The sequence below is a fragment of the Poeciliopsis prolifica genome, unplaced genomic scaffold (assembly GCF_027474105.1).
Source record: "Poeciliopsis prolifica strain line A6 unplaced genomic scaffold, Auburn_PproV2 SCAFFOLD073, whole genome shotgun sequence".
Classification (NCBI taxonomy): Eukaryota; Metazoa; Chordata; class Actinopteri; order Cyprinodontiformes; family Poeciliidae; genus Poeciliopsis; species Poeciliopsis prolifica.
Window position 1 is genome coordinate 908878 of NW_026562448.1, and position 71888 is coordinate 980765.

General features: G+C 45.2%; 1 protein-coding gene, 1 long non-coding RNA gene and 3 pseudogenes across 2 annotated transcripts in view; 1 reads left to right on the forward strand and 4 right to left on the reverse strand.

Annotated features, from left to right (window-relative positions):
• Positions 1-4122: 4122 nt before the first annotated feature.
• LOC129352196 (potassium voltage-gated channel subfamily G member 1-like) lies at positions 4123-8872 on the forward strand (annotated as a pseudogene).
• Positions 8873-23457: 14585 nt separating this feature from the next.
• Positions 23458-26587, reverse strand: LOC129352197 (gamma-aminobutyric acid receptor-associated protein-like 2; annotated as a pseudogene).
• A 7045-nt stretch (positions 26588-33632) lies between these two features.
• Positions 33633-41433, reverse strand: LOC129352157 (uncharacterized). Its single transcript, XR_008604858.1, has 3 exons — positions 41247-41433; positions 39206-39383; positions 33633-35101 (listed from the first exon to the last, which is right to left on the reverse strand). It is a non-coding gene; the product is annotated as an uncharacterized LOC129352157 (long non-coding RNA).
• A 2-nt stretch (positions 41434-41435) lies between these two features.
• LOC129352198 (zinc finger protein 248-like) lies at positions 41436-45885 on the reverse strand (annotated as a pseudogene).
• A 17865-nt stretch (positions 45886-63750) lies between these two features.
• The window catches only part of LOC129352154 (probable E3 ubiquitin-protein ligase HERC1), a 47807-nt gene continuing 39669 nt past the window's right edge, over positions 63751-71888 (reverse strand). Inside the window, 22 exon segments of the mRNA XM_055021029.1 lie at positions 63751-64225; positions 64227-64339; positions 64954-65259; positions 65334-65486; positions 66348-66600; positions 67022-67098; positions 67192-67357; positions 67443-67612; positions 67681-67856; positions 68052-68184; positions 68265-68434; positions 68875-68977; positions 69055-69083; positions 69086-69176; positions 69250-69278; positions 69281-69404; positions 69481-69662; positions 69742-69880; positions 70364-70489; positions 70561-70626; positions 70698-70997; positions 71681-71854. Coding sequence (XP_054877004.1) covers positions 64156-64225; positions 64227-64339; positions 64954-65259; positions 65334-65486; positions 66348-66600; positions 67022-67098; positions 67192-67357; positions 67443-67612; positions 67681-67856; positions 68052-68184; positions 68265-68434; positions 68875-68977; positions 69055-69083; positions 69086-69176; positions 69250-69278; positions 69281-69404; positions 69481-69662; positions 69742-69880; positions 70364-70489; positions 70561-70626; positions 70698-70997; positions 71681-71854 — 3150 coding nt within the window. The 3' untranslated portion in view covers positions 63751-64155.

Here is a 71888-nt window from a genome sequence, read left to right on the forward strand (position 1 = left end):
AACCAGCTTCTTAGTAAACCCTCCAAGACAGAAAATACAAAGTTTTTGTAAGCCTTAAATTTTCCCTTTTAGTAAGGTCAGTGCTGAAATGCGACTAACATGAAGAAAAAACCTGTTACGATTACTCTACTTCACAAACTACAGGTGGACACAACTGGTCATAATGCAAAAGAAAAAAGAATTGGAAGGGAAATGCAGCTTATTGACATCTGAAGAGGGAGAGCTTTTAGTTAACTTGGTGTTTAATGGGAGAAGTGAAACAGGTGCATCGTATTGGTGGTGATAGACATCCATGGCAGATTAAAATCAACACAGCAGTACTTTAGTTCAGCATGTATCACCTCTAGTGTGATTCTCCAGAGTTTAGCTGCAGACTGTTGAACAGAGCCCTTCTTTTAAAGCCACAGGCTCCTCCCCCAGAAAGCCACATGCTCCTCCCACAGAAAGCCACATGCTCCTCCCCCAGAAAGCCACATGCTCCTCCCACAGAAAGCCACATGCTCCTCCCCCAGAAAGCCACATGCTCCTCCCACAGAAAGCCACAGGCTCCTCCCACAGAAAGCCACATGCTCCTCCCCCAGAAAGCCACAGGCTCCTCCCACAGAAAGCCACAGGCTCCTCCCACAGAAAGCCACATGCTCCTCCCCCAGAAAGCCATGCTCCTCCCACAGAAAGCCACATGCTCCTCCCCCAGAAAGCCATGCTCCTCCCACAGAAAGCCACAGGCTCCTCCCCCAGAAAGCCACATGATCCTCCCACAGAAAGCCACAGCTCCTCCCCCAGAAAGCCACAGGCTCCTCCCACAGATAGCCACAGGCTCCTCCCACAGAAAGCCACAGCTCCACCCCAGAAAGCCACAGGCTCCACCCACAGAAAGCCACAGGCTCCACCCACAGAAAGCCACAGGTTCCTCCCACAGCCACAGGCTCCACCCACAGAAAGCCACAGGCTCCACCCGCAGAAAGCCACAGGCTCCACCCACATAAAGCCACAGGCTCCTCCCACAGATAGCCACAGGCTCCTCCCACAGAAAGCCACAGGCTCCACCCACAGAAGCCACAGGCTCCACCCACAGAAAGCCACAGGCTCCACCCCAGAAAGCCACAGGCTCCTCCCACAGAAAGCCACAGGCTCCTCCCACAGAAAGCCACAGGCTCCTCCCACAGATAGCCACATGCTCCTCCCACAGAAAGCCACAGGCTCCTCCCACAGAAAGCCACAGGCTCCACCACAGAAAGCCACAGGCTCCTCCCACAGAAAGCCACAGGCTCCTCCCACAGATAGCCACAGGCTCCTCCCACAGAAAGCCACAGGCTCCTCCCACAGAAAGCCACAGGCTCCACCCGCAGAAAGCCACAGGCTCCACCCACAGAAAGCCACAGGCTCCTCCCACAGATAGCCACAGGCTCCTCCCACAGAAAGCCACAGGCTCCTCCCACAGAAAGCCACAGGCTCCTCCCACAGAAAGCCACAGGCTCCACCCACAGAAAGCCACAGGCTCCACCCGCAGAAAGCCACAGGCTCCACCCACATAAAGCCACAGGCTCCTCCCACAGATAGCCACAGGCTCCTCCCACAGAAAGCCACAGGCTCCACCCACAGAAAGCCACAGGCTCCACCCACAGAAAGCCACAGCTCCACCCACAGAAAGCCACAGGCTCCTCCCACAGAAAGCCACAGGCTCCTCCCACAGAAAGCCATGCTCCTCCCACAGAAAGCCACAGGCTCCACCCACAGAAAGCCACAGGCTCCACCCGCAGAAAGCCACAGGCTCCTCCCCCAGAAAGCCACAGGCTCCTCCCACAGATAGCCACAGGCTCCTCCCACAGAAAGCCACAGGCTCCACCCGCAGAAGCCACAGGCTCCACCCAGAAAGCCACAGGCTCCTCCCACAGATAGCCACAGGCTCCTCCCACAGAAAGCCACATGCTCCACCCGCAAAGCCACAGGCTCCACCCGCAGAAAGCCACAGGCTCCACCCACAGAAAGCCACAGGCTCCTCCCACAGATAGCCACAGGCTCCTCCCACAGAAAGCCACAGGCTCCACCCACAGAAAGCCACAGGCTCCACCCACGAAAGCCACAGGCTCCACCCGCAGAAAGCCACAGGCTCCACCCACAGAAAGCCACAGGCTCCTCCACAGATAGCCACAGGCTCCTCCCATAGAAAAGCCACAGGCTCCTCCCACAGAAAGCCACAGGCTCCTCCCACAGAAAGCCACAGGCTCCTCCCACAGAAAGCCACAGGCTCCTCCCACAGAAAGCCACAGGCTCCTCCCACAGAAAGCCACAGGCTCCTCCCACAGAAAGCCACAGGCTCCACCCATAGAAAGCCACAGGCTCCACCCACAGAAAGCCACAGGCTCCTCCCACAGAAAGCCACAGGCTCCTCCCACAGAAAGCCACAGGCTCCTCCCACAGAAAGCCACAGGCTCCACCGCAGAAAGCCACAGGCTCCACCACAGAAAGCCACAGGCTCCTCCCACAGAAAGCCACAGGCTCCTCCCACAGAAAGCCACAGGCTCCACCCATAGAAAGCCACAGGCTCCACCACAGAAAGCCACAGGCTCCTCCCACAGAAAGCCACAGGCTCCACCCATAGAAAGCCACAGGCTCCTCCCACAGAAAGCCACAGGCTCCTCCCACAGAAAGCCACAGGCTCCACCCGCAGAAAGCCACAGGCTCCACCCACAGAAAGCCACAGGCTCCTCCCACAGAAAGCCACAGGCTCCACCCATAGAAAGCCACAGGCTCCACCCATAGAAAGTCATATCAAGATAACAAAAACTAAGCAATTACTCCTAAGTCAAATCAATTCTTAAAGTATACAAAATAATTAATAAGAGACAAAAATAAATAAATGACAGAGCGGGAACACAGCGTGACCCCACGATGAACCGCGCCAGTTTAAGCTGCAACAAAAACGTAAGTAAGCATTGTGTGTGTTTGTGTGTGTTGTGTGTGATTGTGTGTTTGTGTGATTGTGTGTGATTGTGTATGTGATTGGTGTTTTGTGTATGTGTGTTTGTGTGTGATTGTGTATGTGATTGTGTGTTTGTGTGTGATTGTGTAGGTTTGTGTATGTGATTGTGTGTGTTTGTGTATGTGTGTGTTTGTGTATGTTTGTGTATGTGATTGTGTGTGTTTGTGTATGTGTGTGTGTTTGTGTGTGTGTTAACTCTTTAATTAGGCCCTAACTCGTGACGGGTCCTCCATCACAGTAACGAGTAACTAAACCACACATTGAAAATGGATCGGAGTAAAAGTTTGCAATTAAGTTCAGAAATATAGTGTAGTAAAAATGAAAGTTATCAAAAATTTTCATACTCGAGGAAAGTATGAATGCTCCAAATATACTTAAGTAAAGTAGTGAAGTATTTTTGCTTCGTTACTATACAACACTGTTCATTTAGCATGTCTCCACATGTCGAGTTGAAGCTAAATATGTTGCTAGACAACAAGATATTCAGATTGTAGTTCGTTTGATGCTATCTAGTTAGCATGCTAAATATGTAGTTGAAGCTAAATATTTAGACTGAAGCTAGCTAAGCTTCAAACTACATATTTAGCTTGCTAACTAGTTAGCCTCAAACATTAGGTTCAATTTAAAACCAAATAGTAAGTTTTTGCCGACCCAATTAGCAAGCTAATTAAGTAGCATAAGCTGAATAGCTAGACAGCAACTTAGCTAAGATAAGTATTTGACTCAGAAGCTAAAGGCCAACAGATGAAACATTTACAGAAGCAGAAGAATCTGTTCATGTTGTGAACTCAGAGTCACAACATGAATCCATCATGGACGGACTCACTGAGCATCGTCTCTCGGTTCGGTTCCGTTCGACGTTTGGGGCAGCAGTAAGTGATTGTCATGATCTATTCTGTCCGCAAAACGACAGTTTGGTGTTTCATTCATGCAGAATGACGGGCGGTGGATTTGCTTCTGTTTTAAATCGATTTTGGGAACTGTAATATCAACCCTGAATAAAAATGTGATTTCTTTTCCACAGAGAACTGGCTGCCTTTCCAGGTGAGTCCACCTCACTCTCGCCCCCCTGCTGGCCGCTCCAGACCTGCCAGCTCTTCTAACCGGATCATTTTTCTGTTCGGTTCGGTCCGCGCAGCAGGACGGATCTCAGTCGGACCAACCTGAGGAATCTGTGCGTCTCCGGATCCATTTCCTGCTTTTAACAAACTTCTCCCGACCTCTGAGAGCGGAACCGCCTGTTAGACAGGAGGAAGAGGAGGAAGAAGAGGAAGAGGAGGAAGGTCCTGCTGTCGGAACAAGATGAAAACAAAGCAGCAGGTTTCAGGAAACCGCTGTTAAATAAACGCATTATTATTTCTGCGAGGGACAGGTGGACATCCCAGGGACAGGTGGACATCCCGGGGGACAGGTGGACATCCGGGGACAGGCTGGGCTGAGGACTCCTTATGCTCCACCTTTGCCCTGACAGGTGACTCCGCTTCACGTTTCATCCCATTAACTTTCTGATTTTGATTTTGATTGAATCGAGTCTGCAGCTCTGCCGGGATCCAGAAGTTTCTAACCTAAACCAGAGAACCGTGTTAAAGCTGGAGGTTAAAGTTCATCTGTTGGTGATGCTGCAGCTTCCGGCGGTCAGTTGGATAATCTATGATATTATGTAATTCCTGCTTCACAGCAGCAGGTTGTTCCGGTGGTTTGATGGACTAAAGCTACAGATTGAGTTTAGATCCCCAGAAGTCTGAGAGGCGCCACCTGCTGGAGGAAAGAGGGAACACGGGGATATGGCAGGCCGTTTTAACAGAATTGGTTTCTGTATTTACATTCCAGATATTTAAAAATTAGTTTTTACTAGACTTTTACTATCCTGAATGATAGTTTAGTATTTCTGTTTTTATATTCTAACTTAATTACAAGAAGTCAAAACATCTCCACCTGCTAGCTACATCCACACTGGATGTTACTACTGGCAGAAACGACAAGGAATGAGGAGGGCAATGGTTTTCATCCATCACTGCTTTGACTTTTAATGACTCATCACTGGAACAAGCTCATTCACGTCATTGTGATTTTCAGCATTAGCAGAAGATTGACAAACATTTGCGTACATGAGAGAAGATCGGAGCTGAGCAGCATCTCAGGCTAACTTCTAGTTTTTCTGTCTTTTCAGTATCTTGCTCGGAGTTGGTCTTCCTCTTTAGCTCGACCCACAGAAAGTTCTTCTATTCCGTCCCGGATCTGCTGCCAGCATGCCCATCATCAGCAATGCCAACCATGACTTCAGCACCTACTCCATCAGCAGCGACGATAGCAGCCTGGACCGGTTCTTCACTGAGATCCCAGAGACCGAGACCCTAAAGGGGGTGTACTTCCAGCGCGCCCGGCTGCCTGCGGGAGCCCCAGGCCTCCTTCACGGTGGACCACGCCGTGCAGGTCCTCATCAACGTCGGGGGGAACCGCTACGCCTTCCCTGGAGCACGCTGGAGCAGTTCCCCCAGAGCGGCTGGCCCGTCTTCGCTCCTGCACCACGCCGAGGAGATCGCTCGGCTCTGCGACGACTACGACGAGACGTGTCGGGATTCTTCTTCGACCGGAACCCCACGGCCTTCAGGGTCATCCTGAATTTCCTGGCGGCGGGAAAGCTGCGTCTTCTCCGGGAGCTGTGCGCCGTCTCTCTGCACGATGAGCTGGACTACTGGGGCGTGGACCGGGCCACATGGAGCGCTGCTGCCGGCGGCGGATGATCACCCGGGTGGACGAGGTGGCAGAGCGCCGGCGGAAGGAGGAGGAGTGGAGGCAGAAGAGGATGAAGCTGAAGGAGAGACCCCCGCAGGCGGAGAAGGGCTACCGCAGGCTGGTGTCGGCGCTGCGGGAGGTGATGGGAAAACCCGCACTCGGGTTTGGCGGGGAAGATCTTCGCCTGCCTGTCCATCTTCATGGTTCTGGTGACTGTGGTCAGCCTCTGCATCAGTACCATGCCGGACCTCAGAGACGAGGAGAACCGGGTGAGTTTGAGGCTTTTCAGTTTAGGGAACGGGACTGAATCCACCCAGTACTGAGCAAAGTCCTGAACCAGTTCAACTTTCTGTCCTGACTGACTAATAATGTTTAAAATTTGATCTTCAGGCTCAAATTTAACGCTTGTGTTACCAAAACACAATCATGAAACTTTTTGGAAAAGCAGCAAACGTTTCCTTATTTTCTATACGATAATAAACACCAGCGATTTTAAGGGATAGATCAGCATATCATGCTTAGATCAGATTAAAGTTTACTATTCGGTTGAGAGTCAAAACTGTGGACACACACCCTCATTTCCTGAAGCATGGTGGTGGACTTGTCATGCTGTGGGATGAAGTTTTGTTGGAGATGGTAAACATGCAGATGATGCTCTGATCTCTGAACTGAAGTTCATGCAAAATGTTGTGTGATGCTAAACAGTTAGCCGCAAACAAACGGTTTAGCTTGAAGCTAACTTATTTAGCTGATATTTAGCTTCAAACTAAATATTTTGTTAGTTAGCTAAACATTTGCTTGCTAAATATTTAGTTACTGAGCTAAATATGTAGCTTCAAGAAACACATTTAGATAAGTAACTATTTATGTTGCAACTAAATAGTTTCAAACTAAATATTGACTTTAAAACTAAATGTTAGTTGATGAACTCTGTATTTGTGTAGAGCTGCTGATGGCTGGAGGTTCAGTTCAGCAGAAGTTCAGCTTCCAACATGCAGTCAGAGGCATTATGGTGCATAACGGCCTAGTCCAAGTCCAAGTTGTTCATGTTGAGGTGTGGTAAGAGGCCGGTCCCGGCTGCTGTGGTTTGATTCTCTGCTCTGGTCCACCTCATGCAGGGAATCATTCCTGTGTCCTGGAGCGGAGCTTCCTGTGGCGGCGGCCAGATTAAAAATATCCACTTTATTATTTCCTAAAAGCTGTGTCTGTCGCGCTGACAGCCTCGTTAATCACGTCTGTGTTTTCGCTGTTCTGTTGTTGAATCTCACAGGAAAAGAAATGATTTTTTCCGTTTCAACAGGAAGCAAATCGATGCTCTGCAGGCTTTCTTGCTGAATAAATCATGTTTACAGCTTAAAAATTCAGAATATTCAATATTTTCTTAATTTGTTGTTACAATCTGCTGAATTATAAATATTATTTTAATTTTCATACAAGTGATAAGACAAAATGTACTAAATAGTTGATCTGTGGATTTCTGTGACTGTCAGCCTTCAATCTTCCTCTGAGGACGAAAACTAAAAATCCAAATTAGCAGAAGGAGAGGAAGCAGAACGCTGCGTCCATCTTGTCTTTAAACCATAAATCTGAATTAATTTTCTACAGTAACCTGCAGGCAGAGCCTCTCCTCTGGATCCTGACTAACAAGCAGCTGGTTTCCTCCCAGCCAGGATCTCTGCTCATCGTTCTTCTGGTCTTCATGTCGATTTGAGATAATCTGTCACTGAAGCTTTTCAGCTCATGGTTTTCATGCAGCAGAGACAGAAACATTCTTACATCACTGCAGCTCCTCTGGTTCGTCTCCTGATCCAGACAGAAACTGAATTCATGTTTTTATGTGAAACGACCCGTTCTGGACTCAGGTGGTTTCTCCAGGTGTGACCCGGACCCGCCCTGCTGGAGGTTCAGGAGGAAATAATCTGGATCTGTGAAACAGAATGAACCGCATCCTGAACAGGACTTACACTTCAAGCCATGAAGGGAAACCTTAGGATTCATTCATTCATTCATAACGTTCACAGTTACAAACTAAATATTTAGTTTGAAGTTAAATTTAGCTTGCTGACATTTAGCTCAGAACAACATATTTACCTCCAAAGTATTTCAGTGACTTAAATCTTTAGCTTAACTATGTTTTTAGTTAGCAGGCAGATTAGTAGCTCAGACTAACAAACCAAATGTAGTTTAAAGCTATTTAACTACATATTTACCACTAAACGGGATAGTTAGTTGGCTAAGTGTTTAGTTTATGACAGACTGAATAGTCTGAACTGTTGCTGTGCAGCTTTAAAACGGCTCTTTGGTTTCCTCTCGGATGCCGCAGTTTGATGAAAGTCTCCATGTTTCCTCCTCCGCAGGGCGAATGCTCCCAGAAGTGTCGCAACATGTTCGTGGTGGAGTCCGTGTGCGTGGCCTGGTTCACCCTGGAGTTCCTGCTGCGCTTCGTCAACGCTCCCTCCAAGCTGGCCTTCGCTCGCGGCCCGCTCAACATCATCGACGCCGTCGCCATCCTGCCGTACTACGTGTCGCTGGTGTTCGACGTCGGTGAGGAGGGCAGGACGAGGCGGCGGTGGGCCGCGGCTACTTGGACAAGCTGAGCCTGATCCTGCGGCTGCTGCGGGCGCTGCGGATCCTGTACGTGATGCGGCTGGCGCGCCACTCCCTGGGCCTGCAGACGCTGGCGTCACCATGCAGCGCAGCATGCGGGAGTTCGGCTGCTGCTCTTCGTCTGCGTGGCCGTCGCCCTCTTCTCGCCGCTGGTCCACACCTGGCCGAGAGCGAGCTCGCGCCGTTCGCCGCCGCGCATCCCCAGACAGCTTCAGCAGCATCCCGGCCTCCTACTGGTGGGCCATCATCTCCATGACCACGGTGGGCTACGGCGACATGGTGCCACGCAGCGTCCCCGGCCAGATGGTGGCGCGCAGCATCCTGAGCGGCATCCTCATCATGGCGTTCCCGGCCACCTCCATCTTCCACACCTTCTCTCGCTCTTACCAGGAGCTGAAGCAGGAGTACGAGCGGGTGTGGAAGCAGGAGCGCCACAAGGAGATGAGTGACTTCTCGCAGGAAGACTTCTCGTCTGCGTCCAAAAAGGAAAGCGACGGACTCCGTCCAACGAGACGCATCGGTCCACTGCCACCTTCTGCTTTCTGATGGACATTTCCAGTGTCTTTCCCTTTAAATCTTTAATCTGATCCAGATGGGACGTCCAGCTGTGGCCCCTAAGGGCCCGGTCTGCGTACGGGTCACCACCCTGCAGGATCCGAGCCGGAGGAACCGATGATGTTGGATCTCCAGCTGAGGAGTCTTCCTTTAAATATCTTCTTCAGGTTTAGATTTGTTCAGTGCTGCAGCTTCAACCCTTTAATGAGTCCAGATTTATAGAATCTGTCCATCGGTTTAAATCCCAGCCAAAATTAGTCTGATTTCCCCTGATAGTCCAGAAGACTCGGTTATTTGGTACCAAACATTTAACAACTCCTGCTGAGGTTCTTTCTCTCTGCTGAGTCAAACCAGCCTGTTACCCTCCTGGCCTGTGGGGCGCTGGAAACGACACTAAAACCTCTGAAGACGCTGAGAGCAATTCCTGCTTCACCAGATGAAACAAGATGGAGGCGTCAGAGTTTAGTGCTGGAGGATTTCTTTAGTCATTTCTCTGTTAGCATTGGGCTAGAACGTTAGCTTTGGTTGTATTTACCCAGAATGCTGTGCTGTCGTCCACTTCCTATGTGGTGCAGTCTTGGTCCGCGTGGCGTTCACATTCAAACCGAACCCAGACGGTTGAGGTCAGAGGGTCGATTAGCATTCACACCTGACCAAACCAGACTTTGACTAGACAGACGGAACTGGCGTCAGAGTAAAGCAGATTGAACAGAGCTGGGGAAAGAACCCTGAAACGTTTGAACAGCGTGTGTTTGTTTTCCACTAAACTCCGGGGATCAGAGGATTTGATCAGGAGGCATCAAATTAAAAATGAAAAACCAAAAACAGCTGAATGAAAGGTTCATTAATGATGATAAAATGTCAGATTAGCATCAGAAAAGCGCGGCAGCAGAGTCTCAGTGATCCGCTCACAACTGATGATCCCCTGAATCTCTGGTTCCCTAAAGAACCAGGTCGAGTTTTCCAGCCGACTGAGACGCATTCAGGATCTACCTGTTAATAAACTGAGATATGAAGCTTAAATTAAACTGTTAAATGTGATAATAAAACGTGGACTGGATGAGGAGTTGGTAACAATGTGGTTCTGACTCGGTTCCCAGGAGGTGGAAATGGAACCGGGGCTTTCACAGAACCAGATCAGGACTGGAATTTTACTGGTGGAAAAACCATTATGATGAATGGACTTAAAATAAAAATACAAAAATAATTTAAAATGTGTTTCTTCTGTAGGCAGGGAAAAGATTGATTGATAAAAGCAATAAAAAGAGCCAAACATCCAAGGGCTGCACAGTTTTCATTAATCAGTCACAGTTCTTGTCTAAACTGGACTTTAGCAGAAGTTTTTCCTCCTCTGTGGTTTTCAGGAAACTTTCCAGCTTAACTTGGATTCCAGTTCTGGAAAAAGTTGTTTAAAATCCAGATCAAATAATAAAAGTTACAACTTAATGTTAGCAAGACAGCAATGCATTTAAACTCTTTAACCACCAAGAGCTTGTCTGACTGCTTTTTATGATTTAAAATTATGTTTTTCCATAGAAAAGTGCCAAAAATCAACGTATTTTCAACCCATTGGGCTATTACTGCCATCTAGTGGTGAAGTTTGAAATCCCAACCAGAACCGGAAACTGATTTGTTTTTTCTCCATTTCTCTGTTCTTCCTCTTCCTTTCTTTTGCTTTGTTGGTTTTCTGTTTTTGGATTAATTCATGTAGACATGATCTATAAGATGTTTTCTACAGAAAATGGATTCCTGGTTTGACTGGTTCTGTCGCTCTAAGGCGTAGATGGAGCGACATGATTGTTGAAACACCAGCTGAGCTCAGAATAAAGGAATAAATCAACATGTTGATCAAACTTTTGGGGATATTTGCATTTTTATTGTTTCCATCTGTTTCTGTCTACATTCATTTCCCGTATGAAGGTTTACACTTAAAATCGCATTTTCTCTTTAAATAATGAAAATGTTAGATCTGAAAAGTGTTTATTCAAACACAATAAATGGAACAAAATCAAACACAGACCTCATAAAACAGCTATTATAATCTTAATCTAATATTTCTAACCTTAGCAACTACATTTCATTTCATAACTGCTAGCTTAGCTCACAGGGAGAACCTCACCAGTCTGCGGCTGCGCACACGGAGAAGAGATGTGTCACACCAATTACCGCCCCCCGCAACAACTAACAACAGGAACTATTAACTTGGCAACAAAAATAAAAGGAAATTAGTATAAAAGTAGAAACTACAAATAAAATGTTCCACTGAAAGTTTAGAGAATGTTCATTCATAATAATATTAACAATAAGATGAACTTGCTACACTGACATTCATGATCACCAGGATAAAGAGCTTTTATTATGAAATGAGTAACTTTGCGATGAACATCATCAACTTTTCCAGCAAAAAGAAACAAAAGTTTTGTTAAAAACCTTAAATTCAAGCTCATAACAATCAGTGACGATTTGGAAACATAAATGTTCCTAAATGATCAATTCTCCATCAGACAAACTGAAAAACAAAAACTTTATAAAATCATAAATTAGCAGTAAAAATTGAGAACTATCAGCGACTCGTCCAGTGTGTCGTTAAAACATCCAAACGGTTCTTCCCGCTCCAGCAGACTCGGTTCCGATCCAGATCTCAGTGGAGCCGTTTTTCTGTCCCAAACTCTGTCTGCAGTTTCCGGGTCCAGGTCCAGTCGGATCCAGGCAGAACTTCCTGTTGCTCTCAGTGATGACTCTGCAGGAGAACACACAGCTTCTGGGTCAGAACCGGACCTGGGTCAGAAACGGACCGGCCAACTGGGTCCGAACGGGACCGGCTGACCGCCCAGCACCAGAACAAAGTTCATATTTTGGTATTTAGAATCATTGTTTCCTTCGTGGTTTTGGTCTAATAATAATGTGGCTGCTGTCAGGACAACTGCCTCTTGTTTTTTATTTTTGTTTTTTATGTTTAAGGTGGCAGTAGTAATTTTATTGGTTTTATGTTGGGTGTACATTGGAATATAGAGGGGGAACTTTTGTTCCGCGCGGCATGTGTTGCCCGGGGACTTTGGCTGGCGCATTTGGAGCCATGTGGGTCATGCGAGCTGGAGAGACTGTGAGAAGATTAGACTTTATTCCTCTGGAGTTGATGCAGCTAATGAGGTACAGTTTTGTTGTATGGATCTTTTGTTATATTGTGCCATTTGTTGTGAACTGATTTAGGTTGTGTTACCTTTTTTGTAGTTCTGACGGCATTTTTTGAGGACCTAGAAGAACGTGTCTGAAATAAATGGCTGTAGAAAATCAAGAACTGCGTTAAGTTTAATTGAACTCGAGAGGAGTAACAGTCAGAACTCAACTGCTTCGTGCTGGACAAGTGTGGAGAGAAGAGCGGAGTCTGTTGCAGCTGCGGAGCCGTCAACGAGCAGCTCGTTAAGGGGTGACGTCGCTCTCTAGCATCGAAGGAAAAAACCGACTGCATGCAGGGTTACCTGAACCAGAGGCAGCCAAGAGTCCAGGAGTGCAGCGTGGTTAATCTGCCACCAAGTAACACGTTTAAAATAAGTTAAATGTGAATAGGTGAATTAGCTTTGCTAACTTTGAATGGGACTCTATAAGTGTTTAAGAGGGTAATCTGCTGTGGTATAAAGTTAAAGCTTAAGTTTGAAAAAAATATATAGATAAGTAAATGTTTGCAAGGTAATTGTTACCAAGTTATTCAAGTGAATTATAAGTGTTTTGACAAGTTAATAGTAACTAAGGTACCTTAAAAGCAAGTTATAATTTGGTTTCACATGGAAGCTATTTTTCTTTTTTTTCTGTTTTGTAACAAGTGAAAGAAGATTTATTGTTCTGATTAAGGTGTTTGTTACACCACATTTAAGTTCGTCTTTGAAGATAGAAATAATTTAAGCTTAAACACATAAAGGTGTAAAGAGTGTTAAAGATTCACTACATTTAAGTTCATTCAAGGAAAATAATTTAAGTTTATGAACAAACTGAAAGGTTAGCGCTTGAAGCTATATATATATATATATATATATTTTATATATTTTATATATATATATATATATATATATATATATATATTTTAAATATTATTTTTAATATAGGAACATTTTAAGTTACAGTTAAGAAAACCCTTAGTGCACACACAATTGAACAGTGACATGGCCACACAGAAAGACTGTGATGCTGGAGCTATGGAGCTGCAGCAAGATGGGAATCACGAAGAGAAGGCCTCAGATACAATCCCCTTGGAGGCAAGAACAAGTCAAGCTGTTCCAGAAGAAGGCTTGAGGAAAAGTGTAAGGCAGAGAAAACTCACAGAGAAAGGCCAAACACTACATGAAGAAAAGGTGAGCAGGCTTCAAGCTCGTTTCAAGATCAGTTATAAATGGAAAACTGCTGCTAAACAAGCTAAAAGATCACTTGAAGCACCTGATGAACCAAGTTTGCACAATCACATTGTTCAAATCCAACATGCTTCAGGAGAAGTGAAGCAAGCCTACGAAGAGCTGCGAAGTTATGAAACACCTGACAGAGACACTCGTCGCAGAGTGGACACATGTGATGCAGTTTCACAAAACTTATAAACCAAGTTCAAGGAAACACTGGTGAAAAGGAAGATGAGAAAGATATAGAAAGGAGATCGGCTGGTTGGAGTGAAGCTGGCTCTGTGTTCACTTTAACAACCTCGCAAGTTTCCACACAATCGGGTAGTGTACGTTCAAACCATTCGAGTAAGTTGTCTGTCAAAAGACAAGAAGCAGCAGCAGAACTTGCAGCCATGGAAGCCACTCTAAAGATGATGGAAGAAATGGAGTGGGAAAGAGAGAAACTGGAAGAGCTTGAATTGGAAAACAAAGAAAGACTTGCAAAACAAAAGGCAGAGAATGCTGAAACCCAAAGAATGTTAGAAAGAAGAAAAAGAGAGCTTGAACGTTTAGAAGCTGTAAAACAGATGGAAGCTGCCAAAGCACGAGTGAGAGTCTACAAGCAAGAACTCAACTCAGATGAAGAAATATCGGATCTTCTGCATGATGTGGAAAAATCAAAGACCACATCAATTCCAGTAAGCCAGCCTCAGCCTAAGTTGAAACCTTCAAGACTCAATCCAAGTGCACAATCATTTACATCACCACAAGACAACACCTCAAGTGCGCAACCTACCAACAATGCCACGCAGGAAGATGGCGCAACAGTACTGGCAAGGTTTTAGCAGAGTCCATTAACATTAACCGATTACCAGTTCCAGAACCTGCTGTTTTCAATGGTGATCCAATCAAGTACAAGGATTGGAAAATTTCATTTCAAATGCTGATTGAAAGAAAGAACATTCCAGTGGGTGAAAAGATCTACTACCTACGAAAGTATGTTGGTGGTCCTGCAAGAAAGGCTATTGAGGGTTACTTTCTACTGGGAACAGACATAGCATACCATTCAGCCTGGAACATTCTGGAGGAAAGATATGGAAGTTCATTCATAATCGCTAAAGCTTTCAGAGATAAGCTCTCGTCATGGCCGAAAATTGGAACAAAAGACAGCGCTGAACTAAGAGAGTTCTCAGATTTTCTCAGAGGCTGTGAAGCAGCAATGTCTCAGATAAAGAGTCTCGAGGTTCTGAATGACTGCAGTGAGAACCAGCGAATGCTCAACAAGCTGCCTGATTGGCTTACAGCAAGATGGAACAGGCAAGTCATTCAGATTGAAGAAGAGACTGGTTCATTTCCAACCTTCAGCAACTTTGTTGACTTTGTCACAAGAGAAGCTAAAATAGCATGTAACCCAGTGACATCACTGCATGCTCTCAAACAAATGACTCAGAGAAAGTGAAACCTTTAAAAGCTCGAAGTGTCGGAGCAAAGACATTTGTAAGCAGCACAGAAGAGAGAACAGAAATAAACAAATGTGTTTTCTGTGAAAGATTAAATCACAACATCCAGACATGTCGGAAGTTCATGGAGAAAGCCATAACTGAAAGAGTGAAGTTTGTGAAATTGAAAGGACTATGTTTTGGATGTCTCAGTTTTGGACACCAATCCAAGAAATGTGAAAAGAGAAGTGTTTGTAACACCTGTAAGGGAAAACACCCAACATGTTTACATGAAGAACGAGACAAAGAGTTCAGAAGAAATAAAGACAGCGATAAAGAACAAGGGCAAGTTAAAGAAACCAAAGAACAAAGTAAAGATACATCAAGTGAAGCAATCTCAAACCGTGTGATCCAAGGTGATAAGAGCAATCTCACATCTACAATAATTCCAGTTTGGTTGTCCACAGCAAGTAATCCAGAACAGGAAATGCTAGTATACGCCCTTCTGGATAGTCAAAGCGACACTACATTTGTTCTCAAAGAAAAGGCAGATGCTCTGGACACAGAAAAAAGAGATGTACAGTTAAAGCTCTCTACGTTGTCATCTAAAGATACTGTTGTTTCAAGTCAAAGGCTTTCAGAGCTACAAATCAGAGGTTTCTACTCTTCAAAGAGAATCCCTCTTCTATGACATATACCAGAGAGTTTATCCCTGCCAATTTAAATCATATTCCCACACCAAAGACAGCAAGAGCATGGCCTCACCTGGAGCACCTTGCTGAAGAGATTGCCCCTCTGATTGAATGCGATGTTGCTCTGTTAATAGGTTATAACTGTTCACAAGCATTAGTACCAAGAGAAGTTGTGTCAGGAAAGGACAATGAGCCCTTTGCTCAACGCACAGACCTCGGCTGGACAATAGTTGGAGGTGTTGGTCATTGTGTTGACTATGGAGACATTATTGGATGTAGTCACAGGATAATTGTCAAGGAAGTGACACCTAATCCACCATCTGATCAGCTGACTAAAGAGGTGCACTTTATGTGTCGCACTCAGGTCAAAGAGGTTTTCACAACAACAGATGTGATTAAAGTTCTCGAATCTGATTTTAATGAAAGGAAAGTGGAAGATTCTCATCTTTCTCAAGAGGACTTGCGCTTCATTTCCATAATGGAGGATGGAGTAAAAATTCAAAAGGATGGACATTGTGAGTTACCCTTACCATTTAAGGAGGCTAGACCAATTTTACCAAACAACAAGAGCTGTGCAGAACACAGACTCAAGTGCCTCAAGAAGAGATTTGGAAGGGACAAACAATATCACAGTGACTATGTGAAGTTTATGAATGAAACAATAGAGTGTGGAGATGCGGTAAAGGTGCCTCCTGAAGAACTGCACAAACACCCGGCATGGTACATACCTCACCATGGGGTATACCATCCCCAAAAACCGGGAAAAATAAGAGTGGTGTTCGATTGTTCAGCAAAGTATGAAGGAGTCTCATTGAACGATCACCTGTTGACAGGACCAGAGTTAACCAACACACTTGTAGGAGTCCTGTGCAGATTCCGAAAGGGACAAGTAGCAGTGATGTGCGACATCAAACGCATGTTTCATCAATTCAGAGTCAGAGTAGAAGATCAAGACTATTTTCGCTTCCTGTGGTGGGATGATGGAGATTTCCACTCCACTCCATCGGTCTACCGCATGCGTGTCCACTTGTTTGGAGCTGCCTCATCACCAGCTTGTGCAAACTTTGGTCTCAAGTACATTGCAGCACAAGGTCAAGGACAGTTTAGTGAAGCGACAATAAAATTTATTGAAAGAAATTTTTATGTGGACGATGGTTTGATCAGTTTTCATTCGGAAAAGGAAGCAATTCATCTGGTGAATGAAGCAAAGGAACTCTGTCACACTGGGAAACTACAACTTCATAAGTTTGTTTCCAACAGTCAACAAGTACTTGACTCACTTCCTAAAGAAGACTGTGCAGAGACAGTAAAATCGCAAGACCTTGCACTTGGTGAGCAAAAAACAGACAGAGCTCTAGGCATTAAGTGGTGCGTAGCCTCTGATCATTTCCAGTTTTGAGTGGTTGTGAAAGAGCACCCACTTTCCAGAAGAGGAGTGTTGTCGACTGTGGCCTCCATTTTCGACCCACTTGGACTTGTGGCGCCTTTTGTTTTACTTGGCAAGCAAATATTACAGCAGATATGTCGTGACAAGGTGGACTGGGATGCACCGCTCTCAAGTGAACTGAAGCCACGGTGGGAGTCCTGGCTGTCAGATGTCAAGAACCTTGCAGATGTTAAGATTGACCGTTGTTACCTTCCTAAGGATTTCAAAGAAGTTCAGAAGTATGAACTTCACTATTTTTCAGATGCAAGTGTTGCAGGATATGGAGTCTGTACCTACCTAAGAGCTATCAGTGAATCAGGACAAATCCATTGCTCTCTTGTATTCGCCAAATCCAGAGTGGCACCCACCAAGGTGACTACGGTACCAAGATTGGAGCTGTCTGCAGCAGTCGTCGCGGTACGCATAAGCGACATGCTCAAGGCAGAATTGGAGCTGGAAAATGCTGAAGAATTCTTTTGGACAGATTCGCAGGTTGTGTTGGGATACATCAGCAATGAGGCAAGACGTTTTCACGTTTTTGTAGCGAACCGAATCCAACGCATCAAAGAGAGTACTGTACCAACACAGTGGAAGTACATTTCTTCACATGAAAATCCCGCTGACCATGCGTCTCGTGGATTAAAAGCCAAAGACCTTGTTTCTTCCAACTGGTTTAGAGGACCAAGTTTTCTCTGGCAAGAAGAGCTGCCCAGTGGAGAGATTAAGGTAGGAGAACTTGGATCAGAAGACCCAGAAGTACGGAAAGTAGTTGCACATCACATGTTGACAAAGATAGATTCTTTGGTGGAGCGTTTTGTGAAGTTTTCCAGTTGGTCAAAACTAGTCAAAGCTATTGCAAGACTCATTAGATTTGGGAAGGAGTTTAAGAGAATGCAAAAGAGAACCAATGAAGCTACAAGTCTCGAAGAAAGACAAGAAGCTGAACTTGCAATCATAGCCATTGTACAAGGCTCAGTTTTCTCCAAAGAGATTAAGGAGCTTCAGTCCCGAAAAGAGTTAACTGAAGACAAGACAAGTAAGCTCTACCAGCTCAACCCCTTTCTCGACCACAAGGGTGTCCTCAGAGTGGGAGGTAGGTTAGAGCAAGCTACTCTACATCCATATGTTAAGCACCCAGCTATTTTACCGAAGACCGGCCACGTCACAAGGTTATTGATTGATCACTATCATCAGCATGTGGAACATCAGGGCCGGGGCATGACAATAAATGAGCTAAGAGCTAACGGCATTTGGATACTTGGGTGTAGTCAAGCAGTATCATCCTATATCTACAACTGTGTGAAATGCAGGAAACTCAGACGAGGAACAGAAGAGCAGAAAATGGCAAACCTGCCTAATGAGAGAATGGAAACAACTCCTCCGTTTACATATTGTGGGATGGATTGTTTTGGCCCATTTTATGTCAAGGAAGGGCGTAAAGAGCTCAAACGCTATGGACTTCTGTTCACGTGCTTATGTTCCCGCGCGGTACACATTGAATTACTCGATGATCTGTCAACTGACGCCTTCCTTAATTCGCTCCGAGCTTTCATTGCCATACGAGGAAATGTGCGGCAGCTGCGATCAGACCAGGGTACTAACTTTGTTGGGGCAGGGCGAGAATTTCTGGAAGCAGTAAGAGAAATGAACCAGGAAAGCCTGAAGAAACTCGGATGTGAGTTTGTTATGAACCCTCCCTCTGCCAGTCATATGGGTGGAGTCTGGGAGAGGCAAATCCGTACAATCAGAAGTGTGTTGTCCTCCATCCTAGATCAGTCTTCCCGGACACTTGACATTTCATCATTACGGACTTATCTTTACGAAGTGATGGCCATAGTAAACAGTCGACCCATCACTCCTCACCTACTCAATGATCCTACCGGACCTCAACCACTCACTCCCAATCTTCTTTTAACAATGAAGACATCTGTAATACTACCACCTCCAGGAGACTTTGTGCAGCAGGACTTGTACCTTCGCAAGAGATGGCGTAGAGTTCAATACCTAGCCAATGAGTTCTGGCACAGATGGAGAAAAGAATATTTGTTGGGCCTACAGCAAAGACAAAAATGGCAGAAAACAAGGAGAAATGCGAAAGTCAATGATATAGTCATCATCAAAGATGAGACGGCACCACGAAATGACTGGAAACTCGCTAAGGTCACAGCAGTTTATCCAAGTGAAGATGGATGTGTGCGGAAGGTGCAGTTATTGATCAGTGACTCCACCTTAGATTGCCATGGAAGACGACTCACCAAACAAATTCACTTAGACAGACCTATTCATAAGACAGTCACATTGTTAGAAGCAGAATAGATCCACTCATAAGTTCAAATAGAAATCACAAGTGATTTGGTGGGAGTGTGGCTGCTGTCAGGACAACTGCCTCTTGTTTTTTATTTTTGTTTTTTATGTTTAAGGTGGCAGTAGTAATTTTATTGGTTTTATGTTGGGTGTACATTGGAATATAGAGGGGGAACTTTTGTTCCGCGCGGCATGTGTTGCCCGGGGAACTTTGGCTGGCGCATTTGGAGCCATGTGGGTCATGCGGGCTGGAGCGACTGTGAGAAGATTAGACTTTATTCCTCTGGAGTTGATGCAGCTAATGAGGTACAGTTTTCTTGTATGTATCTTTTGTTATATTGTGTCATTCGTTGTGAACTGATTTAGGTTGTTACCTTTTTTGTAGTTCTGACGGCATTTTTTGAGGACCTAGAAGAACGTGTCTGAAATAAATGGCTGTAGAAAATCAAGAACTGCGTTAAGTTTAATTGAACTCGAGAGGAGTAACAAATAATAATAATAATAATGTAGCTGATCCCCAGTACTTGAATTAAAAAACAGCCGGTCTCGACAGGTGATATTGGCTTTATTTCTCCTTTGATGATTTTGCTGGATCATCGTCAGGTCACTTGACTTCAAAACCTCCATCATCATCACCATCACCATCACCGTGAAAACTAAACAAATACAAATATTAAAATACAACACAAATCAACAATACAACAACAAACAAAACGTACCTCGCTGCCTTTACTGGGGAACGCCATTTCTTAGTCCAACGTTTGACAGTTCATTTGGTTCACTGCAATTCCCCAGTTTTATAGGCCCTGCCCTCTTTCTCTACGGCAGCCCGTGAGGTACGTATTAAACAAAAAAAATCCCAAAACATTACAAAATACCATTAAACCAAATAAATCACCAACAATGCCAACCAAAACAGACAAACATACATAAACAATCTGCAACAGTCTTAAATTAGAAATTCATTTAAATTGTTTAATTTAAATAAACTACAGATAATTTAGACATTTCATTTTACAATCCGTTACAAATAATAATAATAATAATAATAATTATTATTATTATTATTATTATTATTATTATTATTAAATGAATATAATAATATTCAGATTTGCTCTGATCACAAATTGAGACTTTTATTTTGAAACGCTGGCTTGGTTCCAGCAGCCATGTTGGTTCCAGCAGCCATGTTGGTTCCAGCAGCCATGTTGGTTCCAGTAGCCATGTTGGTTCCAGCAGCCATGTTGGTTCCAGCAGCCATGTTGGTTCCAGCAGCCATGTTGGTTCCAGTAGCCATGTTGGTTCCAGCAGCCATGTTGGTTCCAGTAGCCATGTTGGTTCCAGCAGCCATGTTGGTTCCAGCAGCCATGTTGGTTCCAGCAGCCATGTTGGTCCCAGCAGCCATGTTGGTTCCAGCAGCCATGTTGGTTCCAGCAGCCATGTTGGTTCCAGCAGCCATGTTGGTTCCAGCAGCAGTGTGCTCAGTGAACCCAGAATGTCCGTTTTGATGCTAATTATGATACTGATTCTGTTTGCAGTGATTGTTTCAGTCATTTATGAAAGTTGTGCTGAACTCACATCACAGATCTGACTCTGCAGTGAATCGGAGAGTTTTTCATCTCCTTCACTTTCCCTATGGGGATCGGCGTCCTGCCGTTGTCTTGGCAGCAGGGGTCCAGTATCATGCCTGGACCGACTGGAGCTGCGAACCAAAGCAGAACTTCAGCACCAACAACAGATTCATAGCTGCAGCAGCTGCAGCAGCAGCAGCAGAGGAGCAGCAGCAGCAGAGGAGCAGCAGCAGCAGCTGCAGCAGCAGAGGAGCAGCAGCAGCAGCTGCTGCTGCAGCAGACAGACAGAGGAGAGGAGGAGGAGATTCTCCATCAGTAGTAGGAGAAAGTTCTGACCTGCAGAGCTGGACCGCAGGGAGCAGAGGAGAGCCAGGAGGCAGAGGCTCAGCTGGAGCTACATGGTTCCGGAGGTTCTGGAAGTGTGCGGGACCGGTCCGGCCGGCTCCGTTTATATGTTGAGCAGCAGCTGTTCTCAGAAAGCAGCGGCTGCTCCTCCTCCTCCTCCTCTTCCTCTTCCTCTGAAAAGGATCTGCTTTTATTGATCAACTGTTAGTTCAGTTTATTTTTATTCACCGCAAATGTCAAAAATCATTTTAATTCAGTCATTCAAATCGATCTGAGTTATAAATCAGTGCGTTATGATCAGTTTATTAATCAATAGCTTTCTTCCTAAACAACACATTTCCCAATAAACTCCTATTTGAAGATGTTTATATCTTAACTTTGTTTGAGTTTATTTAATCCCATAAATCGACATGCAAACAAACTAATGAAAAAGTCTAATGATGATAATAATGATATAAAATAACAATAACGATCTGCTAAGGAGGTAATAATAACACAAGGAAGGACTGATGGACCAATCAGAGCTCTGATTATTAATGTGTTTATCTGTGAGAATCTGAGATTATAATCTGGATTTAACAGTGAAGCTAAACCAGGAGAAATATAATCTCAGTTTTTAGTTTTCATCAGAACTAAGCGCTTCTTTACTTTATTATCAGACGTGGCTTTAATGTCGAACTTGACCTGAACTCGACCTCCTGCTGACCTCGGCTTGAAGCAGAAAACCAGCAGCTTCACCTGAACTCGACCTCTCAGGTTTCCACGGATACCAGTGCTGCGAAGTTCGGCGGCAGAGACACGAGGAAGTGAAAATGGAAGCGTTGAGACGTTTCACCGCCGTTCGCCAAACACTCAGAAAGAAGAATTGAAACCTTTCGAAGAAGAACGATCCCTGAAACTCTTCCAGAACCGTTCCAGAAAGTTTGGCTCAGATAAAAACCTTTTCTCTGAGTCTGGAAGGTCAGCTGGGGCACCGCCAGGCAGAGGGAGGTGACCTCTGACCTCAGGCCACTCTGAGGTCTGCTATCGAACCAGCCAGGCCCCCTGTGGATCATGGCTTGCATTGGGAATGCGCACACCTCCATTCTGCACATAAAAGCCGTTTCATGAAGGAATGTTTTCGTGGAAGTGTTTGTGAAGCTGGAGACGAATCCTAGACCTCAGAAGACATTTTGCAGCTGATGTTTATGGTATGGTTAATGCATCATGTCTTTAACTTCCTGGATCATGTCATGATTAAATAGCCTTCTCTCCATTAGTTCACCAGTTCCTCCTGCAGAAAACAGCCCCACAGCATGATGCTGCCTCTCCCATGCTTCCCAGTTAGCATGGTGGTCCCTGTTAATGGACCTTCACTTTAGGCCTCGTCCTGAGTCAGTCTGCACATTCTGGATTTAAGATAAACTGTTGTGTTTAGCTATTTCAGAGCTACATATTTAGCTTGGAGCTAAATAGTTAACTGGTTAACTAATTTAACTTGCTAGCTTAGTATAGCTTCAAACTAAATACTTATTTTTGGAACTGTGACATTTATGAATGTGAAACATGGTGAAAATATGACTAAATATAAAGTTTGAGGCTAAATATTTAGCTAGTTAACTCATTTTGGTGAGACTGAATTGCTTGTAATCAGTTAACAAATATTATAGGTTCACAAAACCCTGATTTATGTTGACAACACACTTCTGCTTATCGGCAAGTAAATTTGGAAATTAGCTATATTTTCTTTGAGCAACTTAAATATTTATCTGCAGCTAAACTCAGTATTTAGCTAGTTCAAAGCTAAACATGCAGATTGGAGCTAAACAGTTAGCTTCTCCATGTAATATTTGTCTTACTAACTAAATGTTTTTGTTTGAAACTGTGATATTTAGAAATGAATGACAGGCTAAATAATCCAAATTACTGCTGTTCATTTTTAACTGGTAACTTTATAAACGGCATTCCATACATCCAAAAGTATTTACATCACATTTACATAAACATTTTAAATTGATTGATGCGGAATAAAATTCTGCTACCTAATAAATGTTAAATAAATGCAGCTTCTTTTCTCAGCCATTAATGACATAATCCAGCTGCAGTACTCCCAGTCTGCCGCCAGGTGTCGCTGTTTCTCAGATGATCTGTGACTGCGGACGATTTAAAGGAGACAATAAAACTCGTTCAGTCTTATCTTTTATTGGTTAGGTCATCCAGCTACCTCACCCTCACGCATTTAACTTAAAATTCATTTTGATTAAATTAAATTCAAAGAAAAACAAAAGCATTAAAACAAACTTCATTCAAACCCGTCACTTAAAAAACGTAAGAAGAGAAAATCAAACAGGATCTAAAAAACAAACAGCATCAAACCCAAAGTGATTGAAACGGCGCCACAATGAAGGTGAATCTGTAGAAAGGTGGACAACAGATGCTCAGGCAGGATCGCTCCCTCACGGGGCCGGCGGTACCAGAACCGGATCGCAGCAGGAGGAGTCGGACTCCGGCCCGGTTCCTAGAAGCCGAAGGTGTTCTCTCCGCGTAGTCCAGTAAGCTGTGATCCTACAGCGCCCCATCGTGATGCTGCAACGGATTACAGGCGCTGTTATTGAACCACCCAAAGGTTTTCACACCCCGCAAACGTCCCACCGGTCCCAACCAGTGGAAGACTGGTCAGAGGAAACCAACACTCCACGTCACCCTGAACACACCATGACTCCGGTGAAACATGGGAGTGGCAGCATCATGCTGCGGGAAGATGGATGGAGTTCAATCAGGATCATCCTGGAGGAAAATCTTTTAAAGGTTCGACGGCCTGAACATCCAGCTGGAGAAATTATGGGATGGCTTACATTAGAGGGGTCCAAAGTGTGGCGCGAGGGCCATTTGTGGCCCTGGAAATTATTTTGAGCGGCTCTCCAGCTACAAGACATGATGGAAAAAATTTGGCCAAGAAACAGAAAAACAACTCATTTTTGCTTTTCTGTTACAAATGAGCCAAAACTGACAATATTCCACTAAAAAACTAATTTCTCTAATGCCGTGTTTTCATGAAATAAGACATGATTTTTTTTATGGTTTGCTCCAGTAGCAACATCATGTGATGTTTTTATTACATTAACTAATTTCACCTCATCCTGGTGCAAAAACATTTTATTGAAAAACAAGACTTTTAAAAGCTGTTGCTTTTCCATAAAGATAATTTATTTTCTAAATGTCAAACTGTGTAACGCAGCTGGACTTTTAAAATAACACATTTTATTACAATTTCTTTTATTAAACAGCAGGTAGAACTTTAAAAAAAGAAAATTCACAATAAACTCACTTTTCATTTTTGATTTAATGAATTTTGTGGCCTATGATTTGTTCAAATTTACCCTTTTTGGCCACAAAGGAAAAAGTTGAAATGAAAGCAGATTCATGGATCAGAGTGGCCTAGTCAAAGTCTAGTCCTGAAGTCCAACCTGACTGAGCTGGAGACGTTTTCAGTCAGAAGACCTACTCTCCACACTTTTCAGATTCTATCTGTAAAACTTTAAATGCATCATTTCCGCTCAAACTTCAGCAAAACGCCCAGCAGTGACCGGCGGCGCGGCGGCCATCTTTCATAACCTGCCGCCATAATCAGTACATCAATAAATGACATAATCAATTAAAATGAGCCCAGTAAACTCCACCTGCATGATTTGTAATATTATTCTCTTTCTACCAAAAACTAGAAGATAAAAAGTTTAGAAAAACTTCTTGATTCATTTGATTTGTTGTTTCTCGTTTTATTAATTTGAGATATTTAAAATGTCTTCCAGCTCCAGCGTTAAATCTTCAGCAGAACCAAAAGTTTATTGTTCTCAGAATATGATCCTCCATCTTTATGCCTTTATTAAAATGATAATACTTTAAATGGTCTTAAAATTACAATATTATTGTTTATTGTGGTGACTTCAGGGATGATTTGTCATCCAGGAACCGTTGTTATGGTTACAGGTCAACGTAAACATGAGAAGTAATGAGATGTGATGATTTATGGGTCAGATTTCAGCACATGGTGAAGAGGTCAAAGTTCAAAATAAAACCACGAGATCCAGAGTTTGGGATCAGGTCTGGATCCCCGGCGGGAAAACCGACTCAGAGCGGGAACAGGAATCTGACCTGGACTGAGGGACGGTTTTGTCCACAAACAGGAAGATGGCCTTTTCCGACGCAGCTGGATGCGTTTCCTGATGATCCACATGAACTGGGCCACCGTGATGTCGGACGGCACCAGGTACTTCCTCTTATCGATGTCCACGATCTGGGAGCCCGACACCTTCTCCACGATAACCTGCCGGGGACGGAGACGTTAGAGGCGGGAACGCGTCCCGCCGGGGAACCCGTCCCGCCGGGGAACCCGTCCCGCTGGGGAACGCGTCCCGCCGGGGAACCCGTCCCACCGGGAGAACGCGTCCCGCTGGGGAACCGTCCCACCGGGAGAACGCATCCCGCTGGGGAACAAGTCCCGCTGGGGAACGCGTTCCGCCGGGAGAACGCGTCCCGCTGGGAGAACGCGTCCCGCTGGGAGAACGCGTCCCGCCGGGAGAACGCGTCCCGCTGGGAGAACGCGTCCCGCTGGGGAACGCGTCCCGCTGGGGAACGCGTCCCGCTGCTGGACACTCACCGGGACCCGGTCCGGGTACTTGCTGCGGATCTTGGTCGACTCTAAGCAGCGATGTTCTGCAGAGCAACACACACAGAGATCAGGCAGGATGCTAAGTGAGCGACGGCAGGTCCTGGAGGTGATCTGAAGCAGCGGAGACGGATCTCTGACAGCGGATCTATGAGATCCCAGGAATCTGCCGTCCATCAGGCAGGAAGTCCCCACACAGGAGGAATCCTCTGCCCTCCAAACACAATTCATGACATTTAGTTGGGAAAAATCCTGCAAATTTACAGACAAAATTAGATTCTGTGTGAGTTTCAGGTCCAGAAAGCCTGGAGGTCCATTAGCGAGATGAGTTCAAAGATTAGAGGAAATTCTGGCTTCGAGGAGGAGAGCAGAGTATCTTTCTGAGGAAATGAGGCCTGCAGCAGGAGGAGAGGATGCTTTCAGTTTCAGCTGGAGTCATGAAGCCTGGTGGATCCGACCAGGAACAGAACCCGGTTCGGTTCGGCTTCAAGCGGATGATCCCGGGATCCTGGCAGCAGTTCTGGTCGGAGCTTCAGCACCAACAGCCATCTTGAAACCGACTTACTTCATCAGCTCCCCCTCACAACAACCAGGCCAGAACCCGAACAGAACCGTTTCTAAGCATCACCTTCACCTCATTCCTGAATCATCCGGCCAGAACCACAAACCGGGATTGGACTCGAACCCGTCCCGTGTCAGAACCGTTTCTCCCGCTTTTCATCGCTTCTTACCCAGGGAATGATCCTCTTTGAACATCCACTTCATGTTGCAGTCCGGGCTGGTTCCGCTCGACGCTGCGGGTTTCAGAGGAGAGTCCCGGTTTCCGGTTCCTCAGCGGGTCTGGCGGCGATGGTTCCCCCGGAGTTAGCGCTCGTTCAGAGGCGGCAGTAAAACCTCCGCTAGACAAGAAAACAACAACAACAAACTCCTCCGTCCCCTTCTTCACAGCCTGCCCTCGAGCTCCGCCTGCCGTGACGTCACCTGGGCTGTACCACTCCCGCGGCTCAGAGAAGGGTTGGAGAAAGGAGAATCTCTAGTTTTATCTCGAGATTGATTCAGAAAACACGAAGCATTGTTCAATAACTGCGACTATTTATTAACAGCCTTTATAAACCACAGAACCTTATTCCTTAGTTGACAATATCCCGCCTGCCGGCGTGTAATTACACCCGCAATGAGAGCTTCTTCTCTCATAGTTTCGCCCGTTAAAAACGCCGCCATATTGGTAAGGGAAACTATTGCTGTAATACCGCAGGAGGAAGACAACACCGCACATCACACTGTTTTATTTAGAAATAAATAATCTGATCCGCATGTATCACACAGCTTTTATTTTGATAGTCCACTTCCACTTATCGACACGTGAATTAGCATGTTAGCTAATATATTTAGTTCGTAAACTATCATTTTGCTAGCTCAAGATAAATTTTTCTGAATGGAGCTAAATATTTAGTTTTAAACCGACATAAATTAATACATGAGTGAAAATATGACTGAATAATGAACCACCATCACAGGCTAAATAACTCGATTATTGTTGATCATTTTTGTCTTTGTAAATTTACAAACACGACGTCATATTCTCTTGGAAACACATTATAGACTACTGTCAACACATTAAAGGACGAATTTTTCAATAAAAATTTTACTCAAAGCGTAGAGTGATTTATTAAATTCTATTAAAGGAGCATAAACTGAAGATCAAACTAAACAAAATAAAGGACACCACACATATATATATAAAAATTCCCTTCTCACCCACCATATATATATATATATATATATATATATATATATATATATATATTATATATATATATATATATTATATATATATATATATATATATATAATTCCCTTCTCACCCACCGCGGGTGTTTCTTATCATCTGAGCTCGGGTCCTCTACCAGAGGCCTGGGAGCTTGAGGGTCCGCAGTAGCTTGGCTGTGCCAAGGACTGCTGCACATTTCTGGACTGAGATGTCTGATGTTGTTCCTGGGATCTGTTGTAACCACTGCTCCAGTTTGGGGGTTACTGCCCCGAGGGCCCGATTACCCAGGCACCACTGTGGTCTTCACCTTCCAGGCCCTCTCCAGTTTCTTCCCTGAGGCCCTGGTATTTCTCCAGTTTCTCCTTTTTCCTGATTTTGCAATCACTTGGTATTGCTACAGCTACCACAACGGCTTTCCTCTGATGTTTATCCACTACGACAATGTCTGGTTGGTTCGCCATTACCATTCTGTCTGTCTGATCTGGAAGTCCCACAGGATCTTAGCTCTGGCGTTCTCCACCACCTTTGGGGGTGTTTCCCACTTTGATCTCGGGGTTTTCCAGTCCATATTCTGCACAGATGTTTCTGTACACTATGCCTGCCACTTGGTTTATGTCGCTCCATGTATGCTTTCCCTGCCAGTATCTTCACCCTGCTGTGATGTGCTGGACTGTCTCTCGGGGCCTCCTTGCACAACCTACACCTTGGGTCTGTCTGGTGTGGTAGATCTGGGCCTCTATTGCTCTGGTGTTTAGGGCCTGTTTCCTGGGGCGCCAGGATGAGGGCCTCTGTGCTGTCCTTGAGTCCAGCTTTTTCCAGCCATTGGTAGGATTTTACTGATATCAGCCACTGGGTTATTTGCTGGTGGTACATCCCATGTAGGGGTTTGTCCTCCCATGATGGTATCTCTGGCACCTCACCTCCGTTCCCTGTTGTCTGAGACATTCACTGAGCACATTGTCTGTTGAGGCCTTTGTCCCTGATGTATGTCCGAGAGGAAACAAAACATTGACAACAAACTGAACCTGCTGCCTTCGCACACCAGAGGGCGCTGTTTTCTTTCTTTGAAAAATCCTCAATAAATGAATTATTTCATTTTACTGTAGATATAATAGAAATACTGTATTGATCTCCAAAGAAAAACATTTATTTATTGACAAGTTACTCCATCCAATGTGTTAAATATTAGTTAATACAAATAAAACCACATAAGCGCATAAAGAGATATGTACATAGGTGTGTTATTAAAGTGATTTACATATAAAATAATAAATAAAATACTAACAATTATAAAATCATTTATTTATGTTAATCTATAAATAAATTATTTTTTATTTAGCCATTTTTTTATAGCTCAATAAATTTATAGATCTATAAATGAATCCAAAGAAAACGTAGCTTTAAAGACACTCAGAGTTTGGATTTGGCTTTTGATCAGGTTGAAGTTCTGGAGAACGACCCGGTTCCAGACCATGGTTCTGAGCAAGAAGCCGTGTCCCAGCGACCCAAACAAATTTTGACATCTGGAAGGAGTTGATGGCGGTTCCGGTCGGCTGCACCTGCGTGAGGCCCAGTTACTCCCAGTAGAACCGCTGCAGGTCCAGAAACACCCGACAGAACTGGCCTGACGCCGGGCAGCTGAACCTCTCAACATTTAGCTCTGACTTCCACCAAACTTTCCTCACTCGGGATTCCTGCAGAAACGCTGTGAGCCGGTCCAGACGAGCCGTTCTGAGACCCGGTCATGTGATCGAGTGGATCTAGTGTCCACTGCAGCTTCACTGTGGATCACTAGACCCAGTTCAGACTGGAACCATTTCAAACCAGTGTAAATCATCTTGCAGCTGAACAACCCCACAGCATGATGCTGCCTCCACCATAGGTACAGACCTGGCAGCCTCTCCAGTACCGCCGGTACTGTCCGTACCGTCTGTCCAGTGGGGACATAATACCTCATGTTTTCATTTTTAATGTAATGTTGTGAAACCAGATCCTCCCGTTCTCAAACACGGTTTCACTCTAAAACTTGCCGTACGAACAAATTTAGAAAAGTGCAGCTGCTGCACTTTTCTAAATGGCTCCATGTTTCTCCATCAGAGCACAGATCCTCAGGTAGCAGCTCACCTTGATGCAGCTACTGATGCAGCTCACCTTGATGCAGCTACTGATGCAGCTACTGATGCAGCTACTGATGCAGCTACTGATGCAGCTGCTGATGCAGCTACTGATGCAGCTACTGATGCAGCTGCTGATGCAGCTCACCTTGATGCAGCTACTGATGCAGCTACTGATGCAGCTCACCTTGATGCAGCTACTGATGCAGCTGCTGATGCAGCTACTGATGCAGCTACTGATGCAGCTGCTGATGCAGCTGCTGATGCAGCTACTGATGCAGCTCACCTTGATGCAGCTACTGATGCAGCTGCTGATGCAGCTACTGATGCAGCTACTGATGCAGCTACTGATGCAGCTGCTGATGTAGCTACTGATGCAGCTACTGATGCAGCTACTGATGCAACTGCTGATGCAGCTGCTGATGCAGCTACTGATGCAGCTACTGATGCAGCTACTGATGTAGCTGCTGATGCAGCTGCTGATGCAGCTACTGATGCAGCTACTGATGCAGCTACTGATGCAGCTACTGATGCAGCTACTGATGCAGCTGCTGATGCAGCTACTGATGCAGCTACTGATGCAGCTACTGATGCAACTGCTGATGCAGCTGCTGATGCAGCTACTGATGCAGCTACTGATGCAGCTACTGATGTAGCTGCTGATGCAGCTGCTGATGCAGCTACTGATGCAGCTACTGATGCAGCTACTGATGCAACTGCTGATACAGCTGCTGATGCAGCTACTGATGCAGCTGCTGATGCAGCTGCTGATGCAGCTACTGATGCAGCTACTGATGCAGCTACTGATGCAGCTGCTGATGCAGCTACTGATGCAGCTACTGATGCAGCTACTGATGCAGCTGCTGATGTAGCTGCTGATGCAGCTACTGATGCAACTGCTGATGCAGCTACTGATGCAGCTCACCTTGATGCAGCTGCTGATGCAGCTACTGATGCAGCTACTGATGCAGCTACTGATGCAGCTGCTGATGCAGCTGCTGATGCAGCTACTGATGCAGCTACTGATGCAGCTACTGATGCAGCTGCTGATGCAGCTACTGATGCAGCTACTGATGCAGCTACTGATGCAGCTCACCTTGATGCAGCTGCTGATGCAGCTACTGATGCAGCTACTGCTGATGATGCAGCTACTGATGCAGCTGCTGATGCAGCTACTGATGCAGCTACTGATGCAGTTGCTGATGCAGCTGCTGATGCAGCTACTGATGCAGCTCACCTTGATGCAGCTACTGATGCAGCTGATGCAGCTACTGATGCAGCTACTGATGCAGCTACTGATGCAGCTCACCTTGATGCAGCTGCTGATGCAGCTACTGATGCAGCTACTGATGCAGTTGCTGATGCAGCTACTGATGCAGCTACTGATGCAGCTACTGATGCAGCTACTGATGCAGCTCACCTTGATGCAGCTACTGATGCAGCTACTGATGCAGCTACTGATGCAGCTACTGATGCAGCTCACCTTGATGCAGCTGCTGATGCAGCTACTGATGCAGCTACTGATGCAGCTACTGATGCAGCTACTGATGCAGCTACTGATGCAGCTACTGATGCAGTTGCTGATGCAGCTACTGATGCAGCTACTGATGCAGCTACTGATGCAGCTACTGATGCAGCTCACCTTGATGCAGCTGCTGATGCAGCTACTGATGCAGCTACTGATGCAGCTACTGATGCAGCTGCTGATGCAGCTACTGATGCAGCTACTGATGCAGTTGCTGATGCAGCTACTGATGCAGCTCACCTTGATGCAGCTACTGATGCAGCTACTGATGCAGCTACTGATGCAGCTCACCTTGATGCAGCTACTGATGCAGCTCACCTTGATGCAGCTACTGATGCAGCTACTGATGCAGCTACTGATGCAGCTACTGATGCAGCTACTGATGCAGCTACTGATGCAGTTGCTGATGCAGCTACTGATGCAGCTACTGATGCAGCTACTGATGCAGCTACTGATGCAGCTCACCTTGATGCAGCTGCTGATGCAGCTACTGATGCAGCTACTGATGCAGCTACTGATGCAGCTACTGATGCAGCTGCTGATGCAGCTACTGATGCAGCTACTGATGCAGTTGCTGATGCAGCTGCTGATGCAGCTACTGATGCAGCTCACCTTGATGCAGCTACTGATGCAGCTACTGATGCAGCTACTGATGCAGCTCACCTTGATGCAGCTACTGATGCAGCTACTGATGCAGCTGCTGATGCAGCTGCTGATGCAGCTACTGATGCAGTTGCTGATGCAGCTGCTGATGCAGCTACTGATGCAGCTCACCTTGATGCAGCTACTGATGCAGCTGCTGATGCAGCTACTGATGCAGCTACTGATGCAGCTACTGATGCAGCTCACCTTGATGCAGCTGCTGATGCAGCTACTGATGCAGCTACTGATGCAGTTGCTGATGCAGCTACTGATGCAGCTACTGATGCAGCTACTGATGCAGCTACTGATGCAGCTACTGATGCAGCTGCTGATGCAGCTACTGATGCAGCTACTGATGCAGCTGCTGATGCAGCTACTGATGCAGCTACTGATGCAGTTGCTGATGCAGCTGCTGATGCAGCTACTGATGCAGCTCACCTTGATGCAGCTACTGATGCAGCTACTGATGCAGCTACTGATGCAGCTCACCTTGATGCAGCTACTGATGCAGCTACTGATGCAGCTGCTGATGCAGCTGCTGATGCAGCTACTGATGCAGTTGCTGATGCAGCTGCTGATGCAGCTACTGATGCAGCTCACCTTGATGCAGCTACTGATGCAGCTGCTGATGCAGCTACTGATGCAGCTACTGATGCAGCTACTGATGCAGCTCACCTTGATGCAGCTGCTGATGCAGCTACTGATGCAGCTACTGATGCAGTTGCTGATGCAGCTACTGATGCAGCTACTGATGCAGCTACTGATGCAGCTACTGATGCAGCTCACCTTGATGCAGCTACTGATGCAGCTACTGATGCAGCTACTGATGCAGCTACTGATGCAGCTACTGATGCAGCTCACCTTGATGCAGCTGCTGATGCAGCTACTGATGCAGCTACTGATGCAGCTACTGATGCAGCTACTGATGCAGCTACTGATGCAGCTACTGATGCAGTTGCTGATGCAGCTACTGATGCAGCTACTGATGCAGCTACTGATGCAGCTACTGATGCAGCTCACCTTGATGCAGCTGCTGATGCAGCTACTGATGCAGCTACTGATGCAGCTACTGATGCAGCTACTGATGCAGCTGCTGATGCAGCTACTGATGCAGCTACTGATGCAGTTGCTGATGCAGCTACTGATGCAGCTCACCTTGATGCAGCTACTGATGCAGCTACTGATGCAGCTACTGATGCAGCTCACCTTGATGCAGCTACTGATGCAGCTCACCTTGATGCAGCTACTGATGCAGCTACTGATGCAGCTACTGATGCAGCTACTGATGCAGCTACTGATGCAGCTACTGATGCAGTTGCTGATGCAGCTACTGATGCAGCTACTGATGCAGCTACTGATGCAGCTACTGATGCAGTTGCTGATGCAGCTACTGATGCAGCTACTGATGCAGCTACTGATGCAGCTACTGATGCAGCTCACCTTGATGCAGCTGCTGATGCAGCTACTGATGCAGCTACTGATGCAGCTACTGATGCAGCTACTGATGCAGCTGCTGATGCAGCTACTGATGCAGCTACTGATGCAGTTGCTGATGCAGCTGCTGATGCAGCTACTGATGCAGCTCACCTTGATGCAGCTACTGATGCAGCTACTGATGCAGCTACTGATGCAGCTCACCTTGATGCAGCTACTGATGCAGCTACTGATGCAGCTGCTGATGCAGCTGCTGATGCAGCTACTGATGCAGTTGCTGATGCAGCTACTGATGCAGCTACTGATGCAGCTGCATCATAACAGCTGTAAAGCTCTATAGTTTCTCTTCAGTGAGAATAAATGAGCCATGGATTCATTCAGACGAATCGTTTCGTCTGAATGAGACAAACTGAGCTCAATTATTCACATTTTGAAGTTTTCACATTTTTTATTTCTATTTCTTTATTTTGTTAGTTTATTGTCTGAGGATAAATCGGTTCAGTTTCATCGTTTAAACACTAAATGAAATCATGAAAAACATCTGGTTTGATGCTTCCTGGTCTCAATAACTGGATGAGGTCAGAGTTCAGTGGATGCAGGTTTGTAGTTGGTCATCATGCCTCGTTCACTTTGATACATGTTGACTTGTGTTGTTGCTGCTTTATTCATGACATCCTGGTGATTTTATGAAGCTGTTTGTGAAACAGTATTTGGTTGAATCTCATCTCCTTTATGAACAATGTTCATAAAATAAAAAGTTTTTTTTATTTATTATTGTGGCAGCAGAGACATTACAGATGTGATTTTATTTGAAACCAGATGTGACGAGTTGACCAGCGAGTTTCTGTCTGAACGGTCAGAACCGTCTCAGAGTCCGGATCAAAGCTTCTGATTTGGCTAATTTCCTGTTTGTGTGCAGATGATTAAAAGCTATGATGCATTCAGACTTTTCAAAATAAAAGCTCCTTTCCTCTGTCTTTTGTGTTTTATGGAACCCGACTTATTGTACCGTCATCAGTTATTTACCAGAAACTGAACTATCAAAAAGAAACAATCAGATTTCAAAATAAGAGCATGGAAATAAATGTCAAACTACTTAAAGAAGTAACTTAATTCCACTGAAACCCTAAAAGTTATCTTTGCTCTTGGTGGGTTTCAGACACGGACGGCGAGTGAAATTCAGATGGAGATCTGGAAGTGGATTTCTCCAGTTCCAAACAAAGCTAAACGGATCACGAGTTGCTCACACCCGAAATGGTGGAAAATATATGTGTATATTTAGAATATGATCCGTATCCTCTGTGTGAAAAAGACTTCTCTTATAACCTAGAGGATCTACCCGCATCGAGGTGATCCACATAGCTAACTATCTGCAGCTGCAAAGTTTGTATTAAACGACGAGGCAGAAAAAGTTTTCAAAAGCCTGGAGAATTAAACCATTTAGTTTCAGGTTGGGTCAAATTCAGGACCAAACGAAGCATTAAATGGCCGTCGACTCGTTTCTGAAAAGAATCACATCAGTTCTAAAGGCCAATAAATAATCAGCATGGAAACAAAATGTATCAATAATTTCAGTTTGTTTTACTTTGACAAACACAATTTAATTCCAGTTAGTTAATGATTTTTCCGTTAATTACTATTTCTATTTGTTTCAGTTTGAGTTATTTTGTTAGTTTTAGTTAACTCCTGACCTGTGAAGACTCACCCGAGCTGATCATGTGACTGTCCAGACAGGAAGTTACCTCATCGGGTTCCCAGTAGACCTGCGTTCCCAGTAGACCTGCGTTCCCAGTAGATCTGTGTTCCCAGTAGACCTGTGTTCCCAGTAGACCTGCGTTCCCAGTATCAGTCAGGAGGAAATGTTCTGACCCGTCTCTTTAAAATGAGGAAGACGAAGTTTCATTTTAAACTGCTGCCACTGGAACCAGACAAACATGGCAGGATTCTTCTGTGAACCAGAAGAAGAAATGAAACTCAATAAAAATACAAACTGATTTTCATTCAGAAGCTCAGGAATGATCATTTATTCCCCATTAAAGAATAAAAACTTATTAAAGCTACAAACTTTAATGACATTTAAAAGTTGATAGGGCTGCAGAGTGAAAAATAAAACATCTATTTCCTCTGATGGACGTTTTCCTGTATGTTCAGTTGGCTTGAAGTTTTTCTCTGGGTTTTCCTTCAAACTAAAGCTGAAGGTTTTTTCATATTTAGCAGGAATCAGCAGACGGATTGTTTCTCTTAAAAGCGGCGGCGGTTTCGTTTCCTGCAGTTCAGCTGGACTGAATTCTCCATATTTATGAATTAAACGCTCGACATCCAAATGTTTCCGCAAATCTTCAGACTTTAAATGAAGGGAAACTTAAACTATTTATTTTATTTTTATGTTTTTTTTTACTTCCATAGTCTGTCACATCACAACCACAAACGTGAAATTAAGTTACAATTATTAAATCCCGTTTATGCTTGTGGTTGTAAAATGACAGAATACGGAAAAGTTCAGGTTGAATCTTCAGCTGCCTGGAGGCCTTTGGTTAAAACGAGAAGATCAGCAGAAAACACGACAAAATGATCAAAAGTACGTATCTGTCAGGCAGAACAACAGGGTGACAAATTTCATTAAAAAATGGAAGATATTACTTTAAAAAAATTCTCATTAGACCATAACTGACTTTAAAATATAAATTTCAAGACTTACGAATTCAGTAAAGATGAACCAGAAATGTGCTCATTTAAAAGCATTTATTGTTTTTCATTCAGAAATCTTAATCACATTATTATTATTTTGTTCATTTTATTCTATTTAAACAAATTGTTGATGGTCTTTGCAGGTTTTATTATCTATTGTTGAAATAAGAATTTTAAAGTAGCACAATAGTACATAAGTTAACTTTTAGGTTAAGATAAACTTAGATACAGATCCAAACTGGGACAGCTGGTGACTCTCAGAACTTACAGAAATTCCTAATCAGAAAGCAGTCTTAGACTCCTTGAATCTCTTTACACAGAGAGTCTGTCTGCCAGGCAATTAAATTCCTGAGCATGGTTCAAAAGTTCACTAGGATCTTAAAACTTTTTATAAATAATTTTATCTATATTAGAATTAACTATATTTCTTTAAGCATGTTTTTAATTAGTTAGTTTAGATCCAAACTTATAGTCCTTATTTAGCATTACATTTTGTGCAAGCTTGGTTAAAAATACAAACTACTTTCTTGTTGAAGCATCTTGAGGCAGAGATAACGTTCCAGTTCCACGCTGTAAATCAGGTCGGAGCCTGGTACGGAGGTTGGGTCTCAGAGGTAATAAAATTAACATTAAGACAGCCCACACAAAGGAAAAGAACACACCTCCTAATGCATATATTTAAATGAGGAGAATACGCAGTCTATAAAAAATGGTTTGTTTCACAGCAGAAGTTGGAATCTCTTTGTGCTGAGTGAGAGTTTCCCGGAGGATGCATCTTCTGTTATTCTTTTGTCTTTTTTTACTCAGTTCTTTGTCTCTGTTTTGTAATGTCTTGGACTTTTGCTCTAGGTGAGATGCTTATTGTAAAGTTCTTCTTGGATTGAATTTCTCTAGATAAAACTCTGAATATCTGAAGTCTGACGTCGTATGATTGCTCTTTTCTCTCTGCACACTTACACAGGCACAGGAATTCGGGACTAAGAATTAATTAACGAGCTAAATCAAGTTATTCCTCTTTTTAATTCTTAACACTATAAACATGCAGCCATAGGGTTGTCTTTGTTTTTTTCTTATCAAATAAATAATAACATAAATGTAAAACATACAGATAAATAAGCTTGTAGTTAGCACGTGCAGACGACGTCCCGGCGTAATCTGGTTACGTTCAGGGACGTCGTTAAAGTCCGGATTGCAGCAACATTCCTAATGATTCATTTTTCTCACCATTGTATTGATCCGGACAGGAACCAGTGCTGACACTTCACTCTGAAAAACCCTTCCGCCAACATGGCGCCACTTCCGCCATGTTGTCTCTATGAACCGCCCAGAACAGCGCCGGCCTCAGAACGGGCTCTTTGCGCTTCTGCACCAGGAGGCACCAATGAGCTTCAGAGGCCATTCAGCCAGGAGCCAATGACATCTTTTATTATGGGGGAGAAGAGTAAAAACAAGCCAACCCCCTCTCCAGCCGCAAATGTGACAATAAAACCAATTCAGCTGAGCTGCACGGCTGTTCGGGCCAACATTTAAGAGAAAATGATGATAAAACTGTTTATAAAAACTGTTTGGTCAAAACCGCAACATGGCAAATTAACAAACAGTAATAAACAAGATCCGTTGAGAAAACCAACAAATATCAACTTTCCTCTGACTGACTTGCAGCAGCAGAACTTGCTGGAGGAAAAGGGGAGGAGCTACAAGGGCTGGAGCCAACTACGGAAGCCCAGGAGACAAAACGAGGCAGAGTGCAAAAAGGCGCCCCCTGCAGGCAAAAACAGGAAATAAAAAGAACTAAATAAGAAAAAAATCACAAATTCTCAATATAAATGAATATAAATGAATTGGAAACAATAATTAAAGAAAAGCACAGTTGTTACATTTCTGAAGCATAAATATCCCCGTCACTGGCCGCCTAGTGTCTACGTGAGGTACTGACGTTTTATATAAACGTCCCACCGACACATTATTATTATTATTATTATTAACAATAATAATAATAATAATAATAATAATGATGATGATGATGATAATAATAATAATCTGCTGAGTTGCAGACTGACAGGAAAATGTTTTATAAACTTTCTGGAACAGTTTCAGGCATCGATCTTCTAAGAAGATTTTTATTTCTCAGTCTGCAGTGCATGGAAAACGATTTTAAAGGTATTTCTGTGTTTTGGTGGTGAAATGTGTGTTTCAGCATTTTTCCTTTCCAGTTTCACTTCCTCGCAGATGTTCTGTGAATCTCAGTCAGGGAATCCAGAGGAGGAAGAGGAAGAGGAGGAGGAGGAGGAGCAGCCGCTGCTTTCTGAGAACAGCTGCTGCTCAACATATAAACGGAGCCGGCCGGACCGGTCCCGCACACTTCCAGAACCTCCGGAACCATGTAGCTCCAGCTGAGCCTCTGCCTCCTGGCTCTCCTCTGCTCCCTGCGGTCCAGCTCTGCAGGTCAGAACTTTCTCCTACTACTGATGGAGAATCTCCTCCTCCTCTCCTCTGTCTGTCTGCAGCAGCAGCTGCTGCTGCTGCAGCTGCTGCTCTGCTGCAGCTGCTGCAGCTATGAATCTGTTGTTGGTGCTGAAGTTCTGCTTTGGTTCGCAGCTCCAGTCGGTCCAGGCATGATACTGGACCCCTGCTGCCAAGACAACGGCAGGACGCCGATCCCCATAGGGAAAGTGAAGGAGATGAAAAACTCTCCGATTCACTGCAGAGTCAGATCTGTGATGTGAGTTCAGCACAACTTTCATAAATGACTGAAACAATCACTGCAAACAGAATCAGTATCATAATTAGCATCAAAACGGACATTCTGGGTTCACTGAGCACACTGCTGCTGGAACCAACATGGCTGCTGGAACCAACATGGCTGCTGGAACCAACATGGCTGCTGGAACCAACATGGCTGCTGGAACCAACATGGCTGCTGGAACCAACATGGCTGCTGGAACCAACATGGCTGCTGGGACCAACATGGCTGCTGGAACCAACATGGCTGCTGGAACCAACATGGCTGCTGGAACCAACATGGCTACTGGAACCAACATGGCTGCTGGAACCAACATGGCTACTGGAACCAACATGGCTGCTGGAACCAACATGGCTGCTGGAACCAACATGGCTGCTGGAACCAACATGGCTGCTGGAACCAACATGGCTACTGGAACCAACATGGCTGCTGGAACCAACATGGCTGCTGGAACCAAGCCAGCGTTTCAAAATAAAAGTCTCAATTTGTGATCAGAGCAAATCTGAATATTATTATATTCATTAATAATAATAATAATAATAATAATAATAATAATAATTATTATTATTATTATTATTATTATTAGACCAAAACCACGAAGGAAACAATGATTCTAAATACCAAAATATGAACTTTGTTCTGGTGCTGGGCGGTCAGCCGGTCCCGTTCGGACCCAGTTGGCCGGTCCGTTTCTGACCCAGGTCCGGTTCTGACCCAGAAGCTGTGTGTTCTCCTGCAGAGTCATCACTGAGAGCAACAGGAAGTTCTGCCTGGATCCGACTGGACCTGGACCCGGAAACTGCAGACAGAGTTTGGGACAGAAAAACGGCTCCACTGAGATCTGGATCGGAACCGAGTCTGCTGGAGCGGGAAGAACCGTTTGGATGTTTTAACGACACACTGGACGAGTCGCTGATAGTTCTCAATTTTTACTGCTAATTTATGATTTTATAAAGTTTTTGTTTTTCTTCATCCTCATGTCAAACAGGCTCATTATTTATTTTGAAGCTGATATTTTCCTTGCTGACATGATGTGTGTAAAACTCAAATTAATGCGGTTTATTTTCAATGTGTAACTTTACAAACAGGAGCCATTTTGTTCTCAACTATAAGTGACAATTTATGGTTTAGTGAAACTTTGGCTTCTTTTTGCTTCTTGCTTCAGTTTATCAGCTGAAAACTTTACTAATTCATTTCATAATAAAAGTTTTACTTTTCTATTCCTGGTTCTTTACCTCTTTATGACTGAAGAAGAAACTGTTGTTCATCCATTAAGCAAATTATTTGTAAGCCTTTCAGTAAATGAAGCTATCAGTGATCAAACTGATTATCAAGCCTGAAGCTCAATATTTTAGTAAACAATGTAACTATTTAGTTATCAAACTATATCCAGTTAGCAGGTAAATATTTGGCTTCAAATTTAATATTTAGTCAAGTTTATTTAGCAAACTAAATTAAATATTCAGCTTGGAGCTAAATACTTCATTAGCAAGCTAATTATCCAGTTTGAAGTTAAATATAATTAGTAATAAATATAAGTTAGCAAGCCATTTTGTAAGCCAGCAAAATATTGAACTAAATATTTAGCTCAGAGCTAAATATTTAGTTAGCAAGGTAAATAGAAAATTGGCAAGATTTCTAGTTAGAAAACTACATATTTATCTTCAAGCTAAATATTTAGATAATAAGTTAAATATTTAATTAGCAAGTAAACCTTCTGGTACAAACTAAATTCTTTGAGTTATAGATCTAATTATCTAAATGCTAATTAAAGACTTTGTTTGAAATTGACATTAATAAATGAATGTTGAAAATATGGCAGAACAGAAAAGTTAACCCCTATTTGTTTCTCTTAAGACAAGCTAAATAATCAAAATGATTTCAGTTAATTAAGCGAGAATAAAGCATTAATATGACCAGAATAAAGTCATAACATTAGAAAAATCAAGCTGTACTTTTAGGAGAACACAAAAAATAAAAATGAGGAATATTGAGCATTTTATGAAGTTATACTTTGGTATCAGTTTTACAGATAAGGAAATCTTTTTTTAACAGATTATTATCAGCACCAAGACTTTAAAACCACTGAGCAACAACCAACCCTGGTAACTATTGTAACTTTTTTCTCAATCAAACTACTTTGTCCAGTAATTTTAAGACATTTTTCTTTATTCCGCTGACAAAAATTCCCATATTTTCAAACACTCTGTCATACAACTCACAGGGACGACTGATATAAAAGTCAGACTTTGAAAATAAGTGACTAAGTAAGTGAGAAGCGAAACACAAACTGATTTCAATCTGAAATTAGGTTTCTCTGATTTGTTCTTCACAAATTCTCACAGAAACAGGAGACGGGTTTCCCCAGAAAACATGCTAAGCTTGGCAGTTAAAAATTGTGAAAAATTACAAAATTTATGAGGCGCATCTTGAGAAGACGACATGATTTGGAAATGATAGCATGAGCTCTACAGAGAGGTTCAGGGACGCATCATTTCATCACCTATAAACCAGCTTACTGGTGTATAAAAAACTTATTTAGAATAAATAAACGACGATTAGGCAAGTTGAGCCTGGTAACCCGCCAGGCTTATAAACACTGGGAGAACCAAAGGTGAACTTAGACACTTCTCAGCTAAATGCAACATTTTGGAAAACACACCTGAAGGATGATACTTAAACTGAGATGAGATGGGGAAGGTTTGCTGAGTAAGCACAATTCCGGGAGCGGTTTTGAGTTCCTCTAACTCGTGGAGAAACTCTCAGGCGTGTGGACCTTCATGTGCTGCAGCAGGTAGCTGCTCCTATTGAAGCCCCGCCCACACAGCGCACATGAGTACATCCTGTGGCCCGTGTGAGTGAGTGCTGCTTGAGCGAGGACTTGTCTGTGAATCGCTTCCCGCAGGCGGCGCAGGCGTACGGTCTCTCCCCGGTGTGGCTGCGGCAGTGCACCATCAGGCTGCTGCGGTGCTTGAAGAGCTTGCCGCAGGTCTGGCAGGAGAACGGCGCCTCGTTGGTGTGCGTGCGCAGGTGGACCCGTAGGTTGGACTTGAAGGTGAAGGCTTTCTGACAGGTGGGGCAGCAGAACGGTTTCTCCCCGGTGTGGATGCGGTAATGCGCGCGCAGCTCCGACGCTTTGTTGAACGCTTTGCCGCAAACGTCACACTTCTGAGTCCAGCTGGATCGCTCAGCCCTGCTGTGGTTCTGATTCGGCTTCGGCTTCTTGGTTTCGAAGCCTTTGGGCCGGTCGTGGCTCTCGGCTGGGGGAAAGCGGTCCCGGCCCGGTTCCGGTTCGGTTCCGGGTCCTTCGTAAGCCAAAGCCGCAGTGAGCACGTCGGCCTCATGCTTCAGAACCGGCTGCTCTTCCTCCGGGCTGATCCGCAGCTCCTCGTCTTCCTCTTTGACCTGTAGAGGTTCTGGTTCGTCCAGGCAGCGGTTCTGGATCTGGAGGTTCGGCTCGTCCATGTAGGGAAATGGCTGCAGCGGCGGATCTGGGCAGAGAAACGAGGCGCGTCAGATCAGAGTTCAGACCCTGACCGCTCAACCGGGTCGGAACCAGAACCTTCCTTATGTTTGACTATTACCACATATATCTGATCCTAAATGATAAATCCTTTGTTTTAAGATCATTTTAAAGTAATATAATGATAATAACAAAACTGGAACTGGGAGACATTATAAGAGTCCAAGATAAATAAACATAACAACAGAAATAACAAATCAAATGAATTATTACATTTTCAAACAAAACTGGGCTGGTTGAGACCAAAACACCGAAATGACTGGAGACTTTTTTTCATCCAGTTTCTGTAGAAAGAGAGAAAAACAATAAATCATGCAAATGGAAATTATTGAGCCTGTTTCAAATTATCTTGCGATTCATTGATTTACTGATTATTGCAACAGTAAATATGTATTTTAGACCCAAAATATAAAACTACTAGAAAAATATGGAATTTAATCTGATGACCCATTATTGTCAATTGATAAGAAATTATGAATTTGTTTTATTGTATTTGAATACTGGTAGTTTTTGAATCACAGGTGATATTTTATTGGTGAACATTAACTTTTGGTTCAAACGTCACAAGTGTGGTTTGTAGCCAATACTTCCAATAAACCGATCAATCAATCGATGGACGGATGAAGACCCGCATCATTTGTCAACCAGTGGAGACAGAAGCTCCCTGCTGTCTCAGATCACAGGGTGGACATAACAGCTCACACTGGGATCTAAACCACTTAAACTAGTTAAACTAATTAAACTAGTTTCTCGTGTTTATTGAGATTTTGGTTCAACAAATCTTACTTTTAGAATGAGGTGAACTTATTGATGCTGAGCACTGCATGTTTTGTTTTGTTACATTTCAATCGGAGCTCGAAGCCAACATGAGGGATTTTGCCCCATGTTGGGGCGGTTTCTCCTCCGGTCGGTTTCTCCACCGGCTCACTGAAAAGGAGCGGGTCCACAGATTCACTCTGATCTCTCGGCTCTCCAGGTCCAGTGAACATGAGACACCCTGGGTCAGAACCGAGCCCGGACCCTGCAGCCCGCAGGCCCACCGCGGCCCTCCTGACCTGCTCTCTGGAAGCCGCTGTCCGGCCTCCAGCCGCCGTCCAGCAGTCTGCGCTGCCGGTCCAGCTCTTCCTCGTACTGGGCGACGGTTCTCTGGAAGACCGAGAAGATTTCCTCCGCGGCGGCAGCCAGCCGCTCGCTGATGAACTCTCTGAGCTGCTGGGCTGAAGACCCGCCGGACATGTTCACGGCTAACAGCCACTGCAACACAACAATGGCGCCGGCGGCTTCTTCTTCAACAGTTTGAATTGTCCGGTTACATCACCGCCCCCTGCTGGCGGAGCAGCAAACTGCTGCTCTGAAATATTCCAGCTGAAAACGCTTCATGAAAGTTCATAAAACTAAATATTCCCTTTCTTTTCTGGTTTCGTCCAAATTCAGAAGCAACCTGAAGCACTAATTAAATAAATACTGCAAGTTATCCCGAGGTTTCTCAAGGCATAAATAAGCAATAAAGCTGCATAGAGACAGAATTTTAACATTTGTCTATTAATTAAAATGCGGTCATTAAACAAAAGTTTCTGCATAGATAAAAAGATTAAAATAGTTTATTTTACATTTAATTGGGAACTTTACTTTGTATGAGTGCAAAAAAATCTCAGTTTTTATAGCTGTATAGTTAAATTTTTGTTCACAAATCCATCCCAACAAATAATAACCTCAATCCAGCTTCATTTATAAAGATCTACAGTGGACCAAAGCACTGCAAGAGTTAATCAGAAAGATAAACCAGCTGTTCATTCATCCATGTTTGGCTTAAACTCTCACAAATAAAAGAAGCTTCAGCTTCTTTGCACCACAAATCTGAAAGAAACTTTCAGAAAACTGCTAAACAGCCAAAACACTTGAGATTCTTCACATGCCCAGTCCTGCTGGACCACAGATCACTTTCTTTCAAAACATTTGCTATGTTTAGTGAAGTTCAACAGATTAAATAAAAGCTGATTTTGGTAAATAATTTTAGTAAAAGTCTTTGAATAAACATGATTTCCTCTAATGTTAAAGGTTAGTTGGTTACACTTTGTGTTTTACTTTACATTTTCCATTGTAAGAAAATTACAAGTTAAATCTTCCATCTGCATCAACAGGCCAAATTTGTATCATTTTTGAATTGCAGTTGGGGACCGCTCAAGGGCCACATTTGGCCCCTAGACCACACTTTGGACACCCCTGATCTACAGAGACAGGAAACTGTTTGGTCTCAGTTACACGCCGTCTCTCTGTCGCAGGGGAAGCCGAACTCCTGAACGAATGGCGAGAACATGCAAACTCCATGCAGGAAGACCCCAGGCTGGGATTCAAACCCACAACCTTCTAGCTGCAAGACTACCGACTGCTTCATGCTGCAACCTTCAATCAGTCTGAACAGTTAAAAGCATCCACTAGGTGGCGCTTTGAGATTTCATTAATCTCCGACTTGATCCTGGAATCAAGTCCCTGGAAATGCTTGACAGAATCCATAAATATAACAATTATATTAATAAAGTCATAGAATAATAATCTTCATTAATAGAACAATAAATCACAAATTTAGCAAAATCACAATAAGCTTTTTGGACTGTAGTAAATATCAGCTAATTATAACGACCATGTAAGAAAATGTGATTCTTGTTGTTTAATCTTGTTTTCTGCAGGTCAAACACAAAACTGCAAGAGTTTAAAACAATAACACACAGATAAAACTGAACCAGGTCAATAAAAATAATCCCGTTAGGATGCAAACTAAAATCATTTTCATCTGAAGAAGCTGATTAAATGAAGCAATGTTTCAGGACGATCAATTCTTCAGTCAGAGGCTTCTTCAGACTCAGTGCAGTACAGACTGCTGCAGGACATCCATCCCACCATCTTCAATAACTGCTGAAGAATCTAAATTCATAAGTTTTTTTCCCTTTGAGATTAATAAAGTATTTTTCACTGAGGTCTAGAAGAAGCTGATATTCTGCAAAACCAGGTTCTGAAACCACCAGAACCCTCTGATCAGAAAGTCCGTTCCTGATTGGTGTGGCTGATCCAATCAGCTCCAGCAGTCTGCGGCGGGTCGGACCCGGTGGAGCGGAGCTGAACGCGGTCTCTGGGCTGAACGTTTTTCCCGCTCAGAGCTTCTGCGCTTCGCTGCTCCACAACCCAAACCAGAACAAACTCACCTCAATGTGCAGCAAGACACTTTGGGAGCCATCTTGGCTCTGCCACAGCAGCTAACAGTCGTCATCTTCTTGTAGGGTTCAGCCAATCAGATAAAAGCTGAATCCTTGGATTGAGTTCAGTGACGTTGAGGTACCTCAGCTTCCCAAGCTGATTTTAGATCTACTCTGAAAAAAATGCAAATAACAACAACATGTTCCACAGAGAACATCAGAGAACAGGAGAATCTGCCAATAAGAGAAGACGAAGTCATCAGGTGTGTGTGGGGTCAGGTGTGTCTGGGGTCAGGTGTGTGTGGGGTCAGGTGTGTCTGGGTCAGGTGTGTGTGGGTCAGGTGTGTGTGGGTCAGGTGTGTGTGGGTCAGGTGTGTCTGGGGTCAGGTGTGTCTGGGTCAGGTGTGTGTGGGGTCAGGTGTGTCTGGGGTCAGGTGTGTCTGGGGTCAGGTGTGTCTGGGGTCAGGTGTGTCTGGGTCAGGTGTGTGTGGGTCAGGTGTGTGTGGGGTCAGGTGTGTGTGGGTCAGGTGTGTCTGGGGTCAGGTGTGTGTGGGGTCAGGTGTGTGTGGGTCAGGTGTGTCTGGGGTCAGGTGTGTGTGGGGTCAGTGTGTGTGTGGGTCAGGTGTGTCTGGGGTCAGGTGTGTCTGGGGTCAGGTGTGTGTGGGGTCAGGTGTGTGTGTGTCAGGTGTGTCTGGGGTCAGGTGTGTCTGGGGTCAGGTGTGTCTGGGGTCAGGTGTGTGTGGGGTCAGGTGTGTCTGGGGTCAGGTGTGTCTGGGGTCAGGTGTGTGTGGGGTCAGGTGTGTGTGGGGTCAGGTGTGTGTGGGTCAGGTGTGTCTGGGGTCAGGTGTGTGTGTGGGGTCAGGTGTGTGTGGGTCAGGTGTGTCTGGGGTCAGGTGTGTGTGGGGTCAGGTGTGTGTGGGTCAGGTGTGTCTGGGGTCAGGTGTGTGTGGGGTCAGGTGTGTGTGGGTCAGGTGTGTGTGGGTCAGGTGTGTCTGGGGTCAGGTGTGTCTGGGGTCAGGTGTGTCTGGGGTCAGGTGTGTCTGGGGTCAGGTGTGTCTGGGTCAGGTGTGTGTGGGTCAGGTGTGTGGGGTCAGGTGTGTCTGGGGTCAGGGTGTGTGTGGGTCAGGTGTGTCTGGGGTCAGGTGTGTCTGGGGTCAGGTGTGTGTGGGGTCAGGTGTGTGGGGTCAGGTGTGTCTGGGGTCAGGTGTGTGTGGGGTCAGGTGTGTGTGTGTCAGGTGTGTGTGTGTCAGGTGGGTCTGCTGGAGGTCAAGGCGCCGAACGAGAAATATTTCAATTTCAGTGTTAAAGCCACACACATTGAGCTCTGAGATTTAACTTCCACAGAGGATCCCAGTCAGAACCAGGCTGTGGTCGACCCAGTCAGCAGGTTCTGATGGTTCAGTTCTGACTGGTTCCATACAACAAACCAGTTTAATGTACATATAGTTTTTATAGATGCATCTAATCAGCCTAAAGATCCTGAAGCTCAAACTGTCGAAGGGAAACAACTCTGAGCTCCATCGTCTTCAATCCTCGGATGTTAGTAGAAATCAGCGAGACCAGCGCGCCGTCCCATCTGATGTAAATCCTTTTAGACAACACAACGTGAAAACGTTTAGAGGTTTACCGTCCAACAGGCCTGGGCCTTTAAACCCACGTTTCCAATCTGCACCGCCTGGTACTTACAATGAGAATAAATGGACAAAATTACGCTGACGATATTTTACCAAACTTTCCCACCAGAAGAGATTCAGCCCAACCTGCACACTGATTATCCTCACAATCATTCATTGCACAGCAGGAAGTTTAAGCTACTCGTGTCTGCTCACAGTGAATCAGCAATAAAACATGTCTGCTCACAGTGAATCAGCAATAAAACAGTTCAACCTGCTCAGATGAACGGAGCTGCAGCTGTGTGGTTTCAGGCCCAGACATATTATACTGACATCCACTCTGAAAATCAACCACTAAAATAACATTTGGTTTTCTTTAGCTTATTAATATCACTTTTAAGAAAATGTCTGTAAATGTGGAGCATCAAGCAGCTGAGACGAAAACATCACAGCGAAGATGCTGCAGCTACCAGCCAGTCTGATGATGATGAAGATCAGCCTGAGGAAGGCCAGTTTAGGATGATGATGATGATGATGATTGTACTGTAGGCAACTAGAAAATTGAGGGTTGCCAAAAAAAGTCAGAATTACAATAAAACAGGAGCCACATTGTTTGGGTCAAACTAACGGAAAGTTATTTTAATTATGAGAAAAAATTCACTAAATTCTCGTATTATTTCAACTTTAATTTGGTAAATTACATTATTCTCATATTATTATAGCTTTATTCTTATACTATTATGACTTTGTTCTCTTAATTTTGTGCATTTATTCTCATAATTAAATGTTTGCTGCTAACACTGAGCCGTTCGTCCTGAAACTGCTGGGTTGCTGGTTCAAACCCCGCTCTGCCTGCTTTGGGCCTGGTGGGCTTCCTTCCGTCTGGGTCCGTCTGTGACCATCAGTGAATCACTGAATGAATCCTCAGACTTGAAAAAGCAGAGTAAAATTTGCAATATACAGATATTCATATTTTCCTGCGGTGTTGCTGCAGGCAGTGAGGAGGATCAGCGTTTGACTCGTCAGTTTTTCTTCTTTTGAACATGTTTTGATTAATTTGCTGCTCCACAGAAAATCCACAAATCCTTTCCGTTTTTCTCCCAGATATGATAAAATTCAGTTATGAAAAGAGAACATATCAGAAAAAGATGAACAAATTAAGAAAAACTAGAATAGGAACATTTAAGGATGTTTAGCAGACTAACCGACTAGCTGGCCCCTGACGTGATGCGTTCAGGGCTTTCAGGACGGCACAGCGCCGCCGTCTGTGTGGATCTTCATGTGTTTCAACAGCGTGCATTTGTGACTGAAACATCTGCCGCAGAGCTGGCAGGAGTACGGCTTCTCTCCCGAATGGCTCCTCATGTGTTTGAGCAGCGTGCAGCTGTGGCTGTAGCTCTTGTCACAGATGCCGCAGGGGTACGGTCGCTCGCCCGTGTGGGTGCGGATGTGCTGCATCAAGTTGCTGCTCTGACTGAAGCTTTTGCCACAGATCTCGCAGGAATACGGCTTCTCGCCCGTGTGCGTCCTCATGTGCCGCAGCAGGTTGCTGTTGTCGCTGAAGCGCTTCCCGCAGGTCTGGCAGGAGTAGGATCTCTCACCCGTGTGGGTCATGCTGTGCTTCCGGAGTGTGGACGGGTCGGAGAAGGTTCTGCCGCAGGTTTTACAGAAGTATGGCCGCTCATCCGTGTGCGTTCGCATGTGGACCATGAGGTGGACGCTGTACCTGAAGGCTTTGTTGCAGGTTTTGCAGATGTAGGGCCTCTCGCCCGTGTGGATGGTCATGTGGCGTTTAAAGCCAGACTGGTCAGAGAACCTCTTTCCGCAGGTCTTGCAGAGATACGGCTTCTCGCCTGTGTGCGTCCTCATGTGGACATTCAGATTCACCTTCTGGCTGAAGCCTTTACCACAGATTTCACAGGAAAATGGTTTCTCCCCAGTGTGCGTCCTCATGTGGATCAGCAGCTTGATGTTGTATTTGAAAGCTTTTCCACACATTGCAAGAAAATGGCTTCTCCACCACGTGGATTTTAATATGTTCCTTTAATTCTGCGTCGCTGCCAAAGTTTTTCCCACAGAGCTGACATCCTGAGGGTCCGTCACTGGTCCCGGCGTTGCTCACTCTCAGCACTCGGGTTGTAACTGTAACTTATGAGTTTAGGACGTGGCATGGGGTCAGTGCTGCTTGCTGATCCAGAGTCTCGCTCCCAGCTTCCCTCCTGGAAGCCGAGGAAAACGTTCTGCTTTCCTTCAGCTTCACTTTCGTCGCTTTCCTCATAAGCCGATGTTACAGTGAAAGAGTCAATCTCCTCCTTCATCAGCTGCTCGTCCTGCTCCTCTTTAATCTGTGGAGGTTCTGCTTCCTGCTGCTCCTTCCGGTCTGCAGGAGGCTCCGCCTCCAGGGGGACACGATGCCGTAGAGTATCTGCAGGGAGAAAAACAAAGAAACTGATTAACTGTCTGGTTCCTCTATTGACCCTTCATCGTTTTTACCAGCGCTGCTCTGAGCAGCAGCTCCTATAATGAGCTCTGCAATTCCACCAGGCGTTTGCTAATTGCTGCTGGCTAGTCTGAGGGAGCCGAGTGGGGGAGGAGCTACTCGAGTTTCCAGCTGACTGGTTGCCATGGAGATTAAAGGATTTCTCAAACATGAAAGAATCAAAGCGACGCTGCAGGAATGTTTTTGACCAGGGAAAAACTTTCTAACATGATGGAAAGATCAAAAACGTTGATTCTGCTACGTGCTACCGGCCTTTTAAACGGTTGTACAGACATGAGCAGAATGTTTGAGCTCCACCTTCAGTTCACCTGTAGAAAACCTGCAGGTTGGCTGATTTTGGAGCAGGAAGTGGCGGAGATCCACTTCCTGCTGAACCTCAATGAGCTTTTCCAAGCCACCGGCTCCCCCTACTGGTCATCCTGAGCTGCAGGTGAACCTTCTCACAGATTGAAGCTTCTCACCTGTTTCTGCATTCTGCTGGAAGGTTGGTCCTGGTTTCTGGTCTCGGTTCTCTGAGGCGGAGCCGCTCTCTCTGCTTCTGGCCGGGTTCCTGGTTCTGGTCTGCTCTCTTCCTTCCAGAAGAAACTTGTGTTTCGGTTCTGGAGCCCTGCGGCGTCCGTCTGGGTGAGACGCCACGAAGGCGTCCGCCTCCTGCTTCAGAACCAGCGGCTCCTCCAGGCTCCTCCGTTCTGCTGTCGGAGGTTCTGGCTGCTGCCGGGTCAGCGCCGACGCCCCCTGCTGGTGCAAAAGCTGCGGCTTCTTGCACAGGTGCAGTCGCAGCAGCTCTGATGGAAGAAAGGAAGCTTTTAAAACATTAATAATTACCATGGCAACACAGCGTAACTGGAACCCAAATTATTTAACACTTTTTATAAAAAGCTTTTGCTTTTTCCCAATGAATTAAATTTCATATTAGGCTGAATAATTTCAAACCTCAATATGGGTTTGTCTGGAGTTTAACAGGTATGTAAACTTTTGACAGACTGCAATAAAATAAGTTACAGTTTAGAGTTGTTGTTTTTGGTAAATTTACACCTTTTGTTGCTTCTGTCTAACTTTGATTTTATTTTGTAATATTTAAGTATAAAATTGTTATATTTTTATCACTAAAATCATAAATGAAGTAATAAATGGCTCCATAAAACGTGGGATCCAGCTGGATCTGAGCCGATATTGATGAGCTGATTGATTCTCCACAGATATGATCGGACCTGCTGGTGTTTGGTGATTAGGACTATTGATCCAGATTATTGGAAGGAAAACGGCAAGAAAACCAGAATGGAGTTTCACATTTTTATGCATCATTAAAAAGATTTATTATCAAATTAGACAAAACTGTTTTTATTTTATTGCTTCCAATGGAATATTATGGCCAAATTAAGATTCATTAATTTTTTATTGAAAAATTAAATCATAATATTACAAGAACAGAATTAGAGTAAAATGTAAATAAAGCATGAATATTACCAAAATACATTTGTAATTAAACAAGAATAAAGCATTATAATCACAACATTACAAGAATGCAACAAGCATAATAATAATAATAATAATAATAATAATAATAATAATAATAATAATAAAGTAATTTCATGAGAACTCCAACAGAAAATAATAAATAAGTTAAATGAAGTTAACTTTTTACTCATAATTTTAGGACTTTTTCAGGTAAAATCGTGTCTTTATTCTGCTGATATTTTTTAATAAAACATAAATTGTCAAAGCCAGTCCATAATACAACTCACAGAAAAATGATTGAAATAAAAGCCAATTTTTAAAAATATATTTTGTCCTCTAATTTACAGCTTTTAGAAAGAAATCGAATAAAATCAGATTTAGTATGATGAAATAGTACATTTCATTTTGAAGCCCTATCTTTTAAAGCTATATCAGCTGCTGGTGTTGTGGATCAACTGGGTGGTGTTGTGGATCAGCTGGGTGGTGTTGTGGATCAGCTGGGTGGTGTTGTGGATCAGCTGGGTGGTGTTGTGGATCAGCTGGGTGGTGTTGTGGATCAACTGGGTGGTGTGGGATCTGCTGGGTGGTGTAGTGGATCAGCTGGGTGGTGTTGTGGATCTGCTGGGTGGTGTTGTGGATCTGCTGGGTGGTGTTGTGGATCAGCTGGGTGGTGTTGTGGATCTGCTGGGTGGTGTTGTGGATCAACTGGGTGGTGTTGTGGATCAGCTGGGTGGTGTTGTGGATCAGCTGGGTGGTGTTGTGGATCAGCTGGGTGGTGTAGTGGATCAGCTGGGTGGTGTTGTGGATCAGCTGGGTGGTGTTGTGGATCAGCTGGTAACCCCCTGATTCTGCGGTCAGAAAAGATGGAGGCCGGATTCAGGCCTGCTGTTCTGACGCAGAGGAACAATCTCCCCGTTAGCCTAACAGACGGTCCATGAGGCTCAGATCCGACCCTCTTGGACCGGGTCGGAACCAGCACCGCGGCCCTCCTGACCTGCTCTCTGGAAGCCGCGGCGCTGCCGGCCTCCCGCCGTCCAGCAGTCTGCGCTGCCGGTCCAGCTCTTCCTCGTACTGGGCGACGGTTCTCTGGAAGACCGAGAAGATTTCCTCCGCGGCGGCAGCCAGCCGCTCGCTGATGAACTCTCTGAGCTGCTGGGCTGAAGACCCGCCGGACATGTTCACGGCTAACAGCCACTGCAGCACGAAGCAGCGGGCTGCTGTTTACATCCGCCTGGCTGTCAAATGAGGGCGGGGCTGCCGACACCGCCCTCTGCCGGCGGGATGCAGGACGACCATCAATGTTTCTCATCAATAAATGAGACCAAAAACATGCGGCGCAGATATAAAACATGAATGTTATGCCAATCATAATCACTTGGTCTACACAAGCAACAGTAAATTACATTTACTTGAGTGCACTTTTGGAAAAATGTACTTTTCAGAGTACTTTACTACACTGTACTTTAACTTTATGAAGTATCTCTACTCTTCTGGAATATCTGGATTCTCTACCCAGTTAATGAAAAATAAACATTTTTAACCAATCACTCACCAGACAGACACACACCTGCAGTTTTTCTTAAATTTCATAAGTTTTATATTGAAAGAAACTGATTTTAGTTACTTAGAATTATTGTATTTTTTTGCCTCTTAAAATACCAAATTTACACTTAACTTAATATTTTCATCCATCTCTTCATGTAATGTTTCAATATTAAATGATTCATCATTGATGAAAATACTTTACTTTTACTTGAATAAAAAATATGTTGCAGTAGTTCTACTCTCACTTGAATAATTTTTTTGGAATTCTGCTTCCACGTATTTTTACTCAGTTAGAAAATATTAATCCAAGAAATAACTCAAATAAGACTGAAAAGAGGATTTTTATTAAAAATGCAACTCAAGTACTTTGTAAGCAGTCATAACATCAGATTTAATATCATCACCTTCCTAAAATAATTGCATAAATCTTTTTTTTTGCCCCAAAAAATTACTTTTCAAAAAAAATGATTTATGCCATTATTTTAGGGAGGTGAGGATATTTAAAATGTCAGAGAAAAATATAAAATAAGGTGTTTTAGAGTAAAAGAAAAAACACAAATACATACAAAATAACTTTTCAGACTTTATTCTCGTAACATTGTGACTTTTTTTTCATGTCATTTCTTTATGAAGGTAATGGTGCAATTATTTTGTAGCGTTATAATTTCATTTATAATTGGCCTGGAAGCTGCTGGAGTTTTAATCGTCTCATGACCCGGAAACGTGCGAAAACAAAAGTTTCCAGCCTGAAACTTCATATTTAACAAACACAAAAAAGGGATTAACTGTGTTCAAACTTTTCAAACTGCGTTGGAATCTGTGATTAAGTAACGTTAAACTCAATGTATAAAACTCTGACAGATTCTTTCTCATTATTGAGTCGTTTAGCAAACAGAAATAATTTCAGTGATTCTGAAGCAAGAGAAGAGATAAAAATGTTGGATGTGTTTTTTTTTAATAGGCTGTATGTAAACTTCTGGTCTCAGCTGTAAATCCAGCAGAACCAGAACGATTCAGAAACATGATGAAAACAAATCAAGGTTTCTGGACCCGGACCGGACCTATTGACTGGGTCGGGCCTCCACCTACAGCCGTCCTTCAGGTGGGTGGAGCCTCATGTGGGTGGAGCCTCAGGTGGGCGGAGCCTCTGCGGCGTGGACCCTGACATGCCGCCACATGTGGCTGCTGCGGCTGAAGCGTTTTCCACAGACGGCGCAGGAGTACGGCCTCTCTCCTGTGTGAACGTTGGTGTGTTTCCGGAGGGCGAGTGATCCGAGAAGCGTTTCTCGCAGAACTGGCAGGCGTACGGTTTCTCTCCGTGTGCGTCCGCATGTGGACGGAGAGGTTGACCTTGAAGCTGAACGCCCTCTGGCAGACGTCGCAGGAAAACGGTTTCTCGCCCGTGAACGCGCAAGTGGACCCGCATCTCCGAGTTGCACCTGAAGGCTTTCCCACAGACGTCGCAGGAAACGGGCCGAAGCCCCAGTCCACCGGAACCAGGCCGGAACCGCTGCTCCTCTTCCTGACCCGTCTCCTCTTCGGCTCGAACTCCTTGATCCAGCTTCCGTCCTGACCTCTGACCCCGGCGACAGCGGCGCCAAGCAGGCCGCTGTTTGGAGTCAGAGCGTCTGGTTCCTGACCTTCCTGCTGGCTGCTCCAGAACCCGGTCCGATCTCTGGCCGAGTCCGAGTCATCGCTCCAGCTTCCCGCCGGGTCTCGGGTCTCCAAACTGGGACACGCTCCGGTCCCTGCTGGGTTCTGGCTCGTCATCAGCAGACGTTACCATGGCGATATCACCGTCCGGCTTCAGAACCGACAGCTCTTCATCACGGACGAAGCACAGAGCATCATCTTCCTCTTTGACCCGGGAAGGTTCTGGTTCCTCCCTGTCCAAACTGGACTTCCAGAGCTGCTGGTCAACAGGAACTTCCTCTTTCCTTCCTCAGGAATTGAACAGAAAGTTCTGCAGGGAGAAACAAAACAAAGATTTTATCTGGATAAGCAAAACAATTAAAATAAAAACTCTTCCCAGTTATTTTGTCAGATGTTGACAGAGAGAAAGTTTGAATCACTCAGAATCAGAAACTCAGACTGATTACGGAACGAGATCATCGGCCCCCCGGTGCCCCCCACTTCCTCCGCCTGTGGCTTATCTGCTCTGTTTTAACTAGTTATATTAACTAGTTATATTTAAGACTAGTTATACAAAACCTACTTTTCAGTTTGACCGATATCTTCTGCATCATCACAAAGATGCTGTTATTTTCATACCGCCTGTTCTGGGTTTTATGTCAACATGTCCATTTTAAACTGTAAATGAACAAATAAATAAAAGATGACCAGGAAATAATCTCAATATTAAATCAGATAATCCGCTCAGTTTCCAATAACTTCATTAGATTTTCTTTTTATTGAATATTTTTCACTTTTAAACAGATTAAATTGAGTTATTGTTACTTTCGTCCCATCTTTGCTGCAGATTGACATGAACACGCAGGACGTGTCCGAACCCGACCTGGTTCTGGATCATCTTAAAACGGGTCTAAGCAACAGGTTCGTCCTCACCCGTCCGGTCCGGCCGGAGCTCCGGCCTCCAGCCGCCGTCCAGCAGTCTGCGCTGCCGGTCCAGCTCTTCCTCGTACTGGGCGACGGTTCTCTGGAAGACCGAGAAGATTTCCTCCGCGGCGGCAGCCAGCCGCGCTGATGAACTCTCTGAGCTGCTGGGCTGAAGACCCGCCGGACATGTTCACGGCTACTAGCTGATAGCGCCTTGCGTTAGCCTGGCTCAACTTCCGGTGCCCAATCCAGACCCGCGGCAGCGCCCCTAGCGGAAACTCCAAGACGTACAGCTCAGAGTAATTATTTTTCTCTCATGTCAAACTAAATATCCAGAACTATTGATGCCAGTTTTTCACTATTAATGTCAGTTTTTCACTATTGATGCCAGTTGGGCTCCTCAGTCATTTACTCAAGACGTTTCCTGATATTATGCAGAGTTCTAGTCTTACATTAAATGCAGGAAAAACGGTTGCTATTGTTTTATAAATAGGTGGAAAATAACTAATTCAAATTCATATAAATATGAAGAAAATAAAATGAGGATGAATTTATCTTTGCAGGTGAAACTTTGGATCCAAATTAACATTTTGTTAAGTAGCTTAGTAGCTTACAAAGTCTTTAATATTTAGATGAACACATATCTCTTATCATTGATGCTTCAGTTTTATGAAGCTAAACTTTTTTTGCACTTTTTCATATTGTGTGACTCAAACTGGTCACACAAAGCAATATATTAAAGTGCCTTAAAAATGACCAATTCCCAATCTGTGTTATACTCACCATCAACCTGTCCAGCAAACACAGAATTCACATTGTTTATGAATATTTAATCACCAACAGGCACACAACAAGCTTCATGTCACTCATTTTTAGCTTGGCAACTAAATATTTAACTCAGCTAAATAATTCATTTGAAGCCTCAAACTGTTCAGTTTGCAAACTAAATATTTGCCTCAGAGGTAAATATTTAAATGGCTAACTATTTATTTAGTTTGAAGCCAGATATTTACTTTGAAACTGATATTTATAAATGAATGAACCAGACGGTGAAAATTGCTATGAATTTTTAACTGTAGCTGTGAACCCAGGAGGCCGGACGACAACCCATCCAGAATTTGGCTCCAATGTTTTGATATTTCAGAGAAAAAGCAACACCATTTAGAGGAGCAGTTTTATCTGGAGCCGTTCGCATCGGTTCTGTTGACCCTGTATAAGGGAATGGTGAACACAGACACCGACACGACGTTACTTCTTTCACTTCCAGTGTTGTAATGTATTTTCAAGAATAGTTTCAAACATTACATAGCCACATACTGAGTGCTGAACATTGTACAGAAACATTATGGTTATCGCCATACAGTAATAAGAAATGTAGCACCGGCTGCTGCTAGCCAGAAAGCTAATGCGAGTGTAACGCTTAATAAAACTCAAACTACTGCAAAGAACTCAAAGACTCCCTGCTTATTCGGCAAACAGAATAAACATATACATACAGATCTGAACCTTATAAGTTTGTAATTTTACCTGTATAAGGGAATGGTGAACACAGACACGGACACGACGTTACTTCTTTCACTTCCAGTGTTGTAATGGAGGAACAGAAGTAACGCGTTCCACTACCTGAGTCAGACGAGACCAATCGAGACACGATCAGTAAACAGACTAAACTAATCGAGGCACGATCCGTAATAAACTCTCAAAATTTTAGATTTGATATTAATAACATTAAATGCGTATTTATACCCTGCAACAGTTCCACCGAGGATCATGTAATCCATAAAAAATCTGATATTTATTGATGATGAAAGCCGGCGGTCAGGAAGAGGATCGTTGGCCAGAAAACAGGCAACAAACTTCAGCAGATTCCAGAGTTAAGTTTGGTTTTTTATAACTTTGTTTTCATCCGGAGCTTTTCATGAAGCTCATCACATCCGAGTCAACAGCCTTAAATAGACATAAAGTTTATAACAAACAATTTATAAATAAAGATATGCAAGCTGCTATTTTATATAAATAACACACAAACTGATACAGGTCAGATAAACAGGAAATTCCCTCCAGGTGATGTAATTTCCTTCAGGAAGTTGTCCTCAGAGGTTAGTGGTCTTCAAAATAAAAGAACAAAAACAACAAAATAACTTCCTGTCAGATGTCAGAGTTTGCTTCACCTTCACTTTGTTTAAGGAAGCGACCAATCAGGCGGTCAGGATTTGTAAACATTTAATATGAGAATTTTCTATGTTCTTTGATAAATTGTACGTTTATGTTTCATGCTCATTTTATACATTTTCAACACATTTTAATAAGTTGAGTGCTATATGTTGATTGAATCAGCGAATGCTCGTCGCCTCTGGAGCCCATGGACAACGGGGGTCGAGACATGGACAACCAGAGACTGAGTACTGTATGCTAATTGATCATGGACAACCAGAGACTGAGGACTGTATGCTAATTGATCATGGACAACCAGAGACTGAGGACTGTATGCTAATTGATCATGGACAACCAGAGACTGAGGACTGTATGCTAATTGATCATGGACAACCAGAGACTGGACTGTATGCTAATTGATCATGGACAACCAGAGACTGAGGACTGTATGCTAATTGATCACGGACAACCAGAGACTGAGGACTGTATGCTAATTGATCATGGACAACCAGAGACTGAGGACTGTATGCTAATTGATCATGGACCAGAGACTGAGGACTGTATGCTAATTGATCACGGACAACCAGAGACTGAGGACTGTATGCTAATTGATCATGGACAACCAGAGACTGAGGACTGTATGCTAATTGATCATGGACAACCAGAGACTGAGGACTGTATGCTAATTGATCACGGACAACCAGAGACTGAGGACTGTATGCTAATTGATCATGGACAACCGGAGACTGAGGACTGTATGCTAATTGATCACTCTCTCAGCTCATGGTCGAGTCGTGGGCAGAGAAGTAGCATTCTGATTGGCTAACAGGTCTGGAAGAGGGGAAATGGACATTCCCTTCTTTCATTTGAGTTTTTTTTGGTAATGGGTATAAAAAGCAGAAAAGTCCCATTGTTCATCAGAGTCAAAGTAGAGTCGTTGTTGAGTAGAGTCTGCTGTGGGTTATGTACAGACGCCCAATTACGTGTTGCTGGAGCTCTTCCCTGAACCGTCGGCTCTCCGGTTCACTGTGTCACGGTAAGAGCGGATTGAAAGAATCTAAGCATTGCGCATTGTTTGTTGTGTGAATGAATTTACTGTAATCTGAGTCGGAATAAAAGGACACATTTATTCTAGCAGAACAGAGTCTTGTCATTATTTATCACCGATCACCCCGATCCTGCTTAAAATTTCAATTAACAACATTTTATATCATATTTTTCACTTAAGTATATTTTATTTATATTTTATAATGTCTGTTTTCTGTGTGTCATGGTGCGCCATTCCAATAATTTCCCAATTCTGGGATCAAAGATCATTTTACCTTCTGATAGTTCAGTGAAGATCTGTCATAACACATAAACAGACGACAGAGTAAAAGTTCCCACGATTTCTGAAGGCAACACGATGAGGAAGACGCTCCGACCGAGGAATAAAAAAAAAAACAAGTTGGAAAAATAAAATATCCAAAAAACTAAGCTAAAATATTTTAACTTCACTAAAATTTGAAAAATAAACAAAAAAAGAACCAAAAATAAAAATGTGCAAATTAAATAAATTAAATATTTAAATAATAATAAAAAAAAGCTTTTTATTTTGGAATTTTGGAAAATTGAACTTGATCTCAGATCAAAGTTTTTTAGCAGTAAATGATGGAAACGCTTTCAGAAACGGGACAAAACCGTGTTTCAGTTTTTATGCAAATAAAAACATTTTTACTTCTTTTCCCTTAAAAACTTCATGATTTTTGATGCCCTTGAAGTTTTTCTTTGTTTCCTGTTAAGTTGTCAGAAATTCACTCTAAACAAGCAAAAGTATTGAAGTTATAAAAACCAGAGTTCTGGCTTTAAACTTTCTGATTGGCTGTGGCAGAATGAACGTCTTCGGTCGGACCGTGCGGCGCTAGCTCTGCGCGGCCGGAGCGCCGCCGTCCTCCAGGATAATCTCCACCTCCGGACTGCGACCCTTCCTGTGAGTCTTCATGTGTCGGACAGGTGAGTGCTGCTTTTGAAGCGCTTGCTGCAGGCCTGGCAGGAGTAGGGCCGCTCGCCGGTGTGCGTCCTCATGTGGCGCACCAGGTTGCTACCGTGGCTGAAGCACTTGCTGCACATAGTGCAGGAGTACAGCTTCTCCCGGGTGTGGGTGGTCATGTGGACGCTCAGGTGGCTGCTGCTATTGAAACACTTCCCACACGTGGCGCAGGAGTACGGGCGCTCCCGGTGTGGCTGCGGGTGTGGCGCAGCAGCGTGGTGCTGTGGCTGAAGCAGCGGCCGCATGTCGTGCACTGGTACGACTTCTCTCCAGTGTGGATTCTCATGTGGGAAATCAGGCTGCTGTTGTAGCTAAAGCATTTCCCGCAGGTCTTGCACACAAATGGCTTCTCACCCGTGTGGATCTTCATGTGAGCCGACAAGCTGCTGCTGTACCGCAGGATTTTCCCACAAATATGGCAGGAAAAAGGTTTTTCTCCGGTGTGGGTGAGCATGTGGTTTCTGAGCGCAGATGCTTCGGCGAACCTCCTCCCGCAGGTGCTGCAGGGGTGCGGCTTCTCCCCGTGTGAGTTCTTTTGTGGGAACTCAAATGGCTGTTCTGACTGAAGCTTTCCCACAAGTTTCACATGAATATGGCTTCTCCCCAGTGTGAGTTCTCATGTGGACCGACAGGTACTTGCTCTCCCGGAAAGCTTTCCTGCAGATCTTGCAGGAATACGGTTTCTCTCCCGTATGGATTCTGTAATGTTTCCGCATTTTGAAGTTGCTGCTGAAGGTTTTTCCACAGATAGAACATTTTGTGGATTTATTACCAGAGTCAGAATTGCAGACACTATCGAATGGAGGGAGATCGTCTGCTGCGTTACTTTGACTGGTCAGATTCTGGCTGGATCCAGAGTCTTTGTCCCAGTTTCCTTCCTGGTCCTGCCTCTCAGCTGCATGGGAGGCGTTCTGGTTTGGTTTCTGACACTGTGGTCAGTTTCCTCATAATCAGATGTCACTAGGAAGCTATCAACCTCCTGCTTCACCACCAGTTCATCTTCATCACGAACGCAGACGTCTTCCTGCTCCTCTTTAATCTCAGGAGCTTCCGGTTGCTCCCGGTCCAGACTGGAGTTTCCCGCCGGGCCAACGGGAATATTCGCCTCCTTCTGCAGAAAATGCTTTGGAAAATCTGGAGGACAAACAAAACGTTCAGTTCAAGTTTCAGTTTTAATGTTTTTGCTACATTTGAAAACATTTAGCTGCATAAATGTTTTCATTTAAAGCACAGATGGTGTGTAATGACAGAGCTCACCCTGTTAAGGATGATATACAATGATGATGTAATGTGAGTATCAACATGACTGAATGTAGCGCTTTAGCATTAGCTTTCAGTGAATACTGTGTTAATATAGTTCTGTAGAATTAACACATCTAATGTTTGTGGTTTGTGCTTTAGCATTAGCAGGACTAATGCTTTAGTTAGCGGTGACCACCACTGTTTGATATTTGTAAACTCGCGTAAGTATTTACATGTTTAAGGCATAATAAATAATGAAATATAGTCTTGATGTCCTAAATGAGTAAACCATCTCCATCAACGTTGTACTTCATTCCTAAATAAATACTGCTGAATTTGAAGCCTTATGAAGCAAAAGCTGTAACCACAACATGAAACTAATGTTTGTGCCCATTATAGAGTAGCTATAGAAGCTTTTAATCCTGTTTTCACTTACATAAGTGCAAACTGTCATGAAACCACCAGAGTAGTGAATATTCATGAGGCCAGATGGTCAAAGCTACACACAAAGTATCAAGGTGCAGAGAAGCATAAATGCAATATTCTTGTGGAACTGCCACCATTAATAATGTAATATAATGAAGCCCATCTTACATGATGGAAACCAGCAACAGGGCAAAGCGAATACAGAACAGAACCACTGGTTTCTTTATATCTGGATTGAAAACATTTTCAGGTCCATCTAGCTGATGAACTGTTTGTTTCATTTATTTATCTAATAGTTTTCAACTCTTCAAGATTTTTGTCGTTTTAAGATTTTTAGTTTGATGTACAAATCAGGCCAGAGATCCTCTCCAGATGCATCAAAATGGGGAAAACACTGAACTACCTTCATTTGACCAGCAGGTGGCAATAACTCCAAGATAACATCAAAAATGTAAAGTTCCAGTTTTGAATCCAACAAGAAATTTAGGAATTTGAAAATGATCCCAGCTTTTCTCAACATTTCTCAGATTTTTATTTAACTAAAAAATCTGCAGGCAGTTGGTTGATGTATTCAGTATCGTGGGAAATCTCAGTTTTCATGAATTTAAAGCTTCATATTTTGCAGAATTTGATCAGTAATTAGAGATAATTGATTTTAATTGTCACCTGTGTGGATTTTGTATGAGTCGTGCTTCCCGAGTTCTCCGACGTTTTTCTGTCTCTTTTACTCTCCAACAGGGGACAGTTGTCCAACAGCGTCCTGTCCCGGCTGTCCTTCAGCTCCGTGTCTCTGTCCGGCCTGGACTCATCGGTCCAGTCTCCGTCCCGATCCGGTCTCTCCTGTTGGATCCGGTCTGATTCCGGTTCGCTGAGGTTTCCATCCTGGAGCGACGGCGCCACCATCAGGACGTCAGCCTCCTGCTTCAGGACCAGCTGTCCGTCCCCCGGAGCGCTCCACACGTCCTCCTGCTCCTCTTTGATCTGTGGATGGTCCAAACTGGAGTCGTGCTGGTTCTGGAGCTGCAGCTGAGCAGGGATCTGCTTCGTCCTGACAGAACATCGAGGGAAATCTGGAAAAGGCAAGAAAACATTCAGTCTGAGGAAAGAGAAGCTGGCTCCACCCGTCCTCCACCCGTCCATCATTCAGGTGGAGACAAAGGACCAAATGGTCCAAAGTGCAGCTGCAGCTATCAATTATTTTATCATTCTATCAATTATGTTGACGATTAATCAGGTAAAGAAAATTGGCATGTTCTGCAAATTTTTCTTTTTTTTTTCAACTTTTAATAAATTTGAAATACATTAAAATATGCAAATAACTCAATTTTAAATAAGAAAATGTTCTGACTAAGAGTCAACAGCAGCAATCCTTTAGCTCGATTATTTGTAGCAAATGATGCACCTGTTGAGGTGGAGTTTCAGCTTCCAGCCTGAGCTTATGGACAGAGATATTATGGGATGTTTAGATCTTTAAGTTTCACTGAACCATTTTTACTCCTGCTGCTGAATGAAATCTGTTCAGACCAGCAAAAATAACTGGGACTGTGGACAAATAAAAAATATCGAGCGCTAAATTAAATGTGTTCATCTCATTATGAAAATCCAAAATCTTAGTTTTTTTTTTACTTTTAATTTGATGTTTTGATCCAAAGAAAGACAAGTGAGTGATTTCCACATTTTGAAAAATTAATAGAAACTGACGAAAAAAGAGCATGGCACTCACAATGTCAGTCGGTTTTAGAAATATATAAATAACAGGGCTGGGTCTTTAATGCATCATTAATAATGTGAATTTGAATGCGTTAAAAGTGTTCATCATTTTTTAAAACAGAGTTCCAAACCGGAACCCCTGTATTTGCGTGTTTCTGATACGTCAGTAAACCTGGTGCACATCTGCTAACAACATCGCAGCTGCACTTCTTGGCTCGCTGAGGCCCATTCCTGCTTGGAAGAACCATCTGATTGGCTCATGCGTCCAAGCGGTTACAGCTTTTTAGCTTTTTAGGGCTAAAGTAGCATCGAAATGCTAAACAGGGAGCAGCTAGCGCTAATGTCAGCGTCTCGGTCCACATTTCCAGCAAGTTTCTGAAACTCCAGAAAAACACTTTGCTCTAATCTGACGGTTGAATAACCTGGATGACAGATTAAAACTATATTTATTTGTCTGTTCTTTTAAGCTCCGATGTTTATTTATTCAGTAGTTTTCCTGCCTGCCACCCATCCACGGTGGGAGTTCTGTGACCGGCCCTCCTGACCTGCTCTCTGGAAGCCGCTGTCCGGCCTCCAGCCGCCGTCCAGCAGTCTGCGCTGCCGGTCCAGCTCTTCCTCGTACTGGGCGACGGTTCTCTGGAAGACCGAGAAGATTTCCTCCGCGGCGGCAGCCAGCCGCTCGCTGATGAACTCTCTGAGCTGCTGGGCTGAAGACCCGCCGGACATGTTCACGGCTAACAGCCACTGCAACACAACAAAAGGACGGCTCACTTCCGGTTCCAGAGGGGCTGTCTCGTTACCGCCCCCTGCCGGCGCCACAGGCTTACTGCAGTCCAGAGCTGTGAACACAGCGCCCTCTAGAGGCCAAAGCTCTGCTGGACAGTTTAAAAGATCTGACGTCATCACAACAAACACGAATCAGGCATAACATTATGACCTCTAATATGAGGTGAACAACACTGGTTATCGCTACCTCCAAATAGCTACAGTTTAAAAACTGGCTATCCTGAGCTACCTCTGGAGGTATGCTGCTTTCTCCTATTACTCTCCAATTTTTCAGTATTTGCTTTTATTTCAGTTTTTAACGTTAGGTTCCCTCAATTTTTTACTCTGCGTGGAAACACCTGGTCTGTTATGTGTTGTGAAAATGTCCCGTCTCTCTTTCATCCTGTAGCCTTTAAAATTGTCTGTTTCTCTCCTAAATGAAGCCACTAACTGCTCCGTTTTATCAAACTTTAATTTTTTGTCTTTTAGTTAAGAAAACAGAGAAGACATACACAAAAAACAGATCAACTGAGTCAGGACACACATTTCAACAGATCAGTTCTGCAGCATTTTATAGTTTTTTTTATTTTGTTTGCTTTGGGAAAATTGCTGCCACCAATGAACAATAAATATGGATACAATGCAAAACATTTTGCTATTGAAGCATTTTACACAATGTACAATCTTCACCAGATATTCTGTACACGTTTCCAAATAGCACTGTGGGAGGAAACCAGAATTAACACTCTTCCTGTGGATTTCCATGATAAAAACTAATAAACCACAGAGAGAAATGAAGGTTGTGCCGATATTACAGAAATAAAACGGATGTAAAAGAGTTTGCGGACGCGTGGAAACATCAGTAGTCCGTGTCGGAGCCCTCGGCGTTGTCCACGTTGCGGGAGAGCATGTAGTTGTCCATGTCGATGTCGGCAGTTGTTGATGGCGTAGCGCAGCCGCTCGGCCATGACGCCCTGGCTGGAGTACGGCGGCAGGCGCAGCTGGAAGAAGCAGGTCTGGGAGGTGGGGAGGCTGTCGTACGGCTGAGAGGAGGAGAAAGCGTCAGCAGAGGAGCGAAGCCGCGGCGAGCAAATACTGCAGCCAGCCAGCCGTCAGTCAGTCTAGCTGCTGGCGTTCTGACTAGTCATCATGAAGTCCAATTCAAAGGAATTTGAAAAATAAAATATAAAAAAGCAAAAATAATATTTTTATCAAATTTTCAATACTATCTACAATTTAAAAACTGTAATGAGGTTTTTATGATGATCTATTAAAGGCCATTGAAGATAACGGAAAGTCTTTTTGGTTTTCCAAAGTCAGAAATTTCAGTTTTTCTGGAAATTTTTGAGTTTTTTGGTAGAAATGCAGCTTTTTTGTGGCTGATAAAATATAACAGAATAATTTACTGAAATGTTCTTTGCATTCTCATCTTCCTGTCAGTCATTAATCACAGCCTTTGATTGATTAATTTGTTTCTCTCTGGTCCAACTGACGATTAATCAATGACTAAATTAGTTGACGATTATTTGACTAATCGATTGTTTCAGTTTTGTAGCATCGTCTCTGGGCCAGAAGCTAGTTCTGTTATTTTCTGAGCAGAACCGGGTCAACTACAGTGAGGAATGTTGTCTGTGTCGGTTTGGGTCGGTCCACTCACCCGGTCCACCTTCATGATCTGGAACCGCTGTGAGATGTCGGCGGTGTTGGCGGGCAGCCGGGAGCGCCCGGAGACGAAGCGCATGAAGAGGACGCGCTCCTCGTTGGAGAACTCCTCCAGCGTCTGCCAGAACCACTGGACCAGCGCGTGCTGCTCGTCCACCTCCCGATACCGGACCACCTTCTTCAGAACCTCGCAGCAGATCTCCGGCATGCCGCACACCATCTGCTCCAGCTGCCGCGCCGTCAGCAGCGACAGCAGCGGCACCGGCACGATCCAGGACATGCCTTCACGCACCGCCGCCACCTTGTGGACGGGAGGAGGACGAAGGTTAGTGTGCGGCTATGGTTCTGGTTCTGGTCCTGCCGGACTCCGTTTACCTGTCGGTCAATCTCGTGCAGCCGGTACTCGACAGCCCGCTCCACGTACTCCTTCCGGTTGGAGAAGGAGAGCGGGATGCTGGCTCCGCCGGGAATTATGGGAACCGTCTTCCCGTCCGCGCTCTGACCCACAAACGAGTCCAGAGGTATCATCTGGAACAGAACCAGCAGAACCGGGCTTAACAGAACCAACCTGACCGGGCCTGACAGACCAACAGCAGCGGCTGGAGCGCCACCAACAGGCCGGTTCTGGTGGTGCTTACGGATCGCATCAGGGAAAAGCCAGTAACAAGGAACATTCTGCCAGAGGAATACTCAGCAATAGATACAATTCTGTTAAATAAATAAATTAAAGTTTTCATTTGTACACAGATGTGCTGAATAAATCTCCTCCCGGTGGAAATGGAGCAGTGAGAGAAACGAGTCCTGCGTGTTTTTACATGATCCAGGAGTTTGACACTTTTCATTCCCCAACACACCTGGATGCAATCAACAAACTCACCGGCTAGCAGGCTAACACGCTAGCAGGGTCTCATGCTAGCAGGCTCTCACGCTAGCAGGCTAACATGCTAGCAGGGTCTCACGCTAGCAAGCTAACACGCTAGCAGGGTCTCACGCTAGCAGGCTCTCACGCTAGCAGGCTAACACGCTATCACGCTGTCACGCTAGCAGGCTAACACGCTAGTAGGCTCTCACGCTAGCAGGCTGTCACGCTAGCAGGCTAACCACGCTAGCAGGCTAACACGCTAGCAGGCTAACACGCTAGCAGGCTAACACGCTAGCAGGCTAACACGCTAGCAGGCTAACACTGTGTCCTGTTACAGACACACTGTGATTTCCCCTCTTTTTGTGCCGCCTGAGGAGCCGTCTGTCGCCAGGCTGCACTGGAGGAACAATAAAGGTGTTCTATTCTGACTCGGATCCGAACGGCCGGTCCCAGCCCATCTGGGTCCCGGTCTCCACCTCGTGGAAGCTGTTCTCTGATCAGAACCGGGTCAGAACCGGCCGACCGACCTCGTGGAAGCTGTCCTCGGTGATGCCGCTGTCCTCGATGTGCAGGATGCTCTTCAGCGTCTGGACGTAGAGCAGGTCCACCTCCTCCAGGTCCTCCAGCTGCAGCGGGATGCAGCACAGCTGTTTCCATACCAACGGCGCCAGGTGCAGGTCCAACGGCTTCTTGGTGCGCACCGCCACGCCCATCAGGATGCCCAGGAACTTGAACTGGATCATGTGCTCGTCCAGGCAGGCGGACGGGTTGAACAGGAATCTGGAGGAAAACAAAAAGATTAGAGCGACGCGTCTGCAATCCTGAGTGTCTTCTTCTGAATCAGTTTTTGCAGAAACATTATTTTCTTTTTACAGATGCGGAAACAAATCTCTGAATCTGTCGTCCAAAAACTTCACTGTGGCGGTTTTGGGAGCAATCAGCCACAAATCTTTAACATTATTGATCATGATTTGCTGTTTCATTCCAACGCGGCTCAGATTTTACTCACAAATAAAACTAAATTCACAGGATTTTTAACTAGTAAACCTGAACTGAACACAAATGGAACAAAATGTCAAATCAATTCCTCGTCAGGTGATGCTTATTACTTTCTAGTGGCTTCGTTTTTGATCATTTAATTTCAATCACTCTTACAACCATGAGGTGAGTTCACTGACGGTGGGATTTTACAGCTGCTCACCTGTCTCTGTTGTAGCCGACCTCTGCGGTGGCGTTAGGGGAGGGGATCAGCAGGTCCACCACACCTGTCTCCAGCTCCTGCAAAACATTCCCACCATCAGTCACCTGGAAACTCCTGGAAACTCCTGGAAACTCCTGGAGTCGGTGAGGGAAGCTCAGAGCTGGGAATACCTGGCACATCTCGGTGATGGTGTCATCAAACACGCCGCCCGCGTCGTCCGCCCCCTCGCCCACCAGCTTGACCTTCCAGGCGCGGGACGGCAGCCGCAGGTCGGAGGCGTTCAGCTTCACCACCTGCCGGGCGATCTGGACGAAGATCGGTTTGCACTTCCGGCCGCTGGGGAGCCGAGGGAGAGAGGAACCGGAGCGTCAGTCGGGTTCTGGATTCTAAAGTGGGTTTATGAAGTGGGTGGGTCACTGACCGGGTGGAGATCCGCTTGACGGTGATCTGTGGACCGTAGTTCTTGCCCTGAACCATGGTCTTCCCGATGGAGCGCACCATGGGCAGCGTGTAGACCCGGGGGGCCAGCAGGGGGCGCAGCTGGCCCTGAACGATGCCCCAGGTCCCGGCGTTGTAGTGGGAGGTGCAGCTCTGCAAAAAAACAGGCAGTGAGGACGGCCGGCCGGGTTCTGGAGGTTCTGCTGCGGTTCTGATCTGACCTGGTTGTTGGGGCTGAGGTTCAGCAGCCGCCACGACGAGTACATGAGGTCAGAGAAGTGGTAGAGGAGGCGGAGCCGCGCCCTCACCGCCTCCATGCTGACCTCCTTCAGCCCGCTGTACTGAGGCGGAACCGCCACCGGGAGGCCCAGCTGGAGCGGAACCGACGAGCCTGAAGGCGACGAAGACGAGGAGAAGAAGAAAAAACGGAGGCGAGTCTGCATCAAGGTCCAGGATCAGGATTCATTTAATCAGACGACAACTTTGTGGCTCTGGGTCTGACCAGAACCACATGGGATTATTTTACGGTCCAATAACTCATTACTTAATTAGGACCGAACCAGACAGGCGGTTCAAAACCGGACCTACCTGGCGCGCGGCGGCACGCAAGGCGCCGTCCAGGCGGCGCTGTGGCAGCGTCCAGCCGAGATCTGGTTGATGTTCTTGCCCTGCAGCGCCGTGAGCAGCGTGGGCTCTCTGACGTGGTTGGTGTGGCCCAGACCCAGCTGCGGGATCGGATCAACAGAGCGGGTCAGGACCGGACCTGTGGACCCGGTCGGGCCGGTCCGGTCGGGCAGCGGGTTACCTGTCCCTCCGAGTTGCTGCCCCACGCGTAGACGTCTCCGGTGGAAGACAGAACCAGCGTGTGCTCGGCGCCGACCACCACGTCCTGAATGTGGATCCCGGACAGCGCCGGAACCTGCTGGGGCCGGTTGTGGTTCCGAGCTCGGCCTTCTGGGAGTCCGATCAGCCGGTCTTTAACGGGACGCAAGAAAACATCTCAACATTAGAAACACTAAGCGATTATTATTGTTATCATCATTCAGGACGCGACACACTCAGTCCTCCATGTTGTAGCATTAGCATTTTGGCTAATTTTAAGTCATTTACATGATAAATGTTGGTCAACTTACTAGTGACATCATTTAGCTAACGTTAGCATGCAGGCCAACGGCAGCATTTTAGCTAATTATTCACATATTTATGACATGTAACAAAGACCAACGCTCTGCAGTTTGAAGCTGTTTAGGGTTTGATGCTCAAACGAAACACTTTGGGAGTTTTATTATTTGGCTCCTCTGCGTTTGGCAGTGAGGACGGCCGGGATCAGAACACGGTTCTGATCTGGTGTTTTCTTCAACACCAGATCAGAACCGCTGATCTTAGAGCAGAGAGATCAGGAACACTGAGGTCACCTTGGCCGAACGTGTAAACTTTGCCATCTTTGGTTAGAGCCACGGAGAACTGCGTCCCACAGGCCACCTTCTGGATCCCCGTCCCACAGAGGACGTCCACCTTCTGCAGAGTTAGAGACGACACCAGAGTTACAACCCAAACAGCTCAGCTCAGCTCTTCCCTCGTCAGCCCAACCCTACCTGGGGAGAAGACTTGGCCGTCGAGTTCCGAGTCCCAGTTTCCCATAGTCTCCGTCGCCGAAGGCCCAAACCATGCTTCCGTCCGCAGAGACGACCAGCGTGTGGTTCAGACCGCAGGCCACCTGAGGAGAACCGACAGCATGAGCCGCTAACGTCCTCTGTCCATCAGAACCCGGCGGCTCGGGAAGCGCTCACCTGTCCCACTTGGTAACCCTCCAGACCTTCACCTTCTCCGGAAGCTTCTTGTTGGACGTGTTTCCCAGCCCCAGTCGGCCGTAATCTCCGTTCCCGAAGGTGAAAAGCTTCCCGTCGGCCGTCACCACCGCAGAGTGTTTGAATCCACAAGACATCTGCAGGGCAGAGAGCATGAGGACAAGAGCAGAAGAACCCGCGGCCAAATGCAGCGGTTCCTGCTAACGGACCCACCTGGACCACCTCCTCTCCCTGCAGCGCTTCGATCTGCCGCGGTCGGCGCTGGCGGTCACTGTTGCCATGGCCCAGCTTGCCGTAGTCGCCGTCACCCCAGCTGAAGACCTCGCCGCTCTCCGTCAGAGCCATGGAGTGGCCGTCGCTGCCGCACGACGTCACCAGCTGGGTCACCACAAATCCTGGAGGGGAGAACCAAAGTATGGTGTACCGGATGGTTCTGGGGTCCAAACCGGCTCTGGTCACTGGGGGTCGGCTCACCTTGCAGAGCGGAGATGATGGTGAGGACGTGCAGGTCGTCGGAGTTCCCCTGTCCCAGGCGGCCGTAGCTGCCCTCTCCGCAGGCCAACACCGACCCGTTGGGCTGGATCACAAAGGTGCAGTTCTGACCACAAACCACCTGCAGAAACAACAGCTGATCAGGCTAATCAGTGGTAGCCATATGTCTGCTAATGCGCTAATAGTGGAGCTAATTTTCTGTTAAAGGCTTTTGCTAACCTTGAAAACTTTTAGCCCATTTAGCAACACCTAAAGAAATGTTCAGATAAATTCTGATTATTTTTTTCTGCCGTTTCCCTTCGTCTCCTCATGTTGTCTCATTTCTTAGCGTTAGATATTCCTGCATAGCATGTTGGTGTAGCACTTCAATATTAGCTAGGAAGCGTGTTTATAGAGCTCTTTAGCATGATACCGTTAAGTTCTATTTTGGTTTCACAGTTCGCTAAATACTGCTGCGTTGGTGTAGCAATTCAGTGGTAGCTACAGGTAAAATAGCTAGTGCTAAAATAGCACTAGCTACTTTAGCGTTAGTTTAAAGCACCGATTCTGATTAATGCTTTAGGCTTAGCATGTGAGTTAGCGGCTGCTGGTGTGACATCAGAACCTGCTGGGCCTGTGAGAAGGACGGGGCGGTGGTCGGAACCAGGATGTTCCTGCCAGCCTCGGCCAGCTGGCCGTGCCGACCGGCTCCCCACAGGAAGACGTCACACCTGCCCCCCAGGTGCCAGTCCTGGAAACAAACACACACAGGTGAGGCGAGTCGGACCCTCAGAAGACTCCGGGAGACGGGTCCGGATCTACCTCCGGCCTGGACGTGGCCCAGGACATGATCTGCTCGTCCATCTCGGCCGCCCACTTCCCGTTGTCCTGGAAACAGACGCAGCGTTAGCGTGAGCCACGGAGCCGCCGGTCAGACCGCCGCCGCCGCCGCCTCTCACCATCACCAGAGCCATTTCCTCCTTGGGCACCGGCTCCAGGTCAGGAACGCAGAAGGAGTCGGGAAATGTGGCGCCGCGGGCGAGGGCCTCGGCCGCCTTGACAGTGGTGGAGAAGCAGTCGAGCCACGCCCACTCGCTGGCGCTCCAGACGGCGGTGCCGGACTCCGGAGGACAGCGGCGGAGGTGGGGCGGAGCCGGTGGGCGGCACAGGAGCTGGTCCAGGTGGAGGCCGACCGCCAGAGACGCCAGGCACTGCATGTAGGGGCTGTGGACGAGCTGCTCGCCACAAACCACATGAGGCTGCAGGGAAACCAGAACGGCACGCTGTCAGAAAATCCACTTCCTGTTTACAGAAACCAGGGACGGAACCGGGGATTTGGGCCGACCCGGCTCGGCTTCAGAACCGCCTCAGAGGGCTGGATAATAAATCAATAACAATAAATATCAACAGATTAAACGTCTGATAGAATATTCACGGAACTCCAATCCAGAACCAGAAGGCATTCTGGGAGATGTAGGCGCAGGACCGAACGGCATTCTGGGAGATGTAGGCGGAGGAAGGCTGTGGCCACTCAGCTAGCTTAGCGACCGAGCTAAGCTAACTCGGTCGCATCAACTCACTCTCTCTCTGGTTGCGAAGCAACACCTGATAGACTTGGCAGCAGGTTGAAGCTGCAGTTTGTAACTTATTCAATATTTTTTCTCTCCATGTTGTTGCAGTTTGGTTGTTTAATATGTTCACAGATTATCTGTCTCATACTAAACTGTCAACATGATTACAGGTTGAACTAATGTGTAAAAAACATTTTAATAAAGTTACGAACTGCAGCTTTAAGGTTTTGCCTCATAGCTGCTTAAAAATTAACAGCGTGAATTAAAAGTATGGACAAAACGGTTCGACCACTAGTTTGTCAGGATTAAGAAAATAAAACAATCTCGTTGCCTGATGAGTGGTTTCCATTGTGACGCGCCTCTCAGCCTACCTTCTCGTAGGCGTACTGCTCCTGCAGCATCACCGGCAGCCGCTCCAGGAACGTCCTCATGCAGGGCGCCGCGTTGAGGCCCACCACGCCCTGCCGCTTCAGCGCCGAGCGGCAAGTCGCCAGCACGTGGTTGGACGCCATGAACTCTTTGGAGCAGTTCACGACCAGAACGTCCTGGGGACGGGACAGATGCTCAGAGAAAGGCGAT